At 43.0% G+C, this 72,089-nt stretch overlaps 1 non-coding gene across 1 annotated transcript; it reads right to left on the reverse strand.

Moving 5' to 3' along the window:
- Positions 1 to 39,871: 39,871 nt before the first annotated feature.
- On the reverse strand, positions 39,872 to 39,946 carry Trnal-caa (transfer RNA leucine (anticodon CAA)). The gene has a single exon. It is a non-coding gene; the product is annotated as a tRNA-Leu (tRNA).
- Positions 39,947 to 72,089: the final 32,143 nt, after the last annotated feature.

Consider the following 72,089-nt stretch of genomic DNA (forward strand, 5'->3'; position numbering starts at 1 on the left):
CGTTTTTAACATGCATAACCAGCGAGTTACTGCGTTGAAAGTGGAATACTGTGATTGAATATCAGCGTGCTTACTTCATGTGGGAACAATCACGTTAACACAGTAAGCTAGTAAGCACACGAAGCGTGAGACGTTGTGAACTGGTACAATCTACAGGCGATTGCTGTAATTGATTAATTGCCGATTTTGATTCTATGTATGATTGATGATATGGAATCTATTTCATACAGACTGTTAAGTCTAGAACTTTGAAATTTGTTGATTGCCTGTGAAATGATTTAGTAGGTAGTAGTACGTGTAGTGGAAAAAGCAAATATTATTGTAAAACCACCTAACGTGTTTCAGAGAGAGAAAGAGAGAGAGGGGGAAAGAGAGAGAGAGAGAGGGGGGCGGAAGAGAGAGAGAGAGAGAGAGAGAGAGAGAGAGAGAGAGAGAGAGAGAGAGAGAGAGAGTGCACTGCTGATAGGTGAGTAAAGACTGTATGCACACCAAAAGTGTGTGACAATAAGGTGAGTACAGAAGACAAGAAGCGTCTTACTGGCCCACCTTTCCGAGAAGGTTATCTTTGTGAGAGGGCGCGGTAAGCAGTTACGGAGATAGTTCGTGGAGGATTCCTCTGATATACAGTCGAGTTAACACGTACCTTGCTGCCGCCGAAAGCGCTGCAGAATTGTGCCATAATGATGTATAATGGTTGCCAACGGTTCTACTATTATATATTTAATAACCAACTTTCTCAATGATGATATGGTTAACGGTTAACAGCACAAGGGAAGCAGTGACTTGTATGGAATTCCAAATGCTGGACATTAATACAAGTTGGAGTTGCTGCAACAGGCGGAATTGGGTGGCATTGACTGTAGGATGTGAACTGCAAGATAACGATATAACTGAACATGAGTATTATTATAAAAAATGTAGTGTTCAACGGCGCAGTTGTTCATAGGATATTATTACGAACAGTTAAGTACTTTTGATTTGTAAATTTTTGTTCTCTCTCACATTTGCGATACTGATGTCAGTAACAATTTTACATGAAAAAATTGTTGATGTTAATTGTACGTATTCTTCAGGAGCTTTCCATACACTGCGTCATATGATGTGGGGAAACTTCTGTTCAATGGAATTTCGGGGACCGATGCATTTGTAATGGTTGAGCCGTGGCGTATTGCTGGCGCGCCGGCGTATTTGCAAGTACCTCGCCTTCGCGTCCTTATCGTTCCTTGTTACGCGCACTGCGTCTTGGCTGCCTTATCTTTGCCGCAGAAGTTAATTGGAAGCTCTCGCGAAGGACGGGGGCAGTTGGCGTTCGATTTTACCTGAGGCCGGAGTACGCTTGTAGTGGAGCGGGACCCGACCACGTGTATGCGCAGCTTGGTGGAGAGCCTTTCCCGTCGCCTGTGAGGCTTGATGCTGCCTTGGGTTGCGTGCTGCTTGTTCCGGACACGGCTGTCTACGGACGTCCGCTGCCTTAAGCCGTCGGCACACGGATCTTGCTGTCGAACGTTAACGTTGAGCGTACCCAGTTCAACGTTCTGCTGAACGCTGAGGAACGATGCGACTTGTCCATGTGGTACGTGGGCCCCAACGTGGTGTACGCGATCCCAACGCACTCCAACGGCAGTTGAGGGATGTTACAAACAGTGCGGTACAAATTTGGAACAAACATTATTTCATCATTCCCACATTTTAGTAAAACCCCAAGGTCAGTCTTACTTGATCACTGTTCCTACCCAGTAGCAGAATCTTGGTAACATGTGAATTACGAAGCGTAAAAGAAAAAGGAGCAAAATATCTTTATACAAGTAGCGTAAGCTGTCTTGCACATTAAGCCAACCAAACAAAGTCACCCCTCAAAAAAGGTGAACTTATATTTACATAACATCAAATGTTATAGCATATACTTATATTAAACTAATAATAAAGTATCAGAACCTAATGAAAACGAGAATGTGAGGGGGAAAAAATTGGGAGTGTTGAGACGGGAACCACCATCGCTCCAACAAAAACTCATTTTTGTGGAGAGACGCTACTCATTACGCTTTTTTTTTTTAATCTCATTTTGTTCGTTATAGTTCGTTGCAGTTGTTCGCTGCGGACGTCCCCTGACGTTCGTTGAAGTTCGTTCTTGATCCATCCACTCAGATTTATTATTATTATTATTATTATTATTATTACAGAGGGCAGCTAACCGTCTGACCGAACACGCGGAGCTACTGTGCCGGCGATCTTTGCAACAACACTAATCCAACAACACGCCCTCTTATGTTAATCATATTGTTTTACCCCTTGATAAAAAAGGTTAATCGTGGATAATTGTATTACTAATTGAAATGATAACAAATTGCACCAAGAACAATGCGTTTTGGGTGGATCTTAGTGTGTCGCTGCCTTCAAATAGCCTACTCTCATAATAGGCAAGTTACAATAATTCTTTTGCCACGAATACGATGTTTCTCATTATTTTATTGGAACGAATCACACAACTAACAACGGGTTTTCCAGTTGTTCTCAATTTGCTGGTGCTCAGGAACGGCATATATACATATCGGCTTGAAATGAATGCCAATATGGCGCCTCACAACTCTGTATTGAAGGGAGACGGCGTGCGTGTGACGTAGGTGGCTTTGTGCCATCTCATTGGTCAACGCTCAGACGCACGCTCAGAATATGTGACATGCCAGATATTGCTCTGCACGTTCGGAGAGACTCCCGAACGTGTTATTCCACGCTATGACGTCAGAAACTCGGCACGCCAAACGCTCTACGTCCGTGTGCCGATGGCTTTACTACGGTCTGCTGTGCCCAACGCAAGCCATGTCGACGACCAGCGAAAAGTTAAGTGAGATTGTACTTAGGGCATGTGTGTGAAGTTGTTGAGGACTGCTACCTCACTTATGGTAATTGTAAGCGCATCGGTGTTACCATGGAAGTAAAGGTATGCCTATAAAGGGTTCACGGTGTTTAAGACAGTTGTTAAATATTAATATAATGCACGACCATGCCTCTTTCAACTCGTGGGAAATTGTTGTTTAAAGTAATACGTAATCACCTGCAAGACCGTAATCTGTTTACCAAATATACTGCATTCGAGTGAGCCCCAGTAAAACTTATAATGAAATTTTCAGAATTGTGTTCGTTACGGTTTTCACTGAACAGTGGGCCACAAGATTTCACGTAGTTTAATTGTGACTAAGACTGGAGTACCCGATGGCCTTGCTAGTAACTGTAAGCTTTTTTTAAAATATCTTAATAACAGTCAATTTTCCTTAAGGTTATTGATAAGATTAGCACTGTTGGTTGTACCTGGCCTGTGTAGTTCATTCGTAGTGGGGCAAAGGCAGTGTGCCGTTTTATTAGTGAATAATTCAACCTGTTATTTAATACCTTTTGGTGGTTGTTTACACTGTGCCTGCGGATCTGTTGTGTGAGCTTGTTAAATGTTACAGCTGGCTGGCTGGTGTTCTGGAGTAAGCGCTACCTTTCCACCTATGGGTGCCGGGGCTGTGAAATCCTGGGTAGCGGGAGGTGACTCCGGGTCGAAGCTCGAGAAGTGGGTCTTTTACGAACTGCCGGCTTCCGCCTTCCGGCTTGGCTTCTCCAAGTTAAGTTTCGTTCTGCCTTCTAGCGACCTGGCGTCACTCCTCGCTAATTAATTCTGGTGCTAATTATCTTAACTTGGGTATTTATTATATTTATTAAAATTTGTCTGAAGAGCACCATAAAAGTGTGAATTAATTACGCCATACTCCCATAATTGTTAGTCGTTTTAAAATTTTCGTATATGTGAGATAGACTTTGTTTCATAAAAGACATTTGTAGCAGATTTACTAAACATTTGTGTCTTACTACTCTTATTACCTAAAGTAATCAGGATTGAGACATCGTTGTTTTAAAGGTATTTGTTTATAAGACTGTTAAATAAAATGAGTGATAACAAAAGGGGTCCTGTCCTTCCTATTTGTTTCCCTATTCCCTAGTAAATTAACGTCTCAGTAAGGATTGGAAGATGTAAGACAATTCCATAAATAAATGCAGAAAGTGCTAAAAGGTGTCTGGAATGTGAAATAAGATGTCTGGGGCTGACATGGAGACCAACTCATATTCACTTAAAGGCACTACAGTGAGGCAGGTCGTGCAACAGCGCCGGACTTCCAGTTGGGTGTTAACAAAAAGTGCCATAATTCTGTCTGGCAAGTGGAATAAGCCAACGCCACGACGCTACCGTGGGACGGCAAGGGAGGTATATTGAACTGTTAATAACATCTCAGTACACACTAAGGAACCCATCGACATCAACGTACGACGGCCGAAGGTAATCCGTATCGGGAACACCTGAGCCACCTGGAGGATACAAGAGGCTTGATAGACATTCATGTATCACGCATGCTGTACAGTATCAACGGACCTAAGCTGGTGATCAACGAGTACAGCCCTGGTCGTTTGGAGGAGATGTCTGGTATTTGTTGCCACCAAACGACGAATATCATTCGTTAAATCAGTGCCTAACCAGAAGACGATAGTGGCCACACTTTGAGGAACGACAGATCTGTCAGATAGGATCTTCCCAAGGAGCAGAACCCGCGGTTTGGATTCGTGCCTGCTGCCGTAGCCAATTGATGTCAGATTTTGCCGCAATTCCCAAACGGATATGTTCGTGGTACATCCCACATTGATTTATGCAGTTATTTCACGAAATGCTGCTTGTTTGTTAGCACTGACAACTCTACACAAACGCAGCTCTTCTCGGTCGTTAACTGAAGGCCGTCGGCCATTGCGTTCTCCTTCGCGAGAGGCAATCCCTGTATCTCAGCATACTTTTCAGACTGTATATCACGAAATACTGAATTCTCTAACGATTTCCGAAATGAAGTGTGTCAAGTGACTAGCTCCAACTAGCATTCTATGTTGAAGTTCTGTTAATTCCCACCGTGCAGCCATAATCACGTCGGAAGCCTTTTCACATGAAACACTTAAGTACCGCCAATGACTTGCCCACTTATACCTTGCGCCCGGGATACAGAAACGTCTCTGTTAGATTCGTTTCGTAATATTTAACTTTTATCAGCGGGACTCATCAGCAGAAGCAGCATTTCCTGAAGATGACGAACAGTTGGATCGCCGAAATATCGAGTCAAGTTGATTTTAGGATCCGGCAGTAAACCCGAAGAGACTTCAAGACTTATTACGCTGGGCAAGCCTACGTAATCACTTAAAATGAACTAGAAGATCAAACGCGTAAATTTGTTGGAAGAGCTACACACCGTCACACATTAACATACTCACCAGCGGCAGTTCGCTCTTAAGACTACCGCCTTCACTTACCAGAAGTCCAGTCAGAGTGCCAAGAATACGCTCTTCCTGCGACGAACTTCACAAGGTTGCCAGAAGGGACCAGAATGTTCCTTTCAGCCACCATTTTAACTGCTGTCAAATGACTGCGAAAGGGTATAAATCTCATTGCATTGACTGATGAAGCTACGTTGGTTACACTTTTGGTACCACAGCAGAAAGCCAGATGTACTGCTACCATATATAAGACAAATTCAACATATTCACTCACTAACTCACTCATTCATAGAGATGATAAAGACAGAAAGGAAATTTGGGAGCACAAAGTATTAGGTAATGTGCCCAGGATTACATGCTTACTGGAAAAATTGATACTTTAATGTGATTGTGTATCACTGAATTGGTGTAAACACGGATTACAAAACAAGATTAGAAATAATTCAGAGTCACAGCATGAAATACAAGTTAAACAGTACCAACCGTATCTAACAGAGACGTTTCAATACTACCTTCCATCTCTATGTGTGCATATCGCTATCCGATGACTTGTTACCTCAGTGTGTTTTTCTTAATGATTTTTTGAAAGTTTCGAGCTCGGCTGTTGTTGACAATTTTTCACTTTATGACATCTTGCACGACTGGTCGATTTCGGTCTCACAAGGAATTTTCCAGTGCAATGCAGTGTAGCATAATATCGCCTGCTGCACTAGAAAGCGTCCTTAAAGACCAGAATTGGCCGATCATGCGAGATGTAATAAAGTGAGTACTTGTCAACAACAGCCGAGGTGGAAATCTTTAAAATCTGTATGTTTTAAGTGACAGAAAAAAACATTATCAGAAACACCCTTCATATAGACGCTCTATAGCTGTCCAGTGTTACCTTCTCTCTGGAGGAGGTTTAAAGCCTAAGATATCTGGTGAGTTCCTACTTAGAGCGAACACGCCAATGGAGAATGAAAGATGCGTCTGGACACAATCCCCCAAGCTGTGACTAAAAATTTTCTCGGAAATATTGTCTTCCAAGAGCTGTGAGGACTGAATATGATTCGTTCCTGGATAGCTTAGTCGGCAATTTCCAGCGAATTTCAAGGATCCATGTTCGAGTCTTGGCTCTGCAGACAGTTTTCCATAACAGTGCACACTTCGCTACAGAGTGAGAGATTCATTGTGGACTCTCCTTTGTTCATAGGGCAAGTAACGAGGACGCGCCAGGCACAAAGAGCGGAGTCATTGTCTTCCATGTCAGCGCTTAATTAATGGGTTAGCCAGCTTGCTACGGACTGCTTGTGTTAACAGTTAAATAAATACTACACAAGGTGAGAAAACCTTTATACATTTCTATGATATTATAGTTAAATCCATTTGTGTTTCAGATAAACTGACAGGATGATCACAACAGAAGAACGAACTGCCACAGTTTCCGTTTCCATGGAACGATATACGGGCAGGTACGAGAGGGTTTTACCCGTAAATTTAGAATGCGAGGTTCTGCAAGGTTGACCATCAAGTATTTCGTTTTTAAGTCCAAATTTATGGGTAATATTGGTGATGATGAACATTCTTGTAGGTCTTCAATACCAGAAGAAATATTAGGATCATTGATGTTAGGATCAGACGAAATCCCTCTGCATCTATCAGTAGGGGAGCTAGGTATTCCACAGCTTGAAAAACCCTGTGATAAACACTGAAGAACCTGCATACTACATTCAGATTCTGCATTAGTTTCTCATTGAGGATTCTGCAGCATGACTTGCTGGGTGTTCTCATCTGTTACAGGTGGTGGAAAATGAGTACTCTTGGCACATGTGTTGTTTATGGCGAGTCTTCTCTGACAGATAATACTAGTTTCCATTGTTTTGCATGTTCGGATTTTTACAGGGTGAGAAGCAAAATAAGAAGCTAAATCGTAATGGAAAAAATATTAAACAAGTAGAAGCTTTCAAATATAAAAATAATTTCGGAGAGGAGGTAAAACTGTTCTATTATTGTGTATCGGACATAATTAGAGACTGGGAGAGTACCTTACAGCGCAGGGGTCATACACTGATGCGCCAAATAAACTGGTATAGGCTTGCACATTCAAATACAGAGATATGTAAACAGGCAGAATTCGTCGCTGCGTTCGACAGTGCCTATGTAAGACAACAAGTGTCTGGCGCAGCTTTTAGACCGGTTACTGCTGCTACAATGGCAGGTTATCAAGATTTAAGTGAGTTTGGAAACGATGTTAAAGTCGGCGTACGAGCGGTGGGACACAGCATCTCCGAGATAGCGATGAAGTGTGGAATTTTCCCGTACGACCATACCACGAGTGTACGGTGAATATCAGGAACGTAAAACGTCAAATCTCCGACATCACTGCGGCCGGAAAAAGACGACTGAAGAGAATCGCTAAGCATGACGGGAGTTCTGCCCTTCCGCAGATTGCTGCAGATTTTAATGCTGGACCGTCAGCAGGTGTCATCGTCCGAACCATGCAATGAAACATCATCTATATCGGCTTTCGGAGCCGAAGGTCCACTCGTGTACCCTTGATGACTGAACGACACAAAGCTTTATGCCTCGCCTGGGCCCGTTAACACCGACATTGGACTGTTGATGATTGGAAACATGTTGGCTGGTCCGACGAGTCTCGTTTCAGATCATATCGAGATGATGGACGTGTAGGAGTATGGAGACAACCTCTATGTGAGCATCTGACTGTTCAAGCCGGTGGAGACTCTATAAAGGTATGGGGCAAGGGCAGTTGGAGTGATATGGGACCCCTGATACGTCTAGATACGACTCTGAGAGGTGACAGATACGTGAGCATTCTGTCTGATGACGTGCATCCATTCGTGTCGATTGTGCATTCCGACGGACTTAGGTAATTCCAGCAGGACGATGCGACTCCCCACACTTCCAGAATTGCTACAGAGTGGCTCTTCTAAGTTTAAAAATTTCCGCTGGATACCAGACTCCCCAGACATGAACTTTGTTGGGATGCCTTCCAACGTGCTGTTCAGGAAAGATCTCGACCCCCTAGTACTCTTACGGATTTATGGACAGCCATGCAGGATTTATTGTGCCAGTTCCTTTCAGCACTATTTCAGACATTAGTCGAGTCCATGCCACTGTTTCTTTGCCTCTTCGGTGTAATATAGAAGTCAAATTGTGTGCCAATATTGGCTTATGAATCAGCATTTTAGACCAGGACAAAGAAAGATCTGAGCAGAATACAGGGGACAGAGACGTCCCTTCTAGAGTAATCCTGGATAACCCGAGTATGGACAGGATAAATAGTGAAACAATGGGAAACACACTTCAGTTCAATCCCGCAAAAGAAACTACGGGCAGCAAAAGGCTTACATGATTCGGCCACATTACAAAAATGGGACAAGAAGGAATCCCAAGAAGAGACATAGAATAGACAGATTCTGGACGAAGACCAACTGGAAGGCCACGAATAATAGGAAAAGACCAAGATATGTATGATGTGAACCGATAAGGACTGTATTATGAGAGAAAATACTGAAAGATAAACATTGGGAGAAAAGAGAAGCTTAGAAGAGGCTGTGGGAAAGGTCTACATAAGTTGAAACATTTCAGGAAGAAGAAGAAGAAGAAGAAGAAGAAGAAGAAGAAGGAGGAGGAGGAGGAGAAAGATAAGAGGAGAAGGAAAATATAATAGAACACGTAGAGCGGGGATGACGACTGTGATGTACTTCGAATCTCTCTCTTGCTAATATCGTTCATTAAACCATCACTGAATGGCACAGAATTTCTGTATATAGTGAAGAATAAAAAGTTCTCTGTTAAAATTGTTTTCGAATGTCTAAATAGTTGACTAATTTATTGTCGTATGATCCAAAAATCTCTCTTGGAGTCCCAGTGTATAATTTCGATGAAATTTCCATTTCGTTCACAAAATTCCATGCACGCAAATCGAGAATAACTACTTCATTGGATTTCCATCTTCAGTAACAATTTATAAGTTTTGTGCATTACCATGAACTAGCCCATCAGAAAAAATTAGACTGCTCTTGGAATCGAGTCCATTAACATGGTTTCAACAATTACGATAAAAGTCTCACGGAAAGAGACAGGGACAATATCAGATCGTTGCTCTGAGGGACGATGGCTATGTTGATAAATGTAGCCACGATATGAGAGATAACAGATGGGGATGCATAACATCTGGGAGGTACCGTTGTGCCATCAAGTTCCCTCGATCACTACGACCCGTCACCTGCAGTCGTGCCCGATGGCTCCCCACACCGTGACGTGAGAAGTAACATCGCTGCGCCTCTCCGAAGCATTAGAAGAATAGGACCTCTTCCCAGGTCGCCGCCATATTCACCGGCGATGATCACCCGAGGTAGTGCAGACCCACAATTCAGTTCTGATCACAATGGCAACGCTTGCCACCAGCAGTCCATGCTTATTAACGGCACCACTCCAAACGCAGCCGTTTGTGTTGTGGTGCTGAAGTCGTCTACGAATGGAACGGTCTAGTCTGGCTGCCGCTCGGCTCCGACCTATGATTTGGGATGACACAGAATGTCGCACCGAGTCCATTACTTGCCCTCGTATGGGAGATGCAGTAGAGAAAGGGTTACGAAGTGCTTGGTGCACAACAGGTGTTCACCTCGTGTGGTGGCCGGATGTGGTCGACCAGCACTTTGACGTGTATACCTGCCCTCACGTTCCCCTGTAGATCATGATCAAGCCACTGTTACATCTGGATGCTCTAAATCTGGATATTGCGCAATTCAGCTAGCAAGCCAAATTGAGACCCACAGTGAAGTCCTTTTAAATCTCTGTCTGTTTCTGATGACGTTGTCTCAAAACAATATGCAGCATCCATGTCCCTCACAGTGGTTACTTACCATGTAACGCTGTTCATTCCATTTTCCACCTTGCCAGGCCAGGCAGCAACACTAATCATGAACAACACTACTGCAGAGTAGAGGCCGTCCTATCTGAGAACTGCAGCTGCAATAATTGATACTAGGAGTTTCAGATGTCCGTACTTATGTGTTTTATACCACCCACAACGCTTTCAAAAACCACAAACAAGATTTTAATATGCTCTCCTTCACTACGTTCAAGCTATTAGTCCTAGAGACGTAATGAACAGGACCTTTTTTAGGATATTTATGTAGTTAAATTTTCTACTGGATACATTTTCGCTGGAGGCTAAGGTTTTCGAGTTATTGAACGAAATCGCGTTTTAAGGTCACTTTGGTACGTCTTCCTAGAATACTTTGAAGAATCCGGTGTCTCGCGAAAACTTATCCCACTACAAAATTTAACTACATCAAATTACCTAGAATGAATGTTAATTTTCCTGGAGGACTAATAGTTTGCTCGTAACGAGTGGGAGAATGTGGAAATCATGTTGGTGGTATACAATCGCATTGCGGGTTGCATAATACCCATCCGTCACCCTTTATACCCACTGATGATGTGTACGTGTACGAATTTACATTCTCCTGAGTGTCAGATTGTTAAGTATTGCAGATGTTTAATAAATTTGCGTTTCCACAGAAATGTATAGAGACTTCACGTTCACCTTGTTTGTCCGTGATTGTGGTACAAAACTTTACTTGAATGGCCGGAAGCGGTGGTCTCGCGGTTCTAGGCGCGCAGTCCGGAACCGTGCGACTGCTACGGTCGCAGGTTCGAATCCTGCCTCGGGCATGGATGTGTGTGATGTCCGTAGGTTAGTTAGGTTTAAGTAGTTCTAAGTTCTAGGGGACTAATGACCACAGCAGTTGAGTCCCATGGTGCTCAGAGCCATTTGAACAAGAGCCATTTACTTGAATGGAAATAATAGCAGAGTCCACTCGTGTTCTACATAGCCCCAAAATACGAATGCAGGAACCGGAGGTCTGCACGTGAAAGTTGAACACTGCACACCCCACTGCTTCTCAAATTAAGCGAAATAATGCAATACGACCGGAGCAGCGGACAGTTACCACTCTGCCCTACGGGTCCCCGACACCATCGTGGTCCCAAAAGGCATGCACCACGCACACGCATGTCGAGGTCTGCCCGCAAGCGACTGTAAACTACACTCCTGGAAATGGAAAAAAGAACACATTGACACCGGTGTGTCAGACCCACCATACTTGCTCCGGACACTGCGAGAGGGCTGTAGAAGCAATGATCACACGCACGGCACAGCGGACACACCAGGAACCGCGGTGTTGGCCGTCGAATGGCGCTAGCTGCGCAGCATTTGTGTACCGCCGCCGTCAGTGTCAGCCAGTTTGCCGTGGCATACGGAGCTCCATCGCAGTCTTTAACACTGGTAGCATGCCGCGACAGCGTGGACGTGAACCGTATGTGCAGTTGACGGACTTTGAGCGAGGGCGTATAGTGGGCATGCGGGAGGCCGGGTGGACGTACCGCCGAATTGCTCAACACGTGGGGCGTGAGGTTTCCACAGTACATCGATGTTGTCGCCAGTGGTCGGCGGTAGGTGCACGTGCCCGTCGACCTGGGACCGGACCGCAGCGACGCACGGATGCACGCCAAGACCGTAGGATCCTACGCAGTGCCGTAGGGGACCGCACCGCCACTTCCCAGCAAATTAGGGACACTGTTACTCCTGGGGTATCGGCGAGGACCATTCGCAACCGTCTCCATGAAGCTGGGCTACGGTCCCGCACACCGTTAGGCCGTCCTCCGCTCACGCCCCAACATCGTGCAGCCCGCCTCCAGTGGTGTCGCGACAGGCGTGAATGGAGGGACGAATGGAGACGTGTCGTCTTCAGCGATGAGAGTAGCTTCTGCCTTGGTGCCAATGATGGTCGTATGCGTGTTTGGCGTCGTGCAGGTAAGCGCCACAATCAGGACTGCATACGACCGAGGCACACAGGGCCAACACCCGGCATCATGGTGTGGGGAGCGATCTCCTACACTGGCCGTACACCTCTGGTGATCGTCGAGGGGACACTGAATAGTGCACGGTGCATCCAAACCGTCACCGAACCTGTCGTTCTACCATTCCTAGACCGGCAAGAGAACTTGCTGTTCTAACAGGACAATGCACGTCCGCAAGTATCTCGTGCCACCCAACGTGCTCTAGAAGGTGTAAGTCAACTACCCTGGCCAGCAAGATCTCCGGATCTATGCCCCATTGAGCATGTTTGGGACTGGATGAAGCGTCGTCTCACGCGGTCTGCACGTCCAGCACGAACGCTGGTCCAACTGAGGCGCCAGGTGGAAATGGCATGGCAAACCATTCCACAGGACTACATCCAGCATCTCTACGATCGTCTCCATGGGAGAATAGCAGCCTGCATTGCTGCGAAAGGTGGATATACACTGTACTAGTGCCGACATTGTGCATGCTCTGTTGCCTATGTCTATGTGCCTGTGGTTCTGTCAGTGTGATCATGTGATGTATCTGACCCCAGGAATGTGTCAATAAAGTTTCCCCTTCCTGGGACAATGAATTCACGGTGTTCTTATTTCAATTTCCAGGAGTGTACCTATGGAGGAGAGTGTGGATTTTGAATCAACAACACCAGCAAACATTACAAAACAATATACGACTTACATAAGAAATCAGCAATCGAACCTGGCTTCTTACCAGGCACAGAGCATAAAAATTTAGAAAGCAACAACTACTCAAAGGCTGCCTCATAATGATAACTTTTTAAATAATTGGAAAATATACAAAAAATAACAACACGCAAAACTGAAAAAAATATGTAATACTAACATCCAGTGCATATTAATGTTGTTTTATCGATACAGGATCTCGCCGAACTCAGCGGCTGTTGGGGATTGTTAGTAAAGAACGTAACAAGAACAAATATTTCAAAAAAGAAATATTTTTTGATGGGCTATCAAGCACATCTTCAGATGGCTAATTTTTTTAATTACCGTGATGTCAGCAGCATGCCGTCTGCTTCTGCACGGCATAGGAATGTGTAAGTATTCAGCACCATTTTACTTGTTGTGTGAATATAAAAAATGTGCTAATATGCTTCCATTTGATAAAACAGTGATTTTTTCGTTATACACCAACAACATAACGTTCAGTTCGCTACCGGACACCTAGAGAATGTAGCCCAGAAACTTCTCGAAGACCTTTAGAGCACGTGACGAAGTCTCAGCAGTTTGCGTCTGATTTTATCCATTATAAATGGTTTTTGAAAGCCTGCGACTGAAAAAAATAGGACTGTTTATTAATAAATCTTCTGCTACGTGTCACGATTTTCTTTATTTACTTTTCACATGACACGTTTCGGGAGATCATTCCCATTTTCAGGTGCGTTTTTTGTACGTGTCATGGCATTTCTATTGATGTTGTCGATGTGTGAGAGTTTGCTTCATTTCCTTGACTTTGCTGCAATATATAAGAAACATGCGATTTTTAGCTGGTTATCGATTCTTTTTTTGATGTTATTGGTGAAATTTATAAGAATTTGTAGTTACAGTTTTCTGATGGTCCGTCTGTGCAGAGTCTCACGCACTCTATATTCTGTGCAGTCCAGTCCAATCCATTTACAAAAAAAAGTGTTGAAGAAATTACGACCGTGTTTCCAGTCACAGATTCATATTGACTACGCAATTACAAGTTTAATGGTAGCAGACACAGGCCGGTAAATCAATTAATTAAAACGTCAAATGAATTTAGTATGCTTGTTTATGCATTGAAATTAAATTTCCCAGCCAACAGAATCACCGATAGCTGGTCTAAGTAGAGGACTATCGAATGGTGGGGACGGAGCAGCTGTAATGATCACCAGTCATTTACATCATAAAATACACAGGACAACGAAAATCAGCAGAAGTTCCAGTAACCGTTAATTTTAAATTCAAGACGCAGTAACGGTGGTACGTAGGGGCAATGACCCCACCAGCGATGGGAGAAATGGTTCCGCCACAAGTTCGCCAACCTTTGCATAAGAAGGGCGAACTGCCACCTCTCCCGAAAGTCATAGCAACCACCTGCATTGCCACTCCCAGACAGGTTGGTTACAGAAACTTTTTCCATAGGAAGAAGCACACGGCTTTGCTGCGTCCGAGGAAAAAAAAACTGGCAGCCGCAGTTCATTGCTGTTCTTAGTAGGCTTCACGTTGTGATTAACATTAATGCCGTAGTTGTCATAGCTTCGCGTTACAAGTATTGGTTTGAACCTTCTTAGAAGCAACCGTGTGAAGTTACATTCAACTGCTGTTAAGATATTCGTGGTTGAACGCTTGTAGCAGTTTCCATGATTAAAATACAAACACCTGATTTGTACCACGAGCAATCAGCATTACGCTTCCATCGACGTTAGAGTGGTAACCACTGTCACGCTGCGCCTGTCTGTGCGCTCAAATTGCGTGATTACTCATGACTAATAACTTTAGTCCGTGATTCTAAACACCCAAGATTCATCTCTGTTTAACTGGTCCATAATCTCTCTAGTGACGTGATAAGTTATAGTCGTCTCTCATGTAATTTTATTTCCTTTTGTGTACGTTTGGCTTAACCCACAACAAGCTTGCGCATCGTTGGTAGTCCAGAATTGTGGGCCGTCATTTCCCACCACTTGCGGCAAGATTGCCTCGCATTTCTATGTTTAATCAGGAATATAACTGATTTAATTACAGTTGTCTCTTTGTTACTCGTCTGTGGTTTCCCTCTTTTCTCTTAAAAAGTTATTTTGGCTGAGTTAAGAAAAGATGTATGATGTCTACACGGTCCAGAGAGCACAAGATTAAGGTGAGATCGTAGGAAAACAGTGACACGCAGAACTCCTGGCTTCCTGTAATTAACAAAATTCACAACACTTACGAAGCACTTCGAGATGCTAGTTTTCAACAGAATAAAAATACCAATGATCAGCCAGCGAAGGAAGACCAGAAAAGATTCGCCATTGAAACAACGTCGTCATATAAAAAACTCCTTTTTATGTATTAATTTCCGACAAATTTTGCTAGAGTAAATTAATTACTGAACTATCAGAACTGACATAGGTACATAAAACTGAATGACATTTACCAGTAGAACAGATAATATTAGTTAAAAAATCTGAAATAATATTTATTCACTCTCGGATCCCCAAAGTTTAGTGCTGCTCCGTTACCATTCAACATTTACGCTAACTAGATATTAATATTACAACATATTCCTTTGGCCAGTTTTCCAATGAAATTATGTTGCTGAACAATAGAAAAATCAACAGTGGTGAAGATAATGTAACGACCTATTGACACACTACAGAGACAGACAAAAAAGAGAAAACAATAGCAACCAAAATCACAAGAATACAGACAGTAATATTTACAATAAATATAAGTCATACTTCATATCGCCGGCCAGTGTGGCCGAGCGGTTCTAGGCGCTTCAGCCTGGAACCGCGCGACCGCTACGACAGTAGGTTCGAATCCTGCCTCGGGCATGGATGTGTGTGATGTCCTTAGGTTAGTTATGTTTAAGTAGTTCTAAGTTCTAGGGGACTCATGACCTCAGATGTCAAGTCCTATAGTGCTCAGAGCCATCATACTGCATATCAGTTTGGCATATATATATATATATATATATATATATATATATATATATATATATTAAAGAATATAAGGTAAGTTACTAGCTTATATTTAGTGTTCAATGAAAGTGTTGTTTGCTCTATATTTTCATTTTTGTACACTGAGTATTTTTCGGACAGTCGTCTTCAGTAGTCGATATGTTACGTAACAGACGTTCTGGGTACAAGAAATGTGATCTTTGACTGTCAGCAGCATCGTTGTTACCAGAAGCATTCTGCGAGAAGTAAGTGAGTGAGAGGGGTGTTGGTCACTCTACTGAGCAGTCTGGAAATTGCTAGAAGATACAAAAGCAGAGAAGGCTGAATTTTGGAAATAACATTTGGTTAAGATTGATTAGAGACATGTGATGTTGCTATGCTGCTTGTCTGAGCATAATTTGTAATGAAAGTCGTAAGTTTCTTGTAGAATTTTTCTTTACTCGCTCGGGTTAGTTAGATCGATTACCGAGACGAAATCAAGTAAAATATCTATTTACATGGCTTTCATTCAGAGATCACAGATTTATCGTTCCTTTACCATTCTATTGACTCATTTCGTGGTGGAGCCAATTTTGTTTATAAGGAAGAATGATCTTTGTCAGACTAATTCTAACTGTTAAAGACTCAGAGCTACAATATAGTTTTCGAATGCCAGTGTCTTTTAGTAATCTAATGAATCAAATTTCTACTACTGTCTCCTCACGAAAATTGCGTTTCGCAAAATGTGTACGGCCACATTGCACTAAGCGGAACACGATTGCTTAAAAAGACTGAAGCACGATCTGCTTGGGGCAGCTGCTCGTCCTTGCATTGCACTTGCACAAGGCTTCCTTTTCTTTAGTTGGCTTGCTGATGCGTTGTATTTTTTAGTGTTTATCGCTTTTGAGGAGTACGGGGGTTTCCGTTGCCACAGGTAAACCACGAAAAATTTGTTACAACCAGTTTAACGTGGCAGTTGGATTTCAAAATAATTATCAGATTCAGTTTAAGTAAAGTTCAGTTCAAATTTAATTTCTTTGTAAGACACTCTTATTCTTACAGTGCAGTATTACATTCGTGTATGCATCATGCTGACAGATGTGAAAATTACCGAACTATCAGTTTAATAAGCCACGGCTGCAAAATACTAACGCGAATTCTTTACAGACGAATGGAAAAACTGGTAGATGCAGACCTCGGGGAGGATCAGTTTGGATTCCGTCGAAATGTTGGAACACGTGAGGCAATACTGACCTTACGACTTATCTTAGAAGAAAGATTAAGAAAAGGCAAACCTACGTTTCTAGCATTTGTAGACTTAGAGAAAGCTTTTGACAATGTTGACTGGAATACTCTCTTTCAAATTCTAAAGGTGGCAGGGGTAAAATACAGGGAGCGAAAGGCTATTTATAATTTGTACAGAAACCAGATGGCAGTAATAAGAGTCGAGGGGCATGTAAGGGAAGCAGTGGTTGGGAAAGGAGTGAGACAGGGGTGTAGCCTCTCCCCGATGTTATTCAATCTGTATATTGAGCAAGCAGTAAAGGAAACAAAAGAAAAATTTGGAGTAGGTATTAAAATTCATGGAGACGAAGTAAAAACTTTGAGGTTCGCCGATGACATTGTAATTCTGTCAGAGACGGCAAAGGACTTGGAAGAGCAGTTGAACGGAATGGACAGTGTCTTGAAAGGAGGATATAAGATGAACATCAACAAAAGCAAAACGAGGATAATGGAATGTAGTCAAATTAAATCGGGTGATGCTGAGGGAATTAGATTAGGAAATGAGACACTTAAAGTAGTAAAGGAGTTTTGCTATTTAGGAAGTAAAATAACTGATGATGGTCGAAGTAGAGAGAATATAAAATGTAGACTGACAATGGCAAGGAAAGCGTTTCTGAAGAAGAGAAATTTGTTAACATCGAATATAGATTTATGTGTCAGGAAGTCGTTTCTGAAAGTATTTGTTTGGAGTGTAGCCATGTATGGAAGTGAAACATGGACGATAACTAGTTTGGACAAGAAGAGAATAGAAGCTTTCGAAATGTGGTGCTACAGAAGAATACTGAAGATAAGGTGGATAGATCACGTAACTAATGAGGAGGTATTGAATAGGATTGGGGAGAAGAGAAGTTTGTGGCACAACTTGACTAGAAGAAGGGATCGGTTGGTAGGACATGTTTTGAGGCATCAAGGGATCACAAATTTAGCATTGGAGGGCAGCGTGAAGGGTAAAAATCGTAGAGGGAGACCGAGAGATGAGTACACTAAGCAGATTCAGAAGGATGTAGGTTGCAGTAGGTACTGGGAGATGAAGCAGCTTGCACAGGATAGAGTAGCATGGAGAGCTGCATCAAACCAGTCTCAGGACTGAAGACAACAACAACAACATGCATCATTTAGAGTTCGTAATTTTATTTAGTCAATTTCGGTACGTAAATTCACAGAGCATTCTTGTAGAGCAATTTTGGTCATTTACTCCTTTAAAGTTTAGTATGTAATTTATGTAAGGTTTTTTTTATGCTGGTAGTTTTGTGTGTTGGAATCGTAAAACGTGTACTGTGACGTCGTGCATTGTAGGACTGTCCACTGTAATGCGCAATACAGAATTTCTCGGGACGGCTTATCCAAAATATTCAAATGTATGTGAATTCCTAAGGAACAAAACTGCTGAGGTCAACGGTCCCTACTTAGACTAACTTACACTAACTTAACAATACACACACTCATGCCCGGCCCGAGGGAGGATGCGAACCTTCGGTGGGAGGGGCCGCGCAATCCGGGTCATGGCCATCCAGACCGCGAAACTACTCCGCGCGGCCAGCTTATCCAGTATACACTTATTTTTAGTAATTTTTGGTAAAAGTTAATTCAAATACAACTATACAGTTTCAGGTAGTATTGGTGAGCCATTTTATCAGACAGCGTTTGCGGAATTCACCACTTACATTATTCAGGATGACAGTATACAAAAACATACGACAGCTAAACAATAGGAAACCAGTTCACTTTAGTTCTGGTCCAAAACATTCAAATAAATTTTTTTTATAAATATGTTAAAACCATCACAACTCTTTCGTATCCCAAAATCAGCACTACTAACTACTTTATTATATGGGACTTATTTTGGGGAACTAATTGTAAACCAATTACGAGAACATTACAAAATATTCGAAACAAAAGTTTGAAATCGATACTTTTAGAAACTCACTGCTCCAGAACAGCAGGCGTATGTACCAAATTAGAAATTGCATGTCTAAAGAAGGGATTATGGAAAGAAAATAAGTACGAAACTAAAACTTAGAAAGCGACTACGACGCGATATAGTGTGTTAGGTGCAAAGACATAACTTGTAAATCATATGCGGGACTGAAGATAGGAAGTTAATTACTGATACGTATGACGATGCATCTAGGTGAAGAGATTTTTACTAGTAATTAAAACATCCTGCTCCATTGCCTAAATTTTGGATAAAGATCATCAGCAATGGTGAGCGAAAATTCAAACAGCCTTGTCAAAGATGGAGGAGCAGGCCGAGTTTCAGGCAACCTATTGCTCTCGGGATGGCAAACTGCCCAAAACAGATGGAAGAATCAGCGATTACTAACGGAATGTGGATGCAGAAGGCAAAGGAAACAAATGTGAAGCCACAAGACACGTGGCGTGTAATTAAAAAATGTAATTATCATTTCTTCATTAGCGGAAGATTAGGCCATCAGTTGGATATCCGGGAAGTGACCGTTAAGCGGGAGGCCGCCATGAGGAAAAGATGAAAGAACTAACTAAGAGTTGGAGCTTGGAATGTCAGAAGGCTGAACATGGTAGGGAAATTAGGAAATGTCAGGAGGGAAATGCAAAGACGCAGTCTAGATATAGTGGGGATAAGGGAAGTGAAATGGGGAGGAGATAAGATTCTGGTCAGACGAATATAGGGTGAGAACAACAGCAGCAGAGAATGGTAAAGTGGGAGTAGGATTCCTTATGAATAATGAAGTAGGATACAGAATAACGTCAGTCACTAGGTTTTTCTTACCAGAATCGCTAGCAAACTGCTGCCGACAACAATAGTTCAGGTGTACTTGATGACATTACAAGCAGAATAGAAAGATAGAGAAAGTATATGAAGCTACTGGGAGGATAGTTCAGTATGTAAAGGGGGATGATAATCTAATAATCATGGTGCTCCAGGTAATGCCTCACCCACCGTATTCCCCTAACTTGGCCCCTGTAACTTCTGTGGGTACACGTTGATATAATTCTTGGAGTCAGTCGTACCCACGCCAGGACAGTTGCTGGCAGTTGCTGGACACAGCTGCCGGCAGTCCCTGAACGTCTGCGAAATGATTTCCGTGTGGAAGTTTTTTCGTAGCCCAGAATAGGTGGTAATCATAAGTGGCTAAGTCAGAAAAAGTGGCAGTACCTGGATCCCTATTTCAGTGATGTTGTTTTCCGACTTGACAGGGGCCAAGCGTTATCGTGTTGAAATAGCACTTTTCTGACGGTGAGCTCTTTCCTCACACTGACGCGAATCGTCTGTGAATATCCGCAGTATTCACACCCTCCTTCCACAGAAACCACGTAGTTTAACGCTGTCATTCATGATCATAATGCATGCTGTCCGCTCACGTAATGAGAGTGGTTGCGCAAATAGGCAGTGCTATGCACGGATTACACCTCCAGAGATTGTGTTGCTACCATGGTCAGACCAAAGTACGACAGTGTTGCAACTGTAATGATGGGTCGAATTGCACATCAAGAATGTTGGGAAAAAATAAAATGTAAATCGGTATGGATCACCCCTTCTATATAAAACACGATATAACTCAGGAATTAACAAAGCTATATTCAAATGAAGGACACTGGTGTTTAGCTGGTAATTCTCTGATAAATGCGTCATGTGACTCCCTATCTGAAAGTTTGGGTGGCCTTCCAAAATTGTCGCCATATTGATGATATATTGTCATAGGTTTTCTTGTCTGCCATCTAATCCTTTTTTGTATTCATTCTACCGTTTTTCTTTCAGAAGACTGGTTTTTGTACTTCCTGTTTTTGTAGATGAGCGTGGCCCGTGTTCTCGTGGAGAGTGTATCTCTGCTCTGCTCAATGCATCTGCCGTAAATTACGGTCAAGAGTATCGCTCCCGCTACAGAAAAATTATCTTCGTTACAGATTTCTTTGCCGACGTTCCGATGTACGTCAAGTGAAGAATATAAGTATCGTTCAAGGCACCGATATACAAACAAACGTCAGACATATCCATAACATAAAGGTGAGGCAAAGTCTACAGCATTCAGAGGAACGTTTTTGCCTCAAACCACTCCGTGAAAAAAGGGTTCATTTGCGCAGTGCAATGGAAATGGAAAATGAGCAGAGAGCTCCCAGAAACACAGCAGAGAGATTACTTCGTTAGGCAGACGCCGAGACGGTCGCGTCAATGCGCACAAAGCTACAAAGGCCCTCGAAATACACCGCAAGTCGCCTTGATTTACTAGCTCGCGAGTAGCACAAAAGACACCCCTCACTGATGGGGTAGCTAGTGCGGGTGTCTGCTTTTGACAGCTACTGCGGATTAAAAACGAATTTGTATAAGGACAGGAGTCAAAGCGGCATAAAGTATACTGCGTAGAAAGAGACGAGAACTGCGGTTTCAAATGAGGAATAATGTAAAAAAACGGCAGACTAATCTGAAATTACGGTGGCTGGTACACGGTCAGAAACGTTTGTAAGGATCGAGATATAAAATGGACTTGAAAAAGAATGTTACTCTGGACGTGATATTAATGTGAGGCAGTGAAAGCTATTAAAAATAATAATCTGTCAGAAGCTGTTATGAAAAAAATATTCTCTGAAGTACACATGACGCAGAAGTCTAACTGACCATTAAAAACATGAAACACGGGACGTAGTTAATATCAGTTTAAAAAATGTAGATATTTAACTATCGATTGTTTTTAATTTATGTTGCAAAAATTTCAGATTTAGTATACTCTAAGTACTCTAAGGGCGTGGATCCACTAGCATCTTCTCCACCTCACAAACACCTGGCAGAGACAATTATCGGATACTTCAATTTCATTTGAAAACCGAAATATAGTCCCATTTTGCATTTTTTGCGTATTCAAAGCTTTTCTAGAGATGAAAGTCGCGCTAAGACTCAGAAAGGATTTGCATAAAAATAGATTTAAATAGATACGCTTCGTGAGCACTGCTCTCCGGCAGGCAACGTTTCGTTCTAAATTCGAAAAACACAAAATCTCACATGCAGATAGATCTCTCTTCGCCAACAAAAACCACAAAAGCAAACTTATGAATTTTTACCTCATTGCAGTTGGTTTCTATAACGAAAAGAAATACTGTGCACGTTAAAGAAATGGAAACTTATTCCTATGTGGAAACGAAAGAGAGACGGAAGGAATATATTGAAGGTTGCAACAGGAGGGAAACAAAGTAGAAATGAATCACCCTGTGTAGACTTAGTGTTTCCGTGCAGCAATACTATGGTGTAAGGAGTTTAAAGATTTTCTATTAATTTCCTTTCCAAGCCAATATTTTATTATGAAGTCGCTTGCTGCAATTACCACTAGCTGAACGCTTCACTTACTTTTCATCAGGACATGTTCCCGAGCGTTTCCCACGTTCACAATGGAGATATAATAAGTGTATACCTCTGAGGAAACACTGGAAGTTTTCAGCCTATAAAAGGAGCGAGGGCTCAAAGAAGTGCATTCTGAGATTGTCAATGAGACATATAGGAAATAGACCTTTGACAAAATCGATTTGCAAATGTGTAAAATAGGAGATTAACAACAGGCATGCCTGGAACATTGTACTCACACAGCTAAGAAAGTAATAGCAATCACGAGCAAGAATTATCGTCATATCGTAATGTTATCATTATGATAAAGAATGACTACATACGTTACTTTCACTGCCGACGAGTATGATAAAATACAAAGGTAAAAAAATGACGAAGATAGCCATGAAGTAAACTAAGTTCACGCTAAGTACCGATACGAAAAACTTAAAAGAAACGGAAATTTTATGTTACCGACTATAATACGCAACGATATGACTGGAACTCTCGGTGGAGAATAATGACGAGCTACAGAAGACAAAAATAAAGAATTTATTTATAAAAACCAAATATGAAAAAAAAGCAGACAGTTCAAAGGCAGAAACTGAATAATGTGCAAGACAGTTTTATAGCTTTTTGGTTCTGTTCTTTAAGCTGTAAAACGAAGAACCAATAAATCAAGGGAAAGGAAATTAAAACCTCGGTTGAAGTGCAAACGAACAGGCAAGAAAACTTAACTTCTAAATCTACGAGTCCCACATATAAATGTCTATAGGAAGAGCATGACGTTTCATAGCAAATACTAATGCTGTTAAACATAAATAAAAAACACACTTAGAAAATTCATTTGCCCTTAGTTTAAACGGGAATATCACTTATAATAAAATGTAGTTTATCTATCCGTAAAAGCTGTCCTTCGGTATCTAGAGTAGTGTGTGTATAGTTGAAAACTATGCTATACAAACAGATGCACCTATATTTCTATTTGTTTTCGTTTCATAACAGTGTTTTAGAGCTGCAAAAACAAACAGAAAGGACGCAAATACCATGAATTTTACAAGGTATCGTGCCGGCCGCGGTGGTCTCGCGGTTCTAGGCGCTTAGTCCGGAACCGCGGGACTTCTACGGTCGCAGGTTCGAATCCTGCCTCGGGCATGGATGTGTGTGATGTCCTTAGGTTAGTTAGGTTTAAGTAGTTCTAAGTTCTAGGGGACTGATGACCACAGATATTAAGTCCCATAGTGCTCAGAGCCATTTGAACTATTTTAACAAGGTATCGCAAGCAAATGAAAAAAATAATTAGATAATGGTAGTACGTGCGCGAAATGAATGTATGTTTATACATGTACATCTACATACATGCTCCACAAGGCACCAAGCGGCGTGTGGTGGAGGGAACTATTTGCGCCAAAGTAATATTTCCCCCCTCTATCCCACAAGCAGATTTCGCGAGGGGTAAACGACTGTCTGAATGCCTCAGTACTAGCTCTAATTTCACTTATCTTTGATTGGTGACCACTGCGATTTGAAAGTTGGTGGTAATAATACATGAGTTGACAAATACTGTTCATAGCGACATCTAGTGTTGACAGGAAGAGTGTTTCCAGCTGCGAAAAAAAGTGATTTTTTACAGCGTGTCCATTTCATAAAACAGTGCAGCGTGATATCCCTATTAGCGATAGGTATTACAGCTACAGTGAAAACGAAGTATAACCAATTTATCAGCAGCGACTCTTGTGGTGCGCTAGTGGCATGCTGCAGCGCTACTCCATCGCTGCTGGTTTACTACTTATTCTTCGTATTTTACTCACAGTCATCATCTATATTCACGAATTAGAGTAGAGGAACCTGTTCTGGCTTCAGCGTCTTATCCAATCGTTTCATTGGTCGATTTACACCTCTTATGCTTATGGATGTACAGGGTTCTTCAACTGCCCGTATACATAGTATTTATGCAAGCTGCAACGCGTTCAAATACCACGTGCAAGATTTTCATATTTCCTCCCTCGCTACGCGGGAACTATTAGTCCTACAGACAAAATGAACAGGACTTTTAATATAGTTAATGTCTGTACTGGGATACGTTTTCGGTAAAGGCCGTAGCTTTAGAATTATTCAAGAAAAATGTACAAAACTGACCTTCAGATGCGTTGTTCATGAATAACTCGAAAACGTATCCCAATATAAAACGTAGCTACATTAAATTTCCTACAAAAAGACCCTCTTGATTTTTTTGTAGCACTAATAGCTTCTACGTAACGCGTTGAAGAATATGAAAACTCGCGGTTGGTTTATGGAGACGTTGCGGGTTGCATAAAATACATCGCTAGCAGCAGCTGAATCACACTGTATTGAAAATTTCTTTAGGTATCAGACTTTTCGCAGTCACTCTACACGCTGCTTCCATTTCTGCTTATGTGTGTCTATTCTTTCTGTTTTTGCAAATATTTTAAACTCATTTCTAATATCTTCTTTTCTTATTCTGTCTTGTAGCTTACATTCAGAAATTTTATTTCTGACGTCATTATGCAAGATGCGTTTCCCTTTTTTGTGTCCAGTCCTCAGAACCGTAAAGTAGCACGGAAACAGCTGCTGCTTTGTAGAATATCTGTTTAGTTCTATAGCTGGCGTTTGTTTAAGGTTCTTTTCATTCTTGCACAATCATCCTGAAACTTTGCGATTATATTTCCAGGATGAGATTTTCACTCTGCAGCGGAGTGTGCGCTGTTATGAAATTTCCTGGCAGATTAAAACTATGTGCCGGACCGAGGCTCGAACTCGGGACCTTTGCCTTTCGCGTTCAAGTGCTCTACAATCTGAGCTACCCAAGCACGACTCACACCCCATCCTCACAGCTTTACATTTGCCAGTACCTCGTCTCCTACCTTCCAAATTTCGCAAAAGCTCTCCTGCGATCCTTGCAGAACTAGCACTCCTGGAAGAAAGGGTATTGTGGAGACATGGCTTAGCCACAGTCTGGAGGATGTTTCCAGAATGAGATTTTCACCCTGCAGCGGAGTGTGCGCTGTTATGAAACTTCCTGGCAGATTAAAACTACGTGCCCTACCGAGACTCGAACTCGGGACCTTTGCCTTTCGCGGGCAAGTGCTCAACAATCTGATCTACTCAAGCACGACTCACGCCACGTCCTCACAGCTTTACATTTGCCATTACCTCGTCTCCCACCTTCCCAACCTCACAGAAGCTCTCCTGTGAAAAGCAAAGGTCCCGAGTTCGAATCTCGGTCCGGCACACAGTTTTAATCTGCCAGGAAGTTTAATTACGATTATATTCCTTATATTTTTATCATAGTCAAAATAAATGTCGTAATTCAGGGAGTTAAAATGACGTACTTGCTCGACGATTTTGTTTTCTACCACTATTTTTGAACGCATATGTTGTTTTCCTCTATCTGTCACTACTTTTGTCGTTTCTATAGATATTTCTAAATTATAATTTTGGCCAATGTAATTTGTCTTAAAAATATTTCTTTTTAGTTCTACTTCTGAAGAGGCTATTGTAGTCTGGTCATCAACACACAATGTTTTTATATAACAGCACTTATTTATTTATTCACATTAATTTTTTTAAATTTTCTCATTCACTATTTAATCGTGTCATTTAAATAGGGGAAAATTGGGGAAAGACTACAACCTGTATTTATTGCTGGGTAAGTTATACTGCTATTACTACTTTATTGAGTTTAGTTTGGTTGTATAAGCTTCTTATGTCGTAGAATTTCATTCGTGTTTTACTGTTCGCATTAACACACAAAACACATAAAGCAAATATCGCAGTAGACTAATTTTGGATCTTTCTATAGAATGACCACTTAAAATTTCGCTTCCAAAAATAATTTTGTTTATGATGGGAAACCAACCGACTGTATACGTTGCCAATGGGCGTAGCATGAAACACGTTACATGCAATATTTTTGTAAATTATAGATTGCAGCAGTCAGTCGTCCTTTTTAAATTTGAGCAGACGTAGATTTCGGCTAGAAGCAAGCCATTCTCAATGCTATAAATACAAGAAGTACATAGTCAGATGATGTCATAAAAAGTTAAAACCGATGTGTTCTCCATATAGCCTGCTTTTCGCAAACAGTAGTATTCAATGAACTGTGGGTGAAGCCCGATCAACTGGGACTTACATGCTTTGAGCGAAAATAATAGTGGTATGTAATATACAAACAATACGAGTCAAGCCATAACTTGTAACTTTTTATGACATCGTCTGACTATGTACTTCTTGTACCTGCATAATAAAATTTAAAAAGGACCACTGATCGCTGAAATCTATAATTTACAAGTCAATATAACAGTCGCTGAGTGTAACCGCTTTCCGAATGGAAAGTGCCCTGATACAATATATTTTTTGGACCAACTCTGTCTACACTGCAAAAAAAAGGAAATTGAAAGCATCTGTTGAAACATTAGAGAAAATAGACCTGACGGCACACACAAATGGAAATGGAAAATGGAAAAAAGAACACATTGACACCGGCGTGTCAGACCCACCATACTTGCTTCGGACACTGCGAGAGGGCTGTACAAGCAATGATCACACGCACGGCACAGCGGACACACCAGGAACCGCGGTGTTGGCCGTCGAATGGCGCTAGCTGCGCAGCATTTGTGCACCGCCGCCGTCAGTGTCAGCCAGTCTGCCGTGGCATACGGAGCTCCATCGCAGTCTTTAACACTGGTAGCATGCCGCGACAGCGTGGACGTGAACCGTATGTGCAGTTGACGGACTTTGAGGGCGTATAGTGGGCATGCGGGAGGCCGGGTGGACGTACAGCCGAATTGCTCAACACGTGGGGCGTGAGGTCTCCACAGTACATCGATGTTGTCGCCAGAGGTCGGCGGAAGGTGCACATGCCCGTCGACCTGGGACCGGACCGCAGCGACGCACGGATGCACGCCAAGACCGTAGGATACTACGCAGTGCCGTAGGGGACCGCACCGCCACTTCCCAGCAAATTAGGGACACTGTTGCTCCTGGGGTATCGGCGAGGACCATTCGCAACCGTCTCCAGGAAGCTGGGCTACGGTCCCGCACACCGTTAGGCCGTCTTCCGCTCACGCCCAAACATCGGGCAGCCCGCCTCCAGTGGTGTCGCGACAGGCGTGAATGGAGGGACGAATGGAGACATGTCGTCTTCAGCGATGAGAGTCGCTTCTGCCCTGGTGCCAATGATGGTCGTATGCGTGTTTGGCCCCGTGCAGGTGAGCGCCACAATCAGGACTGCATACGACCGAGGCACACAGGGCCAACACCCGGCATCATGGTGTGGGAAGCGATGTCCTACACTGGCCGTACACCTCTGGTGATCGTCGAGGGGACACTGAATAGTGCACGGTACATCCAAACCGTCATCGAACCCATCGTTCTACCATTCCTAGACCGGCAAGGGAACTTGCTGTTCCAACAGGACAATGCACGTCTTCATGTATCCCGTGCCACCCAACGTGCTCTAGAAGGTGTAAGTCAACTACCCTGGCCAGCAAGATCTCCGGATCTGTCCCCCATTGAGCATGTTTGGGACTGCGTCGTCTCACGCGGTCTGCAAGTCCTGCACGAACGCTGGTCCAACTGAGGCGCCATGTGGAAATGGCATGGCAAGCCGTTCCACAGGACTATATCCAGCATCTCTACGATCGTCTCCATCGGAGAATAGCAGTGTGCATTGCTGCGAAAGGTGGATATACACTGTACTAGTGCCGACATTGTGCATGCTCTGTTGCCTGTGTCTATGTGCCTGTGGTTCTGTCAGTGTCATCATGTGATGTATCTGACCCCAGGAATGTGTCAATAAAGTTTCCCCTTCCTGGGACAATGAATTCACGGTGTTCTTATTTCAATTTCCAGGAGTGTATTTAATTTCATCCACGAGGATACGTCAAAATAGTTATTTTTACTGAGTTGTCTGTTGAATTAATATGATAGTGAATTTATAAAGAAATATTACCTTATAATTTTTGAAGTGTATTTAGACATTTTAGAAAATGTAAATAAAGTAAGTTGGATTCTGTGCTGGACATACAACTGATTCTTCTAATTCAGTGGTTTCAAACCCCTGTGAGACCATTACCGCTGAATGAAGTCGGATATTAGCTAATACCTGCCCCCTTCTCCCCCCCCCCCCCCTCCCCTCTATATCCTTTCAGTCCGACGACCAGTACATTGCTTTCTGTTGACACACCCACATCGTTGGGACCGTTTGCGAAGGTGCCAAGGGCATGCGCGAGCGCATCGAAGAGCCCAAGTGGAGGAACTATTGGAACGAGACGATACTTGGCTAATGGACAGGTCTACCCGTTCCCTCGACTTAAATCCCTTCGAGCACAACTGGCATGCGACGGGGAGACGCATTGTGGAGCGTCCACATGCCCCAACGAATGTCCATAAGCTGTCAGCCGCTCTAGTGGAGGTTTCGAGCGCCCTAGTTGTTTGCATATAAGTCTTTTTATGGTGATTTTCAGTAAGTTAGCCCCGCTCTAAATCAGTTTTGGACTATCCTGAAACTTCCTTGCGATGAACAGGAGATTCTTCCTTCTCTTGTAGAGGGTATAATCTGCAAACAGGAAAGATGATCTCCTGGTTATTAGGAAAAATCCTGAATGTAGAACTTGGCCCATTAATTACCCTAGCGGTGGTCCAGCTTCTATTTGTCTGGGGTTACTATTAGCACTAGGAACTCTTACACAGAAGGAATTTTTCCTCAAAAAAAAAAAAAAAAGCCAGGATATCGATGATCCATTTAGGTTAGCCTTGATCTCCTAGATGAGACCTTTATTTTGTAGATAAATCCTGGATCTAACAACTTGTATATGAGGTCATTAAACTATACTCAATCGAACGTTTTCTTAGTATGCAGGAATACGGCTGATGTTCTGTGTTTGATACCACGTCCAAGACATATTTGCTCTGTTAGGAGCGTGTCTTGGTGTGCTGCGGTGTGCTGTATGCGCTCCTAAAGACAACGTGTTGTTGTGTGAGAAGGTTATTGTCCTTTAAGAATTCCTGAAATTCCTTCAGAACCAGTATCTCTATCATTTTCACCAGGAAGCACTCCTCACATCCTTTTTTATTGGCGGGTCCGTCTTTTCTGACATCTAACAGTTATTTCCACATTGGGGTGTCCGGATACTATTCATCAGATAGTGTAAAACTGCATTAGTGAGGGTTTTAATTCCTTTCAAAACGTTTCGTGCTGTTTGCCTAGTTCCACAGGACTAATCACTTCAGTAATGAAACTGTATTGCTATCTGTGATTCTTCTCTGTTTTACTTGCTGAATTGTTGTCAGGAAGGGTGCAGAAATTTCTTTACGATCTTCTCATACTCATCAAAGTAACTTCGGGTAATTTGTGTTAGTGGACACTGTCTTTTCTGCCGTGAATTAAGCTATATACATCTGACGGTGCAGTGGAATAGCTACTTGTTTCCTGTGATGATTCATGATTTCTTAAATCATGATTACCTCTGACTTTTGAAAGATAAAAATAACGATTACAGTGTCGCTGCGTGTCGGTGTATAATACTCTGAAAATTATGCTTGAGCATGTGTCAAATACGTAAAAAGTCTGTCATGTATACATCAAACGCTGAAAATCCCGGATATGTACGTATGTCATCATCAGGTCCATAGGCTATTTAACAGAAATACTGGGTCTACGTTAAGCGAGGACGAGACTACGTAAATGACAGAAATAAAGGTAGTTATACACACTATTGAAAGGTTGATGTTACGTTTGTCCATTTTTCGTTATCTCATTTTTGAGCTGCTGCGAATTTAAATTTATTTTCATACAATCCACATTGTTGTGACACACGCCGATGCCTGGGGGAGGCTTTGTAATGGACAACTTATTTTATTTAATTTCCTCGTGTATTTACTAAGAGAAGAGGCGTTTCCCTTACACAGCTCAATTCCTTGCGTAGCCTCTTGCATGGAAACGGTAACATAGCGTCTCTGCGCCGAGTTTGAGGTGATGCCTTCCTTTCTCTCCCTCATTGAAGGCAAGGGAAATTGGTCTTCTTTATACTTGGCCGGCGAGGGCAAGCCACAAAGTCGGCAACGCTCTTTCCCGCAGTTTTTAACATCAGGTCTTTCTATTGGAGCTGGGGAGATCACGCGAGGATCCTTTGAGAATACTGGAACTCTCCTGTGTCTTTAAAGCGCTGGGGCCGTCCGTGTTTTTCCATCCCTCTTATTGGCTTAGCGAATCACATTTTGTAGTGAGCGTCGGGGACCGCCCAAAGCCGCCCCACCGTAATATTTTTGCTCTGGACTGAGCGTCCGGAGGAGGCTGTTTAGTTTCGGCGGAAAGACATTCATGTTCAGCCGCCGGTGAGTGCACACGTTCCTGCTAAAAAGTTGACTGGCGCGGGAGTAGTAACTTAATCATTCCGTGTGAAGTTTAAGATCGAGCTCGTAGGACTAATTATGAACCACATGCGTGGTCATATCACGGTAAATGGCAAGTTTTGTGCTCTTTCCTTCAATTTTGAAACGTAGGTTCGCGAAGCACTCCGATTCTTGGAAATAGTACCAAATAATGAGATTTTCACTCTGCAACGGTGTGTGCGCTGATATGAAACTTCCTGGCAGATTAAAACTGTGTGCCGGACCGAGACTCGAACTCGGTACCTTTGCCTTTCGCGGGCAAGTGCTCTACGAACTTTTTTTTTAGTAAAATAAAAATAAAGACGCGGTTCTTCCGTTTTATGGTCCAACAACGCGGGGGGGTGGGAGCAGGAAGGCAGGGTAGACAAACAGTCTTTATTCGTACAATTGCACTTTCCTAGGGGTAAGGAATCAACGTAAAGGCCACCCTCTTTTTTTTTTGTTTTAACCTGAATAAAGTAAGTGACAATCCTAGACACGGGCGGGAGTGAAAATGAAGTTATCATCTGCATCACAATCCCTGCAGCACGCGATGCGGGGTGTCGCATCATAAATCTGGCAGAAAGCTATATAATCTTGACCATTTCTGCCATTGTGGGCGGCATGTATTCCTCTTGCGTCGACCATTCGAAGGACCTTTATCTGAGGCGGTTTCGGTGTTTACCATCGTTGTGTGTGTGTGTTTCTTTCTTTTTTTTCCACGTGACCATAATCCAGTCATAATTGGCGCCAACATGTAGGGGCCGGTTTTCTTCTCAGTGTGCCGTCCATGTACCAATTTAATTGAACCACACAGTACTGTCTCTAGTTGTTCTGCTGCCGGAGTCTTCTCAGTTCTGGGACACCCCAGCTGTCGGACGGATTGTGAAAAACACGTCCTAAAAAATTGGAACAGTAAATCCTGTATTTCGTATGACTCCGTATGAGCTCGTGTTGTTCTTGTAAATATATTCAATAATCCATCACGGACTTAATATCGTACGAATACAAATATTTCGTCGCATGTCCAGCGATCCAATTGACCGCATACGTCTTTTGTTTGGGAGAAAAAGGTCTTGTCCGGTAGAAAAAGTACAACCGATGTGATTTCTGTGTAGTTAGTGCGCCGAAGGAAGGCCAATATTCGTATCATCGCTCGCATGTAAAGCGCCAGAGCTTTGTTTCGCACGTTTGTGAGATTGAGGCCACCGTTCCGGAACTGTAGCGTTAACGTGTCATATTTGATCTTAAATAACATCCCAGTACTAACATAGTATCCAAAGGCAGCCATGAGGCGGTCTGCAATATCCTTCGGTATTGGTAAGATATGCGCTAAATGGGGCAGACCTAACGCTATGTGCACGTTAGTGTATGGTACACGTTGGATCATGTCAAAGGCTCTCAGTGAGTTGTTGCGTATCGTCAGACGAACATTCTGCAGAAGCCGCCGATAACTCGCCGCCGCTGACCGCCGTAGTGAAGGCGTAAATGTGATCCCCAGACATCTCAGCTATTCCACCGTGTGAAACGGTCCCGGTATGTCTTCCAGACCCCGTCCAATGTGCATAATTTTGGATTTCGTCATGTTAACAACACTGCCTGCCGCCGTCCCCTAAGAGTCTAGATTTTCAACAGCCTGACGCACTTCATGTCCTGACCTGACAAGATGGATCAGGTCTTCCGCATATGCGCGACAAACGAAAGAGTTGTTATTAAGCGCTATCCCAGTAAGTGAGCGCCTCATAACACACATCAGCGGCTCAAGTGCTATCGCAAACAGCATCATGGAGAGTGGGCACCCTTGTCGGACTGAGCTGTTAATAGGAATCGAGCCAGCTTCTCGACCGTTTACAATCAACTTCGATGTAGCCCATCGTATTAGCCTCATAACGATGGAGATGAAAACATACGGAATCGCTATTCGGCTCATGACTGACGCCAAGAAGTCATTGTTTACCCTGTCGAACACACGATTGAAGTCCACAGATATCATCACTGCTCCCATTGTACACGTTTCCGCAAGGGCGATAACATTACGGTATTCACTTAACGCCGAGCAGATGTTACTTCGCACCCCTAGCCAAGCCTGATCAGGGGATATTGTCCTGGATATCGCCAGCTTGAGACGAGACGCTAGTAGCCGTGCAAAGATTTTATAGTCGGTGTTTAGCATAGTGAGAGGCCGATATTGATTGACACTGCGACTCTCCGGCATCTTCGGGATGGGAAGAAGAAAGCCCGTTACAAAATCCGACGGTAGGCGCATGTCCGGACGCATCGCCTCATTGTACATCGACACCAACTGTGCCATCATCATGTCCACGAATTCTCGATAAAACTCTAGCGTAATCCCATCTGGCCCTGGTGATTTATGGGCCGCTCCTTTTGTGAGTGCCACCTTTATATCGTCTTCTGTGAGTGGCTCCATAAGCGCTGACTTATCCGTCTCTGTCAGTGTCGTTTGCAGATGTTGCAGTATCTCTTCCCCAACACGACGGTCCGTCGGTGTACCGGCATAGAGGTAGCGGAAATGCTCTAAAAATTCATTTGCAATGCCCTGTTGTGTTGTCAGTTGACGGCCATCTAAGCCGTGGAGCACTGTTACCAATGCCCGGCGGTAACGTTTGTGTTCCCGCGACACATGGTGCATCGAGGTACGTTCCCCAGTGATGGTGTCGAGACATCTTGCCCGTATTGGGATGCCACACAGTCGTCGTCGCGTGATCGATAGGATTTGTGCCTTGTCACGATGAACTTCCGCATGATGCTCTGCATACGGCACCTGGAATGACAGCTCACGAAGTATGGTGAAATGATAATCAAGAGTGTCTCTTTGCCATCTCGTCTTATCCCGAACATAATGTATTAGAGCTCTTCTTATTGCCGGCTTAGTACACTCAAGCCACCATTGAAGCACGGAGGTATATGTTGGTAGACGCCCCGACTCTGACGACATTCGGGGTCCGCCAAAAGTGACGAATTGAGCTTCCATGTCCAGCCGCTTCTCCACACCTTTTGCCTAGGGAGTGGTATGGTAGAAATGTAAGCCAGATGATCAGTAAATGCGGCAGACCATCGTTCCGCGTCGACCACCTTATCCTGTAGGCCAACCGAAACATATATCCGATCGAGTCTGCTCTCCGAGTGACTGGTAAAAAAAAGTATATCCGTCACGATTCCTATGAATCATGTCCCAAGTGTCGCTTAACTCCAGATCCCGGCAGAGCACATGCAATTCACGACAGGTATTGTATTGTGGAGTCTGGTCTTTTTGGGCTAAAACACAATTGCAGTCAACACCTCTAATGAAATGATCGAATCTGCCGGTAAATAAGGGCACAACCTCTTCCGAATAATATCTCGCACGCCCCCGTCTGTTGCCTGTGCCGGAAGGGGCATAAACATTGAGAATTCGAATTCCATTAACAGTTATCGCCAGTCCTCGTGCCGAAGGTAGATAAGCCATGTCGCGAACCGAAATCCCGTCCCGGACCAATATCACCGTTCCACTGTCGTTGTTCGAGTGCAGCGAGGTGTAGAAGATGTATCCATGTAGTTCCTGGAACTCAGGAATGTAAGTTTCCTGCACCATCAGTATATCCACATCCGACGCATATATAATGTCCCTAAACAACTGCTGTTTCAGCGGCAATCTAATGGTATTTACATTCACTGTCCCTATTCTGTGTGCCTGGGGTCGAGTAGCTGTCATCTCCACATGATGATAAATGGCATAGTTTCGCCGTATCGACAGTCCCTTTGCACTTCCGCAGAGGGTCGCCCGACAGACGTGTCCCTGCGGCATTAGGTGTCTTGAGATGCGGACGGATGCGAGTCCTCACCAGTAGAATGGTCCGCAGCGGTGATTTCGTCGTCCTGCTCATACCAGCTGGTATTATTGGAGGGCTCTAAATTTTCCAGTGCGGCGTTGATGTGTGACATCTGTTGTTCTTTCGCAGCATTAGACTCCGCCAAAAAAGGGGTATCAGGCCCCAGAGCGGATGCGTCGTCTGAACGACATGACATTTTTTCACCGTCCGAATTCATATGGTCTGCGACATCCGAAGTTTGTGGTTCCAAGTCAGACAAATCCATAGAGGTTGACTCATCTGGGCTCCCAAGGAGATAAGGGAGCGTCTCCGCAGAGTTTAGACGGCGGTTCTTGCGGCGCTTTGGCGAGCGTTGTTTGCGGGCCCTAACCTCGGCCTCTGGTGTTGGCGAATCATGGCTCTCCTGCTGTCTCGCCGCCGCCACCACGCCCTGGGGCCGTTCCACTTCAGCTTCCATGCCTATTGTGATGCTATCATCCTCTTTCTGCACCGCCTGTGGTGTCTGAGATTGGAGGTTGGTCGGAGCCATTCTTCTTCAATGGGGTCCGAAGGCGCTTCAATCACCTGCGGCGTCGGTTCGATAGTGCGCTCCGACCTCGGCATCACCTCCTCGCCAAACGCCGCCACGTAAGTCATCGGCAGTGACGTTGGTGTAGTCGGTTTGTGAAAGTCTCCCCTGGGGAGTTGCACGAGTCTCCTCTGTATACACGCAGATCGAAGATGTCCTTCACCACCACTCCCGGAGCATGTCCGGGGCTGTCCAACATAGATGACAATAGCTGTACAGCCTCCGATGTTTATGTACGATGGCACATGTTTCGTAAGGGCAATTCACACCTGTCGGACACCATTGTGCACTGGATACGTGCTAAAACTTGCCCAACGTTCGGCCGTATGACTAATAACTCTGCCATGTGGCTGGAGTGATTCAGTGACCAAGGCAGCTCGAAGACTCGAATTATACGCACTCCCAGGCCCGAATGAGCGACTAAAACTTCGCCAATATGACCATCAGAGTGTCGGAACTGGAATCCTCGTTTGGCGGCTTCAATGATCCTATCGCATGCTGCGTCGTCAATCACCTTTACGTAAAGAGTGCTGCTCACGATTGATAAATGAATTCCAATAATCTCCGTGTAATGAAGAGCACTTCGTCCCTCAAGAAACGTTCGATTTCGAAAGCCTTCGGTGTTGCATACTCGTTACAGAACGTGAACTGTATCGTGGTTTTTCGGAAATTGTGTGCCATTGCGTTCGAGTCAATCATTAACACACACGAGTGACGACGGTGTAAACACCGCTTCTTCCGCGAACCTCGACAGCCGGCACGTAAACAAGTCCGAGCTGCTCCGCGGCTAAAGGCGGACTGAACTGAGCTACCCAAGCACGACTCACGCCCCGTCCTCATAGCTTCACTTCTGTCGGTACCTCGTCTTCTACCTTCCAAACTTAACAGAAGCACTGTTGCTTGGGTAGCTCAGTTGGTAGAGCACTTGCCCGATAAAGACAAAGGTCCCGACTTCGAGTCTCGGTCTGGCACACAGTTTTAATCTGCCAGGAAGTTGCAGTACCAAATAAGTTTGTACTCATAATTACATGGGATCAACCACCTCTTGGTCATGAGGCGCTATCATTAAGGTAGAAATTCGCGTAGTCAATGCCAGCCCCGGGTTGCCAGTTTGAGGAATGCCCACTTTTCTTGTTTGAAATAGTTTATTCGTGTCTTTGTTGAATTCTGTTAGAGTTGGTGTTGCGATCGCTTGTCTTCCTGGTTTCTGTCTGTGCCGATTTCTTGGTTGTTTGCGTGTCCGCGCTAGTATCACATATCAAATTATAGTCCCCTATGTAAGATAAGGCTATACCCCGCTGAATTCCAACAGCCAAAAAACTTGTGCCCTTGTTAAGACGTACGGATTACAGCAGGTAATTGACGTTTGACAAACATGGCAAATAAATTTGGATTTGGAATGATCAGGGAATTGCATTAGTGATAATGTTAGTTTTTTTCCATATCGCTCTCCATCGCTGGGTATCTAACCGATATCAGTGACATTGTTATCGCCAAAAGATCGAAATATGACAGCAACTCTAACAGTACATATAATTTACGCTATTTTTATCATGTTCTAGCTGAGAAACCCGTCGTCGTCCCAAGTATTTATTTATTACAGTCTTCTAATAGTCTATTTCCTACTCCCTCCTCTCTCTATCCATCTACTCTTGCCATCTCTCCGTCCATCTCCTCCTCTGTTCTCCCTTTATCTACCTCCTCCTGCCCATTCTCTCTACGTATTTCCTCTCTCCTTACCCACATCTCCTGCCTCCTCTTTCTACTCATACCCCCTGTCCCTGTCCACCATCTCCACACTTCCTTGTCTCTGTCCATCTCCACTCCCTCTCAATCTCCTTCACCTCCCAATTTCTGCCCTTCTTTCTGTCCACTCCTCTCCTCCCATTTCTATGTTAATTTTCTCCTTGTCAATCTGTCGATCTGCTCCTTCCCCTTCCGCTCCTCTCGTCTTCCCCCTCTCTCTGCTGATCCTCCCCTTCTCTCTGCCCATCTCTTCCTCTCCTCTCTGTCTCTCCTCCTCCCCCTCTCCCAGCACAACTCCTCCTCTTTCCTTTCTGCGTCCATCTCCTACTCTCCCCTCTCTGTGTCCATATCCTTCTCTCCCCTCTCTATCTCCTCATCTTCCCTTTGTCTGTCCATTTCCTTCTCTCCTTCTGTCTCTTCATCTCCTTCTCCCTCTGTCTGTCTCCTCGTCCTCCAGTTTGTGCATAGATCCTGTTCATCTCTTTGTCCTCCTTTCTCTCTTCACCTTATCACATTCACCCCAATAGGCTAGTAGTTCTTACCCCAAAAGTATTTATTTCTAGATTCTAACTAATATGTGTACCAAATTGAAATCTTCCAGGAGTTTATAATGAGCCTTTCACTGGTGGATTTACTTGCATTTTCAACTTATTTCATGCGTATTTTTATATATATCTCACCTGTATGTCTAGCGAATTTCGCCCAGTAGTTTGTCAGACACCTTAACCTTATGATATTGTGTATCCCGAAGTAAGAGATGTACAATGGTATTATTTTACAGATACATCCAGTGCAATATTCGTCTACTGTCTGCGAAATGTGTTGTGAAAAGAGGTACTAGCAGAGACGTAATAAATTAAAACATTATGCGTAACGCGGCAGTTTTTCACGCATATCGGTGTTTATGACATCATATCTACTGAACTATGTACCGTAAAATGATATATTTCTCTTTAGGTACTTTCAGCAGCATATGCGGATGCTGTCTGCGAAATATTTTGCGTATAGAGTTAGTAACTAACAAGAAGTAAAATAAAACGGTATGCATGATGTGGAAGTTTTTTTACGCATCTCAGTATCTGACGACTTATCTCCTGAACTGTGTACCGTACAAAGATATATTTTTGTTGGCACAATCAGCGGCATAAGTGGATACTGTCTGCGATTTATATTGGAAATAGAGCAAAGAAGTAATAAATTATAACGTCGTACACGATGCGGCAGAATTTTCTCGCATCTCAGTATTTGATGTCATATCTCTTGAACTGTATGTCGTACAACGGCAAATTTTCGTAGCCAGATTCAGCGGCTGATGTGGGTATTGTCTGCGAAAAATGTTGCAAATAGAAGTAAGCTAATAAATTCAAACGACCTGCATGAGGCGGTAATTTTTAACGTATCTTAATGTTTATGATGCCATACCTTCTAATCCAAGTTTCGAACAATAATGTAATTATCCTGGTACATTCAGTGGTATATGTGAATACTGTCTGAAAAAGGTATCAGGAATAAAGTTAACAGTAAACAAGTAATAAATTAAGACGTCATGCTTCATGTAGCAGCTGTACGGCATGAACAGCAGGAATGTAGTAAGCGGCGAACTTTTTTCGCTTTCATCATTTTGTGGGAATCAGCGAGAAAAAGTTTTGTCAAGGTTCAAAATTGTGTGTGAAGTTCGTTGCAAGTCTCAAGTGCTCTGATTCTCAAATAATGGATAACTAAAGCACGCGTGTACTCCCCGACAGTGATTCTTTCCGAACAGTAAATGATGCTTCTAAAAACTTCCATTGAAATCGGTCCAGTGGTTTAGCAGGAGATGTGCAATATACATACATACGTACATACATACACACACTTTATAATTTTTATGGATATAGTCATGTGCTCGCTTAATGAGACGGTCTTGCCGTCAAATATTCGGCGTATAGACTTGATGGTAGAGGTTCGAGTCCTCCCTCGGGCATGGGTGTGTGTGTTTGTCCTTCGGATAATTTAGCTTAAGTAGTATGTAAGCTTAGGGATTGATGGCCTTAGCAGTTAAGTCCCATAAGATTTCACACACATTTGAACATTTGCACTTGATGGTGACATACATAAACGCCAAATATTTTTAAAGCTTTTTTGCTGATGCACAAGTTTCGAAGTGCCACACTTGATAATGGTTACACGGTCAAAATTTCGATGGTTCATTTTATGAATAAATAATTTTTTCAGTCAATTGAGACCACGACGGCATGTAAAACGTCTCCATGACTGAACACCAGCTACGAAAAGGTAATCATTTCTGTCGTGACATACCTTAAAACAGGCCTAAGTTTTACCAGAAACTTAAGGAAATTGTTAATAAAGACATTCTAAACACGACTCGTCATGTGACGTGAGCGTACGTGTTAAGAAAGCATTTAGGACAGTTTAATTTATAGGCTACCCCGTTACTAGCAACGCATACGTGGGAGCGATGTGTAAGGTCCACCGAGAGCAGACCTCCCCCCCCCCCCCCCCCCCCCTAACCTTTGTATGTACTTAGGGTTGCTACCTTTTTTGCTGGAGGAAATAAAATCTGTAGGTTGTAGGAATAAAGCTACAGTGTATTAAAATAAAATACTAAGTGTTTTACTAATTAATTTACTTAACTTAAAGATTTATTTTTATTGGTTCTAGAAATATTTAAGAAGTAATTGTCACTGATAAACAGTTTCAAAGCATCTCTGCATTCTATATTCAAGCTGAGATAAACAACTAATTTATTTCACCAAATCTAGGGACGCTTAATTTCTTTCGTCTCACCACTTAATATTTGTCACAACGAAAAATCTCTCCCTATAAATGTCAAAGTGGATACCGACAATACAAATGAAATTAATTTGTATGAATTTGTATTAGTTTGATTAACATTACGTTTTATTCAGAATGAGATTTTCACTCTGCAGCGGAGTGTGCGCTGCTATGAAACTTCCTGACAGATTAAAACTGTGTGCCCGACCGAGACTCGAACTCGGGACCTTTGCCTTTTGCGGGCAAGTGCTCTACCAACTGAGCTACCGAAGCACGACTCACCCCCGGTACTCACAGCTTTACTTCCGCCAGTACCTCGTCTCCTACCTTCCGCGCTAATAGCGGCCTGGCTGTGAATACCGGGCGTGAGTCTTGCTTCGGTAGCTCAGTTGGTAGAGCACTTGCCCGCGAAAGGCAAAGGTCCCGAGTTCGAGTCTCGGTCGGGCACACAGTTTTAATCTGCCAGGAAGTTTCATTACGTTTTATTGACATGTAGGGAGACCTCAGTTTACTTGAATTGCCGTTATCCATGATCCACAATTACGGAAAGGTATAAAACTGAACAATCTGAGTTGATTGCACTTAATCCACCTCACACTAAATAAACAAACACACATAACAGAAGGTTTTGCCACGCTGCAGCAGTGCCGTAACCGCAGAACTCCAAAATATCAGAACTGCAAAGACCATGTTGCGATACGGAAGCAGTAACCGACAGCAGCGCTAATAGCGGCCTGGCACTGAACTTAGGATTCGGAAAAATATGGCGCGATAATCTGTTTTCTTGCTTTGCGAAATACCGGTACTAGATGATGATATTTTTCATCTATAGTTTACAGGTGGACCTGGTAGTCTGGCGGTAAAGTATACTTATTTGTAAAACCTAATATTGTAATTTCTACAGCATGACTGTTGTCAAGTGGAAATTACGTTCCTTATTACCACCTTCTTGTGTGTACTGCGTTCTTGAATTGTGTTGTGAATATAATGCCTTGTATTCTGCTTAATTTTTGCTCTCATCCGTAACGTTAAGTAGGACAAATCATTTTAATTTTTTTCATATGAAACAGAAGATGGTTTCGTCTCATGTCTTCTGTTATTGCTTACGAATCGGGGTACGAACTGCCGATTCAAGTGAACTGTAAGTACATTGCTCGTATTCTACTTTATTTTTGTTCCCATCGGTTTTTAGCACAAACGCATTTAATGTTTGCCACCGAAATTTTCATTTACTTCTCGTAAAATGTACTGTTTACAGTGCATGTTAACAGCGTGTGAAACGTTTCCGTAACTACTGTCGCATTTTTAACATTCGCAAACAAGAATTCTCTAGTCACAAAAACTACAAAGGATAGTCATCTACATCCATACTATGCAGTACAGTGTGAAATGCATGGTACTTAGTGGCAGGAAGCAACACCGTTGGCCGCGTGGGGTAGACGTGCGGTCTGGGGCGCCTTGCCACGGTTCGCGCGGTTCCCCCCTGTCGGAGGTGCGAGTCCTCCCTCGGGAATGTGTGTGTGTGTGTGTAGGAAGCAACACCGTTGGCCGCGTGGGGTAGACGTGCGGTCTGGGGCGCCTTGCCACGGTTCGCGCGGTTCCCCCCTGTCGGAGGTGCGAGTCCTCCCTCGGGAATGTGTGTGTGTGTGTGTGTGTGTGTGTGTGTGTGTGTGTGTGTGTGTGTGTGTGTGTGTGTTGTCCTTGGTGTACGTTAGTTAGATTGTGTAGTGGGGAATCCTAGGGACCGATGACCTCAGCAGTTTGGTCCGATAGGAACTTACCACTCAGCACCATTCAAGGCATAATTACTTACTCATTCCGTGACAAGATGTAGTAAAGTTGGGTACCAGTACTGTCAAAACCTGCTAACACAGAGTTCCTCATAAAATGCAAACAAAATTAAAGAACAATAAAAGCAAAATACACAACTCCGTTTAAATCGTGCTGTTCTCACACAGATTAGTAAGCACTAACAAATACACAAAAGTTCACAGAAATCTATGTGGCGAAGCCATCTTCTGTTGGACGACACAAAACTAAATATGGAAATATGGAAACATTTACCCCATCCATTACTACGGATGCAAACAAATTTCAATCGGATTACGAGCAACACAGTTACAACACAATAAAGTGTGCAATCCACGCCAGAAGATGTAATCAGAAGCACGACTTGGTTTTTGTTAACAATCAAACGATAACAAACGTGGAAAACGAAATATCAGAACATAAGAAAGCGACATGACAGCGTTCCAAGTGGCCTGACAGCGAACCAAGGTCGTTTTATTGGAAGTCCCTCTACGAATGTCATCCCTGTGGGCGCAACAACTTTTCCCGAAATAAATAATCCACAGAGAGATATCTTACTTCACAGTCTAGCAGGCTCAAATATGGTACTGGATAGTTGCAAAGAATATGAAATTAATGGAATCCCACGCTTCCTCAACTGAAACTCACAAGAAACTTTTAACATTGACAGCACTGAGGTTTGAAGTTAGCTGCGTTCAGAAACGAATACTCAGTTTACTGTTTGTTAATGCTTTCATTTTCTCGTATACGTTTATATTTTCCTTTTGGCTGGTCATTACGTGGGCCAAACGTATGAAACTTGTTTAGAAAAACCTTCCATTCCTTAAACTGTAAAGACAGGCTGAATGTAAACGAATGTATACAGCCCCTCAATTGATAACTCGGTTCTTCCAACAATGAACACAGTCCTGAACTAGATAAAAATTTCGTCGTTCGTATTGGATCCTCTAAGAGCTGCTCTCCTCTGTTCTATTTGGGAGGGAGAGAGGTAGTCTGGGAGAGAAACATTCAGTCGGCATGTTTTCTGCACAGCAGAACTAATGGCTGTCATCGAACATTCCAGGCAGCCCAGCGCTACTTGAAAATTTTGCGTGACATCCCACCACTCCTTTCCGGAGTTTTGAAGTACAGAACGGAGGAAAATATCAAAACACTTTTGACGGAATGAGACAGAAATATGTGTCAATATTTCGCATTCTCCTCCCTCCCCCTCCTCCTCACACACACACACACACACACACACACACACACACACACACACACACACACACACACACAAAACTAGGGCAGCAGATAAGCAAGTTATGGGAAGAACGCGTGATGAGACAAAAGAACTTACTCAGATAGTTAAGAGAGAACAAAATTGCTATTCAGGACTGGAATTCAGCAGATGGGAAAAGAAAAATGGAATGTAAAGTTTTGCGTACAGCATAATTCAATCATTGCCAGTAATTGGTCATGAGTCCTGGGAACACCGGAAGGTTTCAGACTCATTATATAATAGATATAATTGTAACAAAGAGATTTATCAACCATATTTTAAACTGTAAAATATTTCTAAGGACGGATGTAGAGTTTTACCATAATTTATTTTTAATGAACTGCAGATTACAACTGAAGTAATTGGAGACGGATAAGCAGTTAAGGATATGTGACCTGGATAAATAGAGGCAGTTTCAAAGAAAGCATTTTTCAACGAGTGACAAACAGGAGAATGGAACACAAAAGAAGAGCAGTGGGTAACCTTGAGAGATGAAACAGTGTGGGGAGCAAAGTATCAAACAGGCGAAAAAACAATGCGCAACACAGTACTTCGGATAACACAACAGATGTTGAATTCAACCGACAAAGTAAGAAAATATAAAAATGTAATAGACGAAAGAGAAAACAGACATCTGAAAACGAGATTGATGGAAAATGTAAAATGGCTATGCAGGAACAGCTAGAGGACAAATGCATGCAATACGAGCATACAGGACAAGGCGAAAACTTTGATGTTGCCTACAGAACGTTTAAGGAAAACTTTGGAGAAAAGTGAAGCAGCAATACGTATATCAACAGCTTAGTACTACGCAAAAAAGGACAGTGGAAAGGTGGAAGAAATATAAAGTAAGAAATAATCTTGAGGGCAGTATTATAGAAACAGAAGAGGAAGTAGGTGAAAAGGTGATGGAACATACAATACTGTGAGAATAATTTGACAGAGCGTTTAAAGAGCTGAGGCAAAATATAACCCATGGAGTTCACGAGAACTTTGTTGAAATTATCCACCAGGGCAGTGCATAAATGCATAAAAACAAGTAATGCGAGACAACCAGAGATTACATTATAGCTAAATTCACAACAAGATATCGAATCGAGCAAACAGTGCTGCAGTGATGCAGCATCGCAGAAAAACCTGTCAACAAACAGATCGAAAGATGCAAGTATGAAAACTGAGAAGAACTTACAGCACGTAAAAAACAAGAAAATAAGTTTAGTTCCTTTTGTAACTCAATATAAACTAATGCATAGAACTAAACCCAGCTATACCGAAATCCATCTACGAAAATATATTACAATGACAGCATCCAGCGATACCACACAGAAATGCAAGTATCAATACATTCATAACAGCACTGATAAATAGTACTGCCTGTAACCATACAACATCGCTGGATTATTTGTCAAAGAACTGTCACGAAAATACCCATATAAAGAATATAATCTTTCAACTACATAACGTAATAAGTCAGATAAGGTGGTAACCAACCATTATTATATTACTACAATAACGTCAACATAACGTAACTAACAAGCAAATCGATAGCGGCGAACCACCGATTTCTCATGGATGTCAAAACAATCAGAAGATTTAAAATGTATAATAATAAAATTCATTTAGTAATTACCTCTGAAATTAGAAATAATGTTCAGAATTGTGTACCATTTACTTACAGTTAACCAGATAATGGCAAAACAGAAGAAGTCCGCTTATCGTAAAATAAAAGCAATCAAACTTAGCAACGTACTTGGAATTATAAAATATATTTATAAATTATTTCGCTAACCTGCCTACTAAATTATAATGTTCTGTCAATTTTTTATCGAATGCATGGGCTTCAGAGCGTTGGTGTATGACAGTCACTACGACACTGAAGGGAGCGAGGCTGGTGGTAATCAGCAATTGAGGGGTAAAATTAATTTTTTTGAGGTGCAGAAACCAAACGAGTTCGATTTTGTCTCAGCCATGAAACTATCTTAACATTATTATTATTATTATTATTATTATTATTATTATTAATGGAAGACTGATATTGATTACATAAGTTGCAGTAATTAATTTAATCAAACACTGGCAGAAATGATGACACAGATCAGTGGAGTTCATAGCTCGTGAAACGAATGTATGAACTACATCTTCCTCAAATTATGGATCCACTACACGTACACATTGTGCTTTATACCGTGTTGTGCTTTGTACCGTGCATCTACAACAAGTGCTAAATATCTCTTCTAGACGTCGCACATAGTTCCTACATTGCGTCAGAAATTGCTTCATTACTCATTTTGCAAGGATTAAAAACCTTGGCCACCTGAAGTGTTTCAGTTTCGAGCAGAAAGGAGTCAAACTTCAAGTGATATACAAACAATAATTATAGCGCATGCATCTTAACTGGGTTGACTCAAAATGGGGCTAAAGGGCTTGGATGAAGCAACTATCACTATGGTCAGGAGAGATGCAGAAAGAGTGTATTTTGTAATGAGGTCTATCCGCACTGAGCTTAGTCAGCTTTATTTTCTGATAAGGAATTATAGATGGCTCTCACAATTTATCAAGAACTGTTTTATTATTCATTCTAACAAACACACTAATCGAATGCAGAAAAGGGAGAAGGGACGTCGCATTCAAGAGTTATAGATGTGATGCAGATTTTTGTCTATGATGGTGATGAAAACAAAAACAAGGAACAATGTGGACTTGGAACATGACTTATGACGTGAATTGACTGGGGAAAAATCAAATATAAAGAAAGGTTGTTAGATATAAACACTAATCAATTGTTTCATTGCGTCTTTGGTTCTTGGTTTCATAAAATGACTATAAAAACGTCATGTATCTTTTGTCATTTTACAAAACAAAAAAGAGGAATAAGTTAGCTAGGCGCTAATGTCGGTGCAGTATGAAACCACTGATCTAGGTCGTACATTGCCCACGCCAAGAGCGGGTTGTGTAAGAACTGGTGCAGCCGTAGCGCCTCCGAATTGTTTGGAGGTATTTCATTAATCTGACCTCGTGGGATTCCTGAACACTCGAGTACTAGTCAAGGACGTATCACGCAAAACTTGTATATGTGTCTCCTTTATAGATGAGCTGCACTTTCCTTATCTAGTCCCAAAAACTGAAGTCGAACATTCACCGTCAATGCGTGCTCTTTCATTTGATATCGCTTTACGCCTTAATCAAAACTTGCCTTCCTGCGTGGCGTAGGTAGACTTTCCATTGTCACCTGGACCGGTGGGTACACCAAACCACTGGGAAAACGAAAACACATTCCTATAGGCCGCGATATACTGAGTTCACGAAGTGAAATAAGCACTAACAAGTCCTGAATGTAGCAGAGTCTTCATATTAACACAACAGCTGCAAATCAGTAACCACTCGACACCAGAAAAGAAACTGAGTCAACTTGGCAGTGCAATGGTGCGAGAAGAACAGTTACAGAGTACAGCAAGCAATGAGTCACACCTCAAGCTCTGGGCACAAGCTCAGAGGCAAACTAGGGATGGCGGTTATTTCTGAAACAATCGGTTTTCTGTTATATCGGTTTTTCTCAAACCAGTTTAACTTGGCTGTTAAAATCGCTCAAAATAATCGATTTCTGAAAAAACTGATTTCCGGTTTTTCATTCGTATTATAAAAGTAGAAATCGAACAAAGATTAAAAATTTGGACTCTCTCGTTTTCAACATAGATAGAATCAAAACAGTCAGTTAAATAGGCAAATAAAAGGAAACTTACTCTGTCCACCAGTCGCTGATTTTCTCGAAAAGCGATAAGTGTTTGAATACCACAAAAAACTGCATTATTTTTGTATTGATTCCATGTTTTTTAAAACTCTGCTCAAACATGTTGTAATAGGGGATCATACTGCTATTTGTGAATTACGAATATTCAGTGATAATGCTTGAAGACGGACATTTTCGTGTTAATTTGTCCGTTTTAAAGGGCTACAACAGACAATGGCATGTTATGTAGACAGGGGCAGCAGGTCAGATACTTTCTATTATTACTCAGTACTATGGCTAAGCCATGTCTTCACAATATACTTTCTTTCAGCAGTGCTAATTCTGCAAGGTTTGCAGGTGAGCTTATGTAAAGTTTGAAAAGTAGGAGACGAGGTACTGGTAGAAGTAAAACTGTGAGGACGGGGCGTGAGTCGTGCTTGGGTAGCTCAGTTGGTAAAAAGAAAAAAAAAGTTGGTAGTGCACTTGCCCCCGAAAGGCAAAGGTCCCGAGTTCGAGTATCGGTCCGGCAGAGGGTTTTAATCTGCCAGGGAGTTTCAACGAATTGTTGTTAGGATTTTTATTTATTATCGTTGCTAAAATTTCCTTCCTCTTTCATTATTTCACAGGAATAGCAGACAACTCTGTAACCTTTTAAAGCAAATGAAGCAATGCACTTCATTACTACATCAGCCTACATACTCCCAGATCGGGGATGGTGCCATTATGCAGTACTACGGATGTTCGGCGACGGCAGCGAGAAACTACAGTATAGACCAGGTCGGGGTAGGTCTTGTATATTGCACGTACATGCGTACCTTAGGCCACGACTCACGGCAACAAGTGCGTTACTGTCTCAGCAATACTGAACGAATTTTTATGTCTTGTGTTTGTTGCTCGTTCCTATCGACATTGTTATTAAAATAGCACTGATTCCTTTTCCCATCCTCTATAATAATACAATATTTCAAATCAATGCAAATTATACGAGTACAATTTGCTCCTTTTTAGGAAAGTTTTATTTAAAAACACAATTTTAGCACTGCTACTATGAGTAATTGATATGTCGGTTATTATACTCGGTTGTCAGAGAAAACCACCTGTTATAACCAAGACCAAACAAGCACCGGAAAGCCTCCGGTACTCAGATCTAAAATCGCAGTATCGGTACACGAGTCGATTTTTTCCCATCCCAACGGCAAGTAGTAGCCACTGGGTGGCTCCACGTGATGTGCAAATCTCGGTCGTCGCTCCCCTTACGAAGGCTGCCCACAGCCGCCTCACGCAGCCTCATTATCTCTTGACATGTACATATCCGTGCCGGGAAACACAACTGTCTCAAGCGCCATCGCTACTCGTGTCTTCATCAGTTACAGAGGGTTCTAATCATCTCTGTTAACTTTAATTTTTCCACATCTAGATCTAGCTGCTAATCCTCCCCGCAAATGGAATTATAGTTCCTCACATCATCCTCAAAGGCGATACTTTTCCTATACATCACAGTCATCACTAAACAGCCAGACTGTTACGCACCCTACACATCAGATCATTTATGTAGGTATTGACAGAAGCGGTCCTAACACATTCCTCTGGGGAATTCCTCTGACTCCGATGAACACTCGCCTTCCAAGGCAGCGTACTTGGTTCTGTTATTTAAAAAAGTCTTCGTACCAGTCACGTAACTGAGAACTAACAACATGTGCACAGACCTTCGTTACCAATCTACAGCGGGGCTCTGTAGGTACGCCACTGTATCAATTGTTTTTAGGATATCCAGGCATACGAAACTTGTATGTTACCCTTCTCTCATGGTTCACAGTATATGATGCGAGAAAATAGCAAGCTGAGTTTCGCACGAGCAATGCTTTCCCCATCGGTGTTCATTTGTGACTAGAAGTTTTTCTCTCTCAAGGAAATTTGTTATATTCAAACGATCAAGAACCCTGCAGGAAACCGATTTTAAAAATATTGGTCTGTAATTTTCTGGGCCCGTTTTGTGTCCTTTTTGTATATGGTTGTCAAATGCGCTTCTTTCCAGTCGGTTGGACCTTTCCGCTCGGAGAGAGATTTACGATAAATCCAAGCCAAGTATGGGACAGACGCCGAACAGTACTCTCTGAAAACCAGATATGGGATTCCAACTTTATTACACTGGCACTCACAAAAACCAAAGGTGAAGATATTGATCTGTAATGTTACGGGCCTGTCTTTTATCCTTCTTAGACACATGAGTCCTCTGCGCTCTTTTGCTGTCGTTTGAGTCTTTCCGCTGGGAGGGAGATTAGCGACAAATGCAAACTAAAGATGAGACAAACATCGGAGATTACGCGCTCCAAAACCGAAATAGGACTCCTTCTTATAAAGTTACCACTGATGTTGAAACATTATTAGCAGTTAGTTATCATGAATATTATCTGTATTGTGTATTATGTGTATACCACATTTATTGCAAGGATGTGAAAATTACAGCAGTAGCAGTAAAATTACCTTTGTGCGGCGTCAGTGTTTGGGGCAGTAAAATTCCATTCATCCTGCCGCTGTGGCCGAGCGGTTGTAGGCCCTTCAGTCTCGAACCGCGTCACCGCTACGGTCGCAGGTTCGAATCCTGCCTCGGGCATGGATGTGTGTGATTTCCTTAGGTTAGTTCGGTTTAAGTAGTTCTAAGTTCTAGGGGACTGATGACCTCAGATGTTATGTCTCATTGTGCTCAGAGCCATTTGAACCATTTGAAATTCCATTCAGTGACAGCAGACTTTCGTGCGCGCTTAAACGAAATGAATGAAACACTTAGTTTGGGATTTCACAATTTTTATTGCAATCTTCTTTCATTAATAATGTAAATTGTTCGTTACTAGTCCATTAGACTATTTCAGAGAGCTAACATAATAACAGCTAACAATCAAAGATTCACGTGTGTGAAACACGATTTTCCAATAAAGTTAAATTAATTGACTATGTGACTTTAATACTGTACATTTTAAAAATCGAAATTCATGTATTATCGCAAAATATATTTTGTAGTGACACTGATGATTACTTTTATCTTGTATCTTTTTCAGCTAAGACTGAAAAATCCTTAATGACTAATTTTTCAGAAGGTACATATTTTCGTGTAGAAAGCATATAGATTAGTCATATATTTATCCACTAGGATAAAGGAATAGAAGAAATGAATACGTACACTAAAATGCAGCACCCCAGCGATAGCTGAAACTATTCGAGTATCGAGAAAAAAATGGTATCGAGCGATTCATTAAGAGCGATGCCAGTATCGACAGAGCGTCACTACCTCTAGACCGGCGTGATCGGAGGCATTCTTCACACTGGGACTGGATGTTTGTGTTGTCCTGATAATTTCATCTCATCCTCATCACAAACATTCGCAAGTTGCCAAAGTGGCTTCAAATAGAAAGTCTCCCGTCAAGTGGTCGAACAACCAAAGGTGAGGTCTGCTGGCCAATAACTGCATACGATCATTTCATTATCTGGACATTGCGATTTGATTTCGACTCCTTCAGCTGGTTTTCAAAGTCAGAGAAATCTGTTTCTATGTCGCCCATATGGGAGTTTTGTGGCGGTCGGTGAGTACGCTGTCTGTGGTTTTCATAAACCGAGCGTGGCAGGGTACGTGCAGTTTCACACAGTGGGGGAGCTAACGTGGCGACGGGCGCAAGAGCTGACGAAACAACCCCAGCGGGCCGCACGCAGGCTACGGCTAGATTTATGGCCCCTGGACGTCGTACTTCAGACCCAGCGGGCCGGCGGCTGGCTCCGAAATCGCTGTCGTCTGCAAGGCGACGCCGCCGTGGCCCCACAATGTACATCAGAGGTTTTGCTCCGCGCTCTGTGTAATGCGGGTTCAGTTCTGCAGGCGCCGGGGCCAACAGCGAAATGAGATTTGTGCGGGACAGCGGAATCTAAGGCAGGCTTGTTGTATGTGTGTGTGTGTGTGTGTGTGTGTGTGTGTGTGTGTGTGTGTGTGTGTGACACACACACAGAGAGAGAGAGAGAGAGAGAGAGAGAGAGAGAGAGAGAGAAGAGAGAGATGTGCTTGTTTGCCTGAGACAAGGCCAAATGCCGACAGCCATACTTTCTTTCGTGTCTTGGGTGTTTATGTACATAGCCTCACATACTCTGCTAATCATTTCGGAGACCATGCAAGAGGAACATTGTAAGTTAATCTATTCATCCCTGCCTCACCAAGCTCACCATTCGACGTAGGCATACAAAATGTTAAGTCATTTTTGTGGAAAACCTCTGGGCGATGAATGCAGGGCTTATAGAACGAGAAAGTTCCTATAAACGTACTTTTTTTTGGTTCCTTAGTTACAGAAACTTTTAACTGTTACTTGTTTGCTTCGCTATTACCTTTTTGTTTCAAAATTTCTCGTTGGGCTCTACAGATATTTTTTTAAAAATTTTGTCTTCTGTTGAATAAATGAAATGCTCCTAATGTCTACCACGACCTCTAATTCAAGCTTCTAATTCAAGCTCATCGTAGACTGCCGTATTCACTCCCATATTCCAGGTGTCTGCTGTATTTGCTGAAATCCTCCTCGAACACACTGACAGAGAAAGTCAACATTTGCAGCAGGTCTCGAATACACTATGTCCTTTAAAAATCTCCGAAGATCGAAATCCTATAGACCTATGTCAGGAGAACGCACAGATCAAGATGCTGCTGCCCAACGATCTATCCATTTACTTGGGAAACGCTGATGTGAAACAGTTCCTTATTGCACAGCAAAATGAGATGGTACCACGTCTTCTATTTACCACATGTTTTGGTGTAAGTGTAGTGGAACGTCTTCCAGCAAAGCATTTAATTGTTTCTCTAAAACTTCACTGTATGATTGTCCAGTTCGTGTTCCATGAAAAATGGAAGGTCCGATTCACCTGTCTGCAGTTACGCAGCCCATACATTAATGCTATACTGTTGTTGCTGCCTTATTTCCGAAAGCGCAAAAGGATTTTGATCCACACGTACATGAGTGGTGTTAAAATTCCGCTCTTCACTCTCGGTTAACTTTGCTTCGTCAGCGAATAATAGTACGGTGAACGGAATGTGTTGGTTCTGAGCAAATATCCCCAGTAACCAAGTAGAAGAAGCTTTCCTGGATCGAAAATCTGTTTCAATAAGACGTTGCACTCTCTGAAGATGGTAAGAATGGAGGAATTTGTCTCATAACACTTTAAAAAGTATCACGTGACTCACATTCTGCTATTCTTCTGGTTGTACCACCGTTAATGTTCTCAATATCTTTAAGTATTCAGTCTTTTAAGTCAAGTGTTGTGTTCTAACTCTGTTTGGTGTTCTACAATGAAATGTTCCCCAAAGAGCCTGTCTCCACAAGACGTTCTTATAGTTTATTAAATATCTGTTTGGAAATCTTTCAGCATATAAACGTCTGGAAAATCTGCAATCCCATGTTTTAGGTGCATGTTAGCCATTAGAATAAAATGTAACCATAAATGTGCAGCACACACAAGCTCTAGTGAAATAGGAATACGACCTAGCCGGCGTCACGCCGGCGATAGGAAGTCGGACACGGCACGTCGCTATCCAACTGAGGTTGCTAACGCACACTTGTTCGATGGTGCCCCTTTCGGAAACAGCCGAATCTATTCCTGGTGGGGGGAGGATATTCACTACACACAAAACACTAGTCCAATAAGAACTGTAGGGTAAGCTTCCAATGCCCGTTGTGTTCTGAAAGGATCCGTTTGTTTATAAGTACCGTGACAACTGAATGAAACATAATAGGAAGACTTTGACGTAACACTTCCAGTAACAATCAAAATTAAAAAAAAATTTAAAAATCCCTCAACCAGCTCGGAAATTTAAAAATAAAATGTGAGGAACGAAGCAAACATGAAGCAACAAAAAGGGACTTTAATAGGAAAATAAAGAAATGGACCATATGTATATACAGCAACTTCCTTACTTTTGCATAGGTCGTCTATATATTCTATATAAGTCTCACCATCAGGTGTAAATTGCTCGAAATGTGTGTTTATTCAGCAGACTTACGGGTAGTGCACTACCACGTTATATAATTTAACTTTTAGGTGAGCCTGAAAACCTCGAATAAATTTTTTTAGCGTAATTTTCTGAGCATTTTTGTATTAGGGGTCCAGAGACTACAGAGTAATAATTTAAATATGATTTGTTCGGTTTGTTATCCCAATTACCTTTTTTCATGTGAAAATACCTTCACAATAATGGAAAAGCCTGTAATATGCAATTAGCAAAATCTACAATACAAAATGCAGAGTACATGTAATATATGTTAGACGAAAAACGCAGACTGTCGTTTCAGTGCGCTCAGGCTGTCCTGTCGATGAACGATACGGTAGATAACAAATGGAGAACTGTTCCTGTGGGAATGGTGTTTTTTTTATTTGAATACTAATTACAAATTTGGTACGGGTGGAGAGTTCAGGACACATCACGAAATTATGGCTAGTTGTGGTTGGACAAAGAATGAGCACTGTGAAATACTGCAACTTCGGGAATGAAGCCAAAATCATACTGCTATGATAAATAAGCCACTCTCAAACATCAAACCTAGTCCAAGCGCAACGTGATATCATCAACAAGGCTCTGGCCTGCTGTGCGGGTTGCCTGACTGGGGCTTGCCCCAGGCCGCGCTCCCTAGTATTGCTGGAGCGCGGCCGGGCCATAATTCCTCGTGACATCTGGTGCAAGGATGTATACAGAAACGACACTGGCTTGGTGCCACTGTGGGGCTGCTTTATCCCACTCCGGATACCACGGGACTACGCCATGCGACGTAACGTGACGTGACGAAGGAAGCCGAGTCTCTGGCCCGTTGAACACTGTATTGCCACCTTCTACACGTATGTGTTGCCGATAGTAGTAACAGGGAGTAAATAGCCTCGCTATCTAAGTCACTGGCTAAAGCCGTTCACTCTTACTGCTCGAAATGTTAACCATCATCATCATAGTACAGCGACGCACTATCGACTGTCTTGACACATTCAAGTTTCGCAGGAGTGTAGTTTACTTCTCCTGTAAGTGCAATGAAACAAGCAACAAGATCCATGTGAGTATGCAACCCAATCTTGTAAACTAGAGTCTTCACTAGCTCCCAGAAGTAGTAATGCACTAGCGTCATGTCTGGTGACCAAGCAAGTAATGAAATATGACCCCGCAGACCAATATGTAGTTTGCTCAAACGATGTATTTGGTTCTCAACATCAAGTGAAAGTATTCTGCCCCCCATCGTATTGAAACCACACATGCGCCCGTCTTATAGGGACTCTAGGTACTTCCTGAACATAGGGATGTCAATAAAGCCCAACCATATAATCATTGACAATATCATCCTTTACACTCGCAGAAAAGTTGAGTTGATAATATAATGGAGATTTTTTCCAAACACAAAACAACACAATGCATTTTCAATGATCAGTTTGAATTTAGGAAAGGTACAGGCACCAGGGACGCAGTTCAGACGTAGCTCAGAAATGGTTCAAATGGCTCTGAGCACTAGCACTATAGGATTTAACATCTGAGGTCATCAGTCCCCTAGAACGTAGAACTACTTAAACCTATGATTCTTGAGTTTCTCCCGGCGTATTTGATAATCAAAATATCCACGGGTGTACTGCCGGTCTACAGTGTCCAATAGGCACAATATTTCGGCGATCATACATGTCGCCATCATCAGGTGAACTGACGGACTGCGCTCCTGTGATCGTGCCGGCACGGAGATCCGTACGCTATGGATGCTCAGGGGGAACTGGCTTCGGTCCTTGTCCTTTGGCGCGCGCCGGATATACGGTGCCTTGACGTGTAAAATTATGGTGGGTTCGTCGTCTCACGCTGAACAGCTTCCCAGCTCGTAATTTGTAAGCTCCAAGTTACGTATGACTTTTATTCTGCGTTTAACTAAGAAGATTGTTGAAACTCATGGTTCTGAACTTGGTTCCACAGTGGCTATTTTAAGGTGGCTGATGTTCCTCATTCAGTTTTTTTGTCATCCGTGGAGTGTGTGTTTTAAGCGCTTTTCATGCAAATTTTAGGACATGTTGTCCGCTTTGGGCCTGTCTGCGGTTGGGTAAATGCCCGGTAGCCGTAGAGTTAAAGGTTTAATCATTTGTCACGGCAGCATTTGGTACGTTTATTTAATGTTGAAAGTCTCTTAAGGCAACTGAAAGTGATATCTGAGTTTCCTGCTAATTTACTAGGAGAGGGGTAATGTTAGAGTATTGCTCCTTAAGAATTTTTTTTGGGGGGAGGGGGGGGGGAGCTTATTATATATTTCAGTGTGGCTGTGATTTGACCTTGTTTTCATTGCAATCTATTTGTGCTGCAGGCCATTTGTTAAGACTGCTCGTTCCCTGATGGCGCAGTTATGGATTCTTGTCATGACCGCTCATTGGCGGTCGGATTATATATAAATATATACCGCCTGCTATGTGACCCTGTGCACAAGCCATGGGGAGTGAACGCTCGTATTGCCAGATGGCCGTAGCCTTATTGCTTCCAAATACTGCTATGGGCCTTATTGCTGTTCTCTAAAGTTAAGTGCAATTTGGGAATCACTCTGAGCCATCACGCCCGTTAGTTAAATGACGCCACCTTGTTAATATTGCCGTTTCTGTAAGTCATTTTATTGGTTGAGTTATTACTATCCCTTCTTATTTAACACTTAATCATTTGTGTATCTTTAATGAATGTGCAACTTGTTATTATTCCTGTGTGCAAGCTTTGCGACCTTGGTTGGGCCACTCCGTATTTTTAGTATAAGCATGTTTCACTGTCCACCTGGGCAGTTCTGTTTTATTAAGCTTTAAGATCTCTTTGCTCTTTATGAAGTTGTGGTATTATGTGGCTGTGTAACTTTGGTTGGAAGTGTATAGAGATATGGCTAAACAAGAACGATTGTTTGTGATTGATTATTCACCGTGCCTACTATGAATGATTTTCGTTGCAGACGGAAAATAATATGTTTGTGTAATCCAATTAAAGTGAGGCAAATGTATGAATTGAAGTTTATTAGAAAGTCTGTTTTGAGTCAAATTAAAATTTTAAAACAATCCCAAGCTTTTCCATCACCAGTGATCCTGGACTTCCTACTTCCTCTAAATAACTGTGGTGAGACTGTAATTGTGATTTTCTAAAGAATTGGGCAGTACCACGGTTCACTGCCCTCGTGTATAGAGTATGTGGTCGCCATAGCCGTCATGGAGCGCTGCGGATCAGTAGTGGAGGTTAACTGTGTGCAAAGGAAGTCTGGAAGTGGAGCACCAACTTTGGCTGGGGGGGTCTGTACCTACCTTCTGTTGGCAGTGGCTGACCAATCTTGATGCAGTTATCACTAATACGTAAATAGACGGCCCACGTGGAAGGTTTGTATACAGGCTGTTGCAAAAAGGTACGGCCAAACTTTCAGAAAACATTCCTCACACAGAAATAAAGAAAAGATGTTATGTGGACATGTGTCCGGAAAAGCTTAATTTCCATGTTAGAGCTCATTTTAGTTTCGTCAGTATGCACTGTACTTCCTCGTTTCACCGCCAGTTGGCCCAATTGAATGAAGGTAATGTTGACTTCGGTGCTTGTGTTGACATGCGACTCATTGCTCTACAGTACTAGCATCAAGCACATCAGCACGTAGCATCACACGAACGTGATTTTGCAGTCAGTACAATTTTTACAAATGCGGAGTTGGCAGATGCCCATTTGATGTATGGATTGGCACGGGGCAATCTCCGTGGCGCGGTACGTTTGTATCGAGACAGATTTCCAGAACGAAGGTTTCCCGACAGGAAGACGTTCGAAGTTATTGATCGGCGTCTTAGGGAGCACGGAACATTCCAGCCTATGACTCGCGACTGGGGAAGACCTAGAACGACGAGGACACCTGCAATGGACGAGGCAGTTCTTCGTGCAGTTGACGATAACCCTAATGTCAGCGTCAGAGAAGTTGTTGCTGTACAAGGTAACGTTGACCACGTCACTGTATGGAGAGTGCTACGGGAGAACCAGTTGTTTCCGTACCATGTACAGCGTGTGCAGGCACTATCAGCAGCTGATTGGCCTCCACGGGTACAATTCTGCGAATGGTTCATCCAACAATGTGTGAATCCTCATTTCACTGCAAATGTTCTCTTTACGGATGAGGCTTCATTCCAACGTGATCAAATTGTGAATTTTCACAATCAACATGTGTGGGCTGACGAGAATCCGCACGCAATTGTCCAATCACGTCATCAACAGAGATTTTCTGTGAACGTTTGGGCAGTCATTGTTGGTGATGTCTCAATTGGGCCCCATGTTCTTCCACCTACGCTCAATGGAGCACGTCATCATGATTTCATACGGGATACTCTACCTGTGCTGCTAGAACATGTGCGTTTACAAGTACGACACAACATGTGGTTCATACACGATGGAGCTCCTGCACATTTCAGTCGAAGTGTTCGTACGTTTCTCAAAAACAGATTCGGTGACCGATGGATTGGTAGAGGCGGACCAATTCCATGGCCTCCACGCTCTCTTGACCTCAACCCTCCTGACTTTTATTTAGGGGTCATTTGAAAGATACGCAACCGCGGTACCAAATGTAGAGACTCTTCGTGCTCGTATTGTGGACGGCTGTGATACAATACTCCATTCTCCAGGGCTCCATCGGCGCATCAGTTATTCCATGCGACGGAGGGTGGATGCATGTATCCTCGCTAACGGAGGACATTTTGAACATTTCCTGTAACAAAGTGTTGAAGTCAAGCTGGTACGTTCTTTTGCTGTGTGTTTGCATTCCATGATTAATGCGATTTGAAGAGAAGTAATAAAATGAGCTCTATCATGGAAATTAAGCGTTTCCGGACACATGTCCACATAACATATTTTCTTTCTTTGTGTGTGAGGAATGTTTCCAGAAAGTTTGGGCGTACCTTTTTGTAACGCCCTTTATAAAATTTACTATCGCTATGCAAAACAACTGATCCGGCCGTGGATACTTAGTGCACCCCGTGAGATACTGAGGAAGGTCGCTAGTGGTTTCTGAAGGTATTTTAAATCCATCTGTGCAACTACAAGAGTGCTTGTATTTTTGTCATCAACTGTGTTTCGTTTTATTCATAAAAAAACATCAATGGTCTCTAATGAAACATATTTAAAATTTGGCTTGCTTTATAGATCTAAAAGCCGTTCGTTATAGGAGATACTGAGATGTGAGTTTACTTAAGGGTTTTTTTTTTATGTCGGATTTTCGCTCACGCCAGGAAGTAACATATGCTTCTCCGTTTTGAGGTATTCCTTCGTTTGGCACTGCTGTTTCTTGCCTAGCCCAACATTGCTTTCCAGCTCTATGCATCTCTTGACGTGAAACGCGACACAATGTAACGCCGCTACTGTCTGTTTCCATATTTATAGCTGATAGTGCCTGCGTATTTTTTTGAGTACTGTTGTTAACTTAATCGCCAGTTTTGGTTTTCATTTTATCTAAAACTGTTTTCTTCAGTAAACAGCTACGTAATGATCGATGAATATTGAAACCACACACTAACAAAATTATAGAACAAATCACATTAACATTTTTCCCTTTGCACCACCCTCTCCCTGTTTCTCACTCTTCTTTTCCACCCTTTGCGCAGTTTCACCCGCTCATCCTCCCTCTTTTTCCTCCGTTTCATTATCAACTTACTCTCGCTTCCCCTACTTTGCAGTCACTGTTCCGCCTTCTGCTTGCTTCCCCCGCCATCACCTATTCACTATTTAGAGCAACTCCATTAGGACTTCTTCGTTTCATTTTTGTATTAAAGAAATAAATATTAGTATAATGAAATGACATAATATACATGTGACAAACGACAGATGAAAAGCCAGAAGCGTGCAAACAACAAGTAGTTGCGTTACACTGTGTCGTGTGCACATCAAGAAATGTACAGTGCTGAAAGGAAATATGGACTCAGGTAAAATCAGTAGTATCAACCGAAGGAATACCTGAAAAATATCCAGCAGACGACACAGTTTTATGAAGTCCTCTCGGGTGCGCAGACTTGTCTGAGGGCTTGCTCTGTCATGGAAAAGGGGAGGTTCGTTTGCATATTTGTGGCAAAGAACACGCTGAAGTGGTTTCTTAAATTTCATAGTTGATCGTTGCACCATGAAGGAGGACATCAAAACGAATAATCCCTTCAGAGTCCCAGAAGACCCACGACATGGCTTTACTGGCTGACGGTGCAGCCTTGAAGTTTGATTCGGGGAAGAGGTGGCGTGACGCCACTCGCTGGATTACCGTGTTTTGGATACGAAGTGGTGAATCCTGTTTCAGCAGCTCTGACGATGTTGCACAAAAAATGGTCACCATCAGTTTCGTAACGTGCAAACAACTCCGCACAGGGGATCCTTATAGCACTTTATGGTCTTCTGTTAGGCAGCGAAGAACCAATTGGGCACCCACCTTTGAGCATGAATGAATCAATACTACCAAAGGAGACGTCTGTTTGTACAGCGAGGTGTTTGTGATCCATCGGTCAGTTCGAATGAGAGTGTCCACACGTCCCAACATTGCAGGTGTCACAGCTGAGAGAGGCCGACTGGCACGGGGAGATTTGCACGACCATGTTACGGTGAGACTGCAAGGTAACGGTTCAAGTCAACATTAGCTTCCCTATAACTTCTGTCACCCGTTTGGTTGGAAACTTGTCTTGAATCTACACTACTGGGCATTAAAACTGCTACACAAAGAAGAAATGCAGATGATAAACGGGTATTCACTGGACAAATATATTATACTAGAACTGACATGTGAATACATTTTCACACAATTTGCGTGCATAGATCCTGAGATATAAGTACCCAGAACAACCACCTCTGGCAGTAATAACGCCCGTGATACGCCTGGGCATTAAGTCAAAAGGAGCTTGGATGCGTGTACAGGTAGAGCTGCCCATGCAGGTTCAACACGACACCACAGTTCATCAAGAGCAGTGACTGGCGTATTGTGACAAGCCAGTTGCTCGGCCACCATTGACCACACGTTTTCAGTTAGTGAGATATCTGAATAATGTGCTGACCAGGACAGCAGTCGAACATTTTCTGTATCCAGAAAGGTCTGTACAGGATTTGCAACATGCGATCGTGCATTATCCTGCTGAAATGTAGGGTTTCGCAGGCATCGAATGAAGGGTAGAACTACGGGTCGTAGCACATCTGAAATGTAACGTCCACCGTTCAAAGTGTCGTCAATTTCAACAAGAGGTGACCGAAACGTGTAACCAATGGCACCCCATACCATCACGTAGGGTGATACTCCAGTATGGCGATGACGAATACAAGCTTCCAATGTGCGTTCACCGCGACGTCGCCAAACACGGATGAGACCATCATGATGCTTTAAACAGAACCTGGATTCATCCGAAAAAATGACGTTTTGCCATTCGTGCACCCATGTTAGTCGTTGAGTACAGCATCGCAGGCGCTCCTGTCTGTGATGCAGCGTCAAGGGTAATCGCAGCCATGGTCTCCGAGCTGATAGTCAATGCTGCTGCAAACGTCGTCGAAATATTCGTGCAGATGGTTGTTGTCTTGCAAACGTCCCCAACTTTTGACTCAGGGATCGAGACGTGGTTGCACGATGCGTTACAGCCATGCGGATAAGATGCCTGTCATCTCCAGCACGGCGTTCCGTGTTACCATCCTGAACCCACCGATTCCATATTCTGCTAACAGTCATTGGATCTCGACCAACGTGAGCAGCAATGTCGCGATACGATAAACCGCAACCGCGATAGGCTACCATCCGACCTTAATCAAAGTCGGAAACGTGATGGTACGCATTTCTCCTCCTTACACGAGGCATGACAACAGCGTTTCACCAGGCAATGCCGGTCAACTGCTATTTGTGTATGAGAAATCGGTTGGAAACTTTCCTCATGTCAACAAGTTGTAGGTGTCGCCTCCGGCTCCAATCTTGTGTGAATGTTCTGAAAAGCTAATCATTTGCATATCACAGCGTCTTCTTCCTGTTGGTTAAATTTCGCATCTGTAGCACGTCATCTTCGTGGTGTAGCAATTTTAATGGTCAGCAGTGTAATAGGAGATGGTCAATTTCGTTAAAAGCATTTACATTTGTTGATTTTCACATCATTTTACGTTTACCGTTTTAAGGTTAAAAGTTGTGCTGCCCATTACCATATTTCTTAAAGAAGCAAAGTGTTAAAGCCTGACACCATTTCCATTTGAGTTATCTTGTAGTCTGTATTTCAAAATATCTTTTGGTATTTTAGCGTCAATATCTCCAAAAATTGTCTTATAATCTCCTCTCGAACATTCAGTGTATACTTCATGTAACTCGTCTTAAAAACACCCCCTCTTCTTCACTCTTCAGTTGGGGCATGAGTACATGTAAAACTATAGATGGAAAACAGAACCAATACTGCCTTTTTGCAGCACCATAACTAGCGTTTATCTATCACTTTATTTCTTACTGATAATATACACATGATTTTACTAAGAAAGATAAAATTATTTACTATAAATGTAATAATTAATGCGTAAATATACACATTTCATATTGTCACTGAAGACTAAAGCAATTATTTTTCAGAAATACAACGTAAAAACGTAAAATCATACCAGTGTGGCACTGACAACTGTAGAGGGCGCAGCATTATTCTCTTGTTGCATTTTAAGTTCTGATAATTACGAACTTTTGGAGTCAGCAAGAATTTAAGTAATTTTTATCAGTTTATCCATCTGAATCGTTGATTTTCATTCTTCGGCGCAAATGAACAAGTAGAACTCTGGCACGTGACAGCTTGAAACGCTTTCTCGCCTCGTTGTCAATTATTTTTAACGAGCAACGAAGTTTGGGCGGCAGACTGACAGCCGATGTTGCAGTCAGAGATTGGGAACACCGAAACACTTTACATAACCAGCGACAGAGGCGTTAGATAAAAGAACGGCCGTGGGTGCTTGTTATTGGAGCAGATGGCGTTTGAACGAACGTCACTACGGCTGCTGCTGTTTTATAAGCTGAAGACTGCTAGAAACAGTTAATTATGTTTCCTCATCTTGAACGTTATACAGGGTGTCCAAAGAGGAATGACCAATAGTCAGAAATGTGAAAAGAACGCTCATTCGAAACAAAAATGCCCAGTAAACGTGGCCTCTAAAGTAGCTGCCTTAAGAATTATGAGCATTTGTTCATCTTCGTTATTGTGAAACAGATCTCTTCTACTAAAGAAGAGCTCATAGCTCTTAAGGTATGTGTTTTAGAGCCCACGTTTTTTTCTTGTTTTGCCAATACTACCTCCTCCCGAAGCATTGAAAACAAAGAGCTTGTACTAGAAGAGATTTGTTTCACAGTATCCAAGATAAAGAAAAGCCTACAGCTCTTGAGATATGTATTTTTGAGCCCATGTTTAGTAGACCTTTTCGCTTTTAATGATCGTTCCCGTCACATCCGTGAACATTGAACATTCCTCCACGAACACCTTGTACTGTGTTATACATATACACTCCTGGAAATGGAAAAAAGAACACATTGACTCCGGTGTGTCAGACCCACCACACTTGCTCCGGACACTGCGAGAGGGCTGTACAAGCAATGATCACACGCACGGCACAGCGGACACAACAGGAACCGTGGTGTTGGCCGTCGAATGGCGCTAGCTGCGCAGCATTTGTGCACCGCCGCCGTCAGTGTCAGCCAGTTTGCCGTGGCATACGGAGCTCCATCGCAGTCTTTAACACTGGTAGTATGCCGCGACAGCGTGGACATGAACCGTATGTGCAGCTGACGGACTTTGAGCGAGGGCGTATAGTGGGCATGCGGGAGGCCGGGTGGACGTACCGCCGAATTGCTCAACATGTGGGGCGTGAGGTCTCCACAGTACATCGATGTTGTCGCCAGTGGTCGGCGGAAGGTGCACATGCCCGTCGACCTGGGACCGGACCGCAGCGACGCACGGATGCACGCCAAGACCGTAGGATCCTACGCAGTGCCGTAGGGGACCGCACCGCCACTTCCCAGCAAATTAGGGACACTGTTGCTCCTGGGGTATCGGCGAGGACCACTCGCAACCGTCTCCATGAAGCTGGGCTACGGTCCCGCACACCGTTAGGCCGTCTTCCGCTCACGCCCCAACATCGTGCAGCCCGCCTCCAGTGGTGTCGCGACAGGCGTGAATGGAGGGACGAATGGAGACGTGTCGTCTTGAGCGATGAGAGTCGCTTCTGCCTAGGTGCCAATGATGGTCGTATGCGTGTTTGGCGCCGTGCAGGTGAGCGCCACAATCAGGACTGCATACGACCGAGGCACACAGGGCCAACACCCGGCATCATGGTGTGGGGAGCGATCTCCTACACTGGCCGTACACCTCTGGTGATCGTCGAGAGGACACTGAATAGTGAACGGTACGTCCAAACCGTCATCGAACCCATCGTTCTACCATTCCTAGACCGGCAAGGGAACTTGCTGTTCCAACAGGACAATGCACTTCCGCATTTATCCCGTGCCACCCAACGTGCTCTATACGGTGTAAGTCAACTACCCTGGCCAGCAAGATCTCCGGATGTGTCCCCCATTGAGCATGTTTGGGACTGGATGAAGCGTCGTCTCACGCGGTCTGCACGTCCAGCACGAACGCTGGTCCAACTGAGGCGCCAGGTGGAAATGGCATGGCAAGCCGTTCCACAGGACTACATCCAGCATCTCTACGATCGTCTCCATGGGAGAATAGCAGCCTGCATTGCTGCGAAAGGTGGATATACACTGTACTAGTGCCGACATTGTGCATGCTCTGTTGCCTGTGTCTATGTGCCTGTGGTTCTGTCAGTGTGATCATGTGATGTATCTGACCCCAGGAATGTGTCAATAAAGTTTCCCCTTCCTGGGACAATGAATTCACGGTGTTCTTATTTCAATTTCCAGGAGTGTAGTACTCATACTGCTTGATAAAAAAACAACATCCGAAAAGACGGGTAATAACAGAGCTCTGGAACGTTTGCCATACTTTTGATCAAAGCTGGTACACAAGAATATAAACACTCTAGGGACGGAAACCTTTGCCACCTCTAAATTTATTGAAATTATTTTAGATTTTGTTTGAAATTTTATTGAGAGAAATCATCATAAACGGACTGCAATCAAATATTTTTACGGAGAGTATTTAATAAGCAAATGCAACACATTTTCGTTCTCGGTGAATTTCGGTGGAAAAAGTGCAGAGTTTGTTGTGAGACATTGTGGAATGTTCCCGCTTCAGCCCCCATAGTTTCTTGAAGTTCGACAGGTGGCAGTGCTATGTGTAAGCTTCAAATTAGAGTGTGTAATGGAGGTGCATTTCAAGTGAGAGCTGTCATTTTCCTTTGGCTGAAAGCTGCTGAATCTCAGATATTCATGAGCGTTTGCAATATGTCTACAGAGACCTGGCAGTTACACACGCAATGTTTACAGTAAAGTATCTACATTTTGCATGGCATTTGCGGTAAGTTGACCATAAGCGTCGATTGTTTACCTATTATTTGTCAGATTCCCTTCGGCCATGAGGCCTTAAACTACAGATTCAGTACATAGTTTACAGATCACAGACTAGAAAATTTATAAACAACGAATTATAAAATGAATGAAGCATGAAGCAACTTAATTCGAATAAGCAATAGCTTACAGTTTTCAACTACTCTTGTGCAAGGCAGAAGGAGCGTACCAACAATTTGGTGTTCATCATTGATATTTTTAGTGCTTTTGAAAGCATAATGAAAATAGAAAATAATGGTAAAGTATAGGGAAAGAAGGATAGTACACAATATGGACAAGAACCAAGAGGGAACAATAAGACTGGAAACAAAGAAGGATGAGCTCGGATTAAAAAGCGTGGACGGCAGGGGTATACTCTTTCGCTCCTACTGCCCAATCTATACACCGAAGAAGCAATGGTTGAAATGAAAGAAAGGTTCAGGAGGGGCAGTAAAACTCAGGGTGAAAGGGTATCAGTGATAAGATTCGCTGATGACGCTGCTGTCCTCAGTCAAAGTGAAGAGGAGTTACTGGATGTGTTGAATGGAATGAACAGTCTAATGAGTACAGAATATCGATTGAGAGTACATGGAAGAAAGACGAAAGTAATGGGAAATAGCAGAACAACGAGAAACTTAAGCTCAGAATTGGGGATCAAGAAGCAGATGAAGTTAAGGAGTTCTGCTATATAGTCAGGAGAACAACCCATTAAGGACGGAGCAAGGAGGGCATAAAATGCAGACTGCCACTGGCAGATAATTTCTGGCCAGGAGAAGTCTACTAGAATCAAACATAGATGTTAATTTGTGTAAGAAATTTCTGACAATGTACGTTTGAAGGACAGTGTTGTATGGTAGTGGTACATAGGCTGTTCGAAAACCAGAATAAAAGAGAATCTGAGACTTTGAGAGGTGGTGCTACAGAAGAAAGTTCAAAATTAGGTGGACTGATAAAGTTCAGAGTAAGGAGGTTCTCCGCAGAATCGACGAAGAAATGAATGTATGAAAAAAGAAAAACTGAATAGAAGAAAGGAGAGGATGTTAGGATATCTGTTAAGACATCCGGAAATAACTCATTTGGTACTAGGAGGAGCTGTAGAGGTTAAAAATAGTAGAGGAAGCCAGACGTGGAAATACATCCAGCAAGTAACTGAGGACAATTGCTACTCTGAGATGAAGAGGTTGGCACAGGAGAAGAATTCGTGGAGGGGGGGGGGGAGATCTCTTTGTAGAACAATTGCCTGATAACAGACACATTTTTTTGTACAGTTGTTAGAGAAGTCTTACTCAAGTGTTACTCCCGTCTAGTGTTCACTGAATGAGTGTTGGAGTTACTTCGGAATGAGTCAGTGTTGTCAACAACGAATCCCATGACTGAATGTAAGTACGGGAATGGCAGGGTTAGAATTCCGAGACGCCTGAACAACGGCCTACAAGAAACTCCTTACCGCATGTCACTCAGACCACCCATTTCCGTGCTAACCTGTAAGAAATTCTTGTCAAGTGGGGAGAGTTGCCCCACAGTGTAACACAATATCAGCTGATAAAGCGAAAGTAAGCAATGGAAACAGGTAATCCAATCTTGTAGCTAAGGTAGGAGTACTCAGTTTCCGCAGAAAATCTTAAATGCTTTCGCCTTTACAGGACACTACCTGACACTTTGTAAGTAGGCTATTTAGGTTTTTATGTTGGTAATGCCAAGTAGTGCTCTGTATGAAAATCGCTGACTGCGCTGTGTGCAGTCTTTGGCTGGTTAGACCCATTGTTCGAATATTCGCTTATGTAGTGTTGGGCAGTTGGATGTGAACAGCGCGTAGCGTTGTGCAGTTGGAGGTGGGCCGCCAGCAGTGGTGAATGTGAAGAGAGAGAGATGCCAGAGTTTTGAGAGGTTATTATAAGCGGACGATCTGGACGTGTGCCAGCCAGAAAAAGGAAATTTGTAAAGATGGATGTCATGAATTGATACACATATATATATATATATATATATATATATATATATATATATATATATATATATATATATATAATTATGACTTTTGAACATTATTAAGGTAAATACGTTCTTTGTTCTCTATCAAAACCTTTCATTTGTTAACTATGCCTATCAGTTGTTTGTGCCTTCAGTAGTTGGAATCTTTTATTTAGTTGGCAGTAGTGGCACTCGCTGTATTGCAGTAGTCCGGGTATTTATGTGAGGTAAGTGATTCATGAAATGTATAGGTTATTGTTAGTCAGGGCCATTCTTTTGTAGGGATTATTGAAAGTCAGGCTGCGTTGCGCTAAAAAATAATGTGTGTCAGTTTAATGATGAACAGAATAAGTAAAGAGAGAACTGTTTGAGTACGTTCAGTCTTACTCAGCTGTTTCTGTATCAAATAACGTAAGAGTTTTTACAGCACTGTCATTCCTAATTTTTCTAAGGGGCGTTACAACTTTTATCTTCTGTCTATAGTTCTGAAAAGAGGTAACAAACAAAAGTAAGGCAGAAATATGCCCTGAATTGAAATGCCCTCTCGCACAGAAAGTTTAGCGTTGTGAATTTATCTAATAATGCAATATCACTTCAACATTAATAAAATATGACTTAGAATAGGAGATAATTACCTTGTGCAACGTATTTACAATGATCATAGGAAATATTTAATTGTTTTGCATGACGTGAGTACTTGTAACAAACATGAGGAACATGTAAGCAAATGTGCGTATAGCTGCACTGTGTTCAAGGAGCATGCTTTGCCCAGTCATTAGCGTAACTCGCAAGTGCAAGACGTAAAGCTGCCACACATTGCACAGAATGGTGAACTACAACTCCGCCAGCTCCGTCAGCGCCTGTCTTACCTTCTCTTCTGAAAAGCATGCGCAGGAAGGCGGTGAGTATTGTTAACCGCGCTTTCTGAATAATTTGATGCTGATCGTAGAACCAACTCAATAAACCATTGTCTCTGTGATGGAAAAATGCACTCTACATAGAATGGTTTGTACTGATCCCAAAGTCAATCCCGGCATACACTCGTCAGAATAGGCAAATTGTGGCTTATGGCCATGAAGTTTAATGACTCTTAAACTGTTTGGGTAGAAAAGCATGCAAAAGCATATAAGTACTCCCAAAATGCACTTAAGGAACGATGGTATATACAACATTAATTCAAAAAACGCTTGATACAAAAAGATACAATATGTGAAATCTTAAAAAAATTAATCTATGATGTACATTTCGAGAAATATTGAATGAAGCTCAGTGACTGGGCATGTAGTAAGTTTAAATGTCGTAGTACTCGGATTTATAAACAGAAATCCCATTCTTTACCGTGCATAGAAACCCGACTTCTTCAGAAGGCCAAAAAGTAGTATCTCAGATTGCAAAGCTCTGAAATATTCCACAAAGATCTCCACTTCAAACCTTACGATATGAACCAGAAAATAGGCACGCATTGACTGCATGATATATGCGAATTACCAGCGGTTTCTGGTTAGAAATTTGCTCAAATTCTACACAACCATATAGTATCTCACAATATTGCAGTGTCCCAGTCACCATCAAGGACCGAAGCAACAAATAGACCAGACCACACTAGAATAGTCTAGACTCGCCGTTATATGAATGCATGATGTCTTCCAGAACGAACAGACACCACACATTCATGTAACTGATTCGCCTCGTTGGACAATTAATCCACAACCTGCAGAGCAGGTGCACATTTACGTTCGGTCTCCAGTGGCCATCTAAAATTACAGAGTATGGAGGCTATGGACGGGGACTGCGTACAGGTAGCGCTAGGTGGGAATGTGAATCGGTCAGCGAGCGTGCCGACGTTGTCCGCACATTTTGCGATAAACACTGTGTCCTGATGTTGTAGTGGTTAATGCAGCTGCCTAGAAAGTAGAAGATGCCGGGGTCGAGTACCGGTCCGGCAAAAATTATTCACACTGCAGCTGATTCTGCACAAAGACCCGATGCAGCTGAAATGATTAGGTCATTCCCTTTTCTTTCCTTCCCTTTTCCATCCTCCACCGTCAGTTTACGTAATAGATTCCCTTTCAAACACACCGTCCCTCACTTGGGATGAGGCGCGCTTATATCTGACTGGTCTGCAGAACTTTAAACTCAGAGTTTGCCTTCTACCTTCTTACGGAACGTTCTGTAGACAGCTGTGGCTCTACAAGTCAATAGACCGTCACATACTATATCTTTGTAGAGTATCTGAGAGCTAACAATACGCGAAAGCATTCAGTAGCGAAAGATAGAAATGTGGCGGAGAAGTTTCACTGTATGCATTGCGCTTCGTTGTATTTAAGCATTAACTTGCATTCCACGTATTTTACAGTAACGTCTGTATAACAGATTTTTTTTTTTGAGTTATCTACCATGTTTAGCGGCAAATCATTGATAGGTTAACTCACCACGTAGACATAAAGTATTGATTGCACAAAAGAGAGCAGTGAGGATAATTAATGGTGTTCATCCAAGGACGTCATGTAGGCACCTTTTCAAGGACTTAGGTATTCTAACTGCACCATCAGAGTACATATATTCACTAATGAAATTCGTTACACATAATTCATCTCAATAAGCGAAGAACAGTGATGTTCATACGTACAACACTAGAGGGAAAGATGACCTTTCCTATCCGTTATTGAAGCTGTCAGTTGCACAAAAAGGTGTACATTATTCAGCAACAAAAATCTTTTATCATTTTCCCAACAAAATAAAGTGTCTGGCAGGTCAAATCTAACTTAAAATCATTTCTTTTGGCAAATTCCTCCTACTCCATGGAAGAGTTTCTCTTTCAGAAATGGTAAAAAAAATTGTATCTCTAAATGTAGTTGCATGTGTAGAACTAAAAATTTCAGTAATATTAATATTAGCACTATTCATGTGTGTATATATACACTCCTGGAAATTGAAATAAGAACATCGTGAATTCATTGTCCCAAGAAGGGGAAACTTTATTGACACATTCCTGGGGTCAGATACATAACATGATCACACTGACAGAACCACAGGCACATAGACACAGGCAACAGAGCATGCACAATGTCGGCACTAGTACAGTGTATATCCACCTTTCGCAGCAATGCAGGCTGCTATTCTCCCATGGAGACGATCGTAGAGATGCTGGATGTAGTACTGTGGAACGGCTTGCCATGCCATTTCCACCTGGCGCCTCAGTTGGACCAGCGTTCGTGCTGGACGTGCAGACCGCGTGAGACGACGCTTCATCCAGTCCCAAACATGCTCAATGGGGGACAGATCCGGAGATCTTGCTGGCCAGGGTAGTTGACTTACACCTTCTAGAGCACGTTGGGTGGCACGAGATAGATGCGGACGTGCATTGTCCTGTTGGAACAGCAAGTTCCCTTGCCGGTCTAGGAATGGTAGAACGATGGGTTCGATGACGGTTTGGATGTACCGTGCACTATTCAGTGTCCCCTCGACGATCACCAGAGGTGTACGGCCAGTGTAGGAGATCGCTCCCCACACCATGATGCCGGGTGTTGGCCCTGTGTGCCTCGGTCGTATGCAGTCCTGATTGTGGCGCTCACCTGCACGGCGCCAAACACGCATACGACCATCATTGGCACCAAGGCAGAAGCGACTCTCATCGCTGAAGACGACACGTCTCCATTCGTCCCTCCATTCACGCCTGTCGCGACACCACTGGAGGCGGGCTGCACGATGTTGGGGCGTGAGCGGAAGACGGCCTAACGGTGTGCGGGACCGTAGCCCAGCTTCATGGAGACGGTTGCGAATGGTCCTCGCCGATACCCCAGGAGAAACAGTGTCCCTAATTTGCTGGGAAGTGGCGGTGCGATCCTCTACGGCACTGCGTAGGATCCTACGGTCTTGGCGTGCATCCATGCGTCGCTGCGGTCCGGTCCCAGGTCGACGGGCACGTGCACCTTCCGCCGACCACTGGTGACAACATCGATGTATTGTGGAGACCTCACGCCCCACGTGTTGAGCAATCGGCGGTACGTCCAGCCGGCCTCCCGCATGCCCACTATACGCCCTCGCTCAAAGTCCGTCAGCTGCACATACGGTTCACGTCCATGCTGTCGCGGCATGCTATCAGTGTTAAAGACTGCGATGGAGCTCCGTATGCCACGGCAAACTGGCTGACACTGACGGTGGCGGTGCACAAATGCTGCGCAGCTAGCGCCATTCGACGGCCAACACCGCGGTTCCTGGTGTGTCCGCTGTGCCGTGCGTGTGATCAGTGCTTGTACAGCCCTCTCGCAGTGTCCGGAGCAAGTATGGTGGGTCTGACACACCGGTGTCAATGTGTTCTTTTTTCCATTTCCAGGAGTGTATCTTGTAATTTGACCTGTTCCACATCATATCGATAAAATAATCGGGAAAATGATTACGGAATTTAAAGGATGAGCCACACAATAGGGGATTTTACATTGTTATATGAGCTTCGAAACGGCTTCAATGTTAGCTGCCTGTAAATTCTTTCGTGCCACGGTTTAACAACAGGAAATCAGCAACAAGGAAGGGCACCTTGGCCACGCGCCTCTCTCATGTGTTTACGAGGTAACGCCTCTCCAGGCGTCCCTTAGCCAGCGACGCTCTGGAAAATTCCATGCCACCCGCGCGGTTTTCTCTATCCCGACCAATCAGGCCGGAGGAGGCCGCGTGGTGCGTCGAATATACCCGACCGCCCGTCGCCAGGCCCGATCTCCTGTATTGCTGTTCACCCGCGAGTCGGATGCGCGCCTTGTAGCATTGAACATCTCCCGCTTCTCCCGGTGCTGCGGCACTGTGGACTTAGTTTTGGCAGACGACCACTTTCGCTAGCTTCGCGAACTATGTTTCGCCAAACTATACTCTCTGGCTCACCCTCACCTCCCCTAGGCCTATGTAACCCCTTTCAACATGCTTTCACCAATAAATGGCCATTATGTAAAATTTACTCGATTCATTTCATAACGCCCACCGCCTTTCCATACGCCCATCCTGTACAGGAACATAGCATAACTAAAACTAAAAGTAATACCAAGAAAAGCAACGGACCTAGAAGAGAATCCTGTGATACTCTTCACTTCACATAATTGCAGTCAGATTCACATCTTTTCTCCTGTTTGTTGACACTGAAGGACGATGTTTTCTAACATTCTGCGTTGTGTCTGTTTGTTCTAAGTCCTGTTTCCCTAACACTTTCGCGCAACGACGCTCTGAGTATATTTTTTTAGGGAATTGACTAGATTGAACCTGGGACCTGTTGCTGGTAAGGAGACGCCAGACCACACATGACATGTAGATTTCAGTGAGACTAACGATGATGTAATTGAATACTTAATGATTTCAGCGTCAGTTCCAATGCACTCCCTGTAAAAGAATATTAATACTAACTAAATTTAGTGGAAGGGGTTCAAGGCTTTCCTATTTTTAGTTAGTTGGTAAAATAACGTCGAAAAAGCAGTTAAGTTTACCATTGGAAATTTTATTCTACTCACAAAACATTGTTTATAAATTGCACTATTGATAAAAGGAAATAATTTAATACAGGATGATAAAAACCAACTGTGTTCAACACAAATGTGAACATATTCCCTGAATGGGTTTCCAAGTTCTACAATGGATCGAAGGATGACCTATGCCATATCACATCTATAATCTAGGTTTAAATTAAGTTTCACAAAAGAGAAAACTATCAAAATGGTCTACAGTGACCCTCAATTATAATTACTTATTTAACTTGTCGTAAATTACAGTGGCTGATGTGGCTTCTCAGCAATTGTATTATAACAGAAAAATCATCGCGTTTCAGATTTTAACTTTTCGTAGCAAATGTGAATACCATGAGCTTTAATTGACGATCGACACTAGTATTACGCAAAAAGGGGATATAACAAATGACACTTCTGCAGTTCTGAGTGAAGGCTTATGTGCTCTTATGGGGCATCGCGTGCATTCATTACTTTGTCGGTGGTTAGTCAGCGTAAGGGGGCGGTGGGCGGCACAGCTCCACACACACCTCGCCGTCTCGGAAGCAACTCCTTCTAACTTCTCCTTACTACAATTTACCGAAGTTGGTTTTAGAAAAGCTATATGGCTGTGTTTTCAACTGACCAACCAGGGTCTCAGTGTTAACCTTAAGCTCCACCTACAAAACTTC

This window comes from Schistocerca gregaria, chromosome 6 (genome assembly GCF_023897955.1).
Source record: "Schistocerca gregaria isolate iqSchGreg1 chromosome 6, iqSchGreg1.2, whole genome shotgun sequence".
Lineage (NCBI taxonomy): Eukaryota > Metazoa > Arthropoda > Insecta > Orthoptera > Acrididae > Schistocerca > Schistocerca gregaria.